Source organism: Emys orbicularis, chromosome 10 (assembly GCF_028017835.1).
Source record: "Emys orbicularis isolate rEmyOrb1 chromosome 10, rEmyOrb1.hap1, whole genome shotgun sequence".
NCBI lineage: Eukaryota > Metazoa > Chordata > Testudines > Emydidae > Emys > Emys orbicularis.
The window spans coordinates 41974036-42045016 of NC_088692.1; the positions used below are offsets into that span (position 1 = coordinate 41974036).

Here is a 70981-nt window from a genome sequence, read left to right on the forward strand (position 1 = left end):
CCCCACTTTTTTTTATATATATATAAAAGTTGGGATTGTTGGGACAGGGCTTAAAAAAAGGGACTGTCCCAGCCAAAATGAGACCTATGGTCACCCTAGGTAAGAAGGAGTTCCCAATTTGCAAGAATTGTAACTTGATTTTTCTTACAGAGTTGCATTAGGTTTTATAGGCTCCTTCTTTTACTGACAGGTTTCTGTTATTCTTTTACTGAGTGCTACATTCTTGGCAGGTGAATCACAGATGCAGGGGCCTGGCTTCGGAGCAGGCCGAACCAAACATGATGGTCTCACTAGTCCTGGCTCCTTGTGGGGGTTTGTAAAGGGAGAACTAATGATGATGCAGGAGGTAGTACAGTGGATTCCTTATGAGAGGGAAGGATGAATCTTGTGGCTAAGGCACTGGAGTGGGACTCAGGAGGCTTGGGCTTGATTCCTGGTTCTGCCAGACTCCTGGTGTGATCTTGGCAAGCCACTTAATGCCTCTGTGCCTCAGCTCCTGCTGGAGCTGAGTTCTGCTGGGTTCTGTCTCCCCCACCCTTTGTCTGCCTCATCTATTTAGGCTGAGAGCTCTTCAGCACAGGGTTGGCCTCACTACATGCATGTACAGCAGCTAGTGCAAGAGGGCCCCACCCTTGGTAGGGGCTCTGGGAGCTAATGGGTTGAGATGGAGCCCAGCTAATCTGGACTGTGTAAACGTTCTGGGGTGTTCCAGACTGAATGTTCGATTCAGCACATTATGGAAATAAAGGGGCAGCTGCAACGTTGGGACTTGAATCCAAACGTGCCCCAAGTCTGGAGTGGCTGGATCTGGAGGGGTGTCTTTGGGCCTGCCACTGTGGAAGGCAAAGCATCATTCTGCACCAGCTACCTAGGCTCCAGAGTGGCACCAGACAGAAGCAGCTGGTGATTGTTCCCTTATCTGTATTAGAGGGCAAATGGGGACTTGCGTCCCTTGGAGAGGTGTGACAAGGATGCTGTTTGGAAAGTGCTTTGAAGATATCAAATAGAATCTCAGGGTCAGAAGGGACTGCCAGGGTCATTGAGTCCAACCCCATGCCAGGATTTGTTGTGTCTAGAAAATACAGTGAGTGCTGAGCATTGACAAACACTTGCTATGTAAGCCTAGGTGTTGGTGTGCACTGTTGTTGTGCTGCGACATTTATCTACAACTCTTCTTGTGCCTTCCACAGAAAGAGCAATGGTGACATGGAACAATCTCAGAAGCTTCCCCAGAGAAGATTCCTGGCTTGGTCTCTCCAGGGAGTAACATGCTCTAATGCAAAACCTTAATAGCAACCTTGGTGCCACTAAAGGAGAATAACTTCCCAACAGTATGAATGTGGGGTGGTCAGATGTGCACATCTGTTGATCAAGAGTATATGAGGTTGCTGCTAAAGTTTACATTGGAGCATGAAGTGGATAGAAGCTGGGATATATAACATAACTTCTCATGCAGTGTGTTATTAGCAGCATTATAGGCAACATGAAGGTGGCAAGGAATGCTGGAGATTTTTTTCCTTACTTCCATGCTTTGCAGGTTATGGGGGAGTCTGGAGGAACCTGAAATGTCACTAACTGAACTCTTAGTTTGTGGGTTTTTGTGTGTGTGTTTTGTGTCGTCGTCCCCCCCCCCCCCCCCCCCCGCGCCCCAGAAGCCTCTAATTGAACCAGGAGTCTGCAAATATGGTTTTAATTCTCCTATCTAGTTGCCTTGGGGTATTTCCAGTACTTCCTGTTTTTTGTTTTGACTGGGCTGGAGATACAATAAGAGAGCCTCTCTTGGAATGTTAATTTGGTACTAGGTGCAACCAGGGAAGTCAGATACATGGACCAGTATCATGTCTTATTTTAACTAAACACTTTCAATTCCCAGCTCTGCCACAGACTCCCTCTGTGCTCCTGGGCAAGTCACCCAGACCCTCCCAACTTCCACTGAAACTAATGAATTGAGGTTTGTTAATGTCAATGAAAATTAGGCTAAATTCCTTTGCAGATCAGGGTCTCAGTCTCTCTGTCTCTCTGTGCCTCAGCTCCCCATCTGTAAAACAGGGATGAGAGCACTGGTCTACCTCCCAGGGGTGTCGCAACGGTAAATACATTAGATTGTGCTCAGATAATGCGGTAGTGGGAGCCATATGGTGCCTTAGTCAAAAAAAAAATGCTGAAAGTGTTTTTAAAAAGTCATCAAAAATTCAATACTGTAATAAATTGCTATTTCTTCTTATTATTGAAGAGAAATGGTAAATGTCCAGGCCAATCTGTGGCAGCAACAAGCAACTTTGAGGGATACAAAATATTTGTTCTCTGAGCAGGGGGGTTATTCCAAGTATCAGGGAAAGGGACCATGGAAAAAGAATGTTCAAACCTAGGAGCTTAAAGTTAGGCATCTGAATCCATAGGTAGGGACCTAAATAAAAGTCCAGATCATCTCCGGTTACCGTTGATTTCAACAGGCACTGTGGATATGCAATACCTCTGGAACATCAAGCCGCTTTTATTTAGATGCCAATGTATGGATGTGGGAGCCTAACTTTAGGATCCCAGTTCGAAATCTTGGCCTGTTTCTATTTTCCTCTTCTCTGCTTCTGACCTCTGTCAAGCTGCTCGATAAGGGTCAACTGCTGGTCCCCTTACTCGTACTGAGCAGTGCCTGACTCAAGTGAGTGGGATGACTCTTTGGAGTCAAGTGGGGAAGGGTATCGCAGTCTGGCTCTAAATGATCTCTTCTGCCTCTCTACAAACCGCTGTGATGCTGCACTGAGCAACTGTTGGCCTTACAGAAGTTTTTACAGAAAGTCCATTCGAGGAGCTCCAGTGCTAGTCTGGCATTCGTTCTGCTCTGCAATTGTAAACCTATTTCTGGACCTCTGTTTTGCCAATAAGGAAGGTTGTTCTCCATCCCTTTGATTTGATGTCTTTCTCTTCAGCAGTAGAACAGAGAGTTGAGTCATCTCCAGGGTCTGAAATGTCCCAGATGAAGTGAAGGCTAGAGGCAGAGGAGTTACAGCATCAGTGTGAGTGAAAAGCACAGGGGGCTGTTTCTGACTGGTATAGCCATGTACTATGTGGAACAGAGGCTTAAAATGCCCCAAGAAGGGAGTAGAGCCTGGCTCAATCCTGTGTTCAGACAGCTACCGCACTGACCTTCTTGATTCTTTTCTAGGTTAGCCTGTGACTTGCTAGGGAGCCAAATCTTGACCCTTGCACAACTCCCAGGCTTTCATGTAAATGCTGTTATGTAACTGAAACAAAGGCTCTGATTCTCTGGGCACTGAGCCTGGGTAGGAGGGGTGGGGGAGAGAGTGGAAGGGACCCAGTTAAACATGCCTTGAGCTCTTTAATCTTTTTAGCTCCAATCAAGATTGGATTTTTCATGGTAGAGATTTGGATTTTTTTACTTTTGTTTGTATCAGCTGTTGAAATGATGCAAATTCACATTGCAAAGAGTCCTAACTGGGAGAGAGAGAGATTCTTACCCCCCACCTCCCAATCTGTCAATGTGAACCTCCAGTACCAAGAGCACAAAGTAGCCTGTGCAATCTTAGCATTTTGAACGGACCCTAGAGAACTCCAGGGAAGACATCTGTAGCAATCCTTGTGGGTATTTTTGCTCTACCAAGAACAGAAGGCAAGAGTGTTTTTTTTTTTTTTTTTTAATTCTTCTTTCTTTTTCCCAGCGGAGGTAGAGAGAGAAGGGAATGGCAAACGACAGCTCCTTGGCAGTCCACGGCTCCCTTGCTTACGATGACTTTGCCAGTTCTGACTGGTACATGTATGAATCCATGGAACCCGAGACGCCACCAGATGAGTGAGTGATCAACCCTTGGGTTTTTTCCCCAGTTATGCCCTGCGGCCGGAGGGTGCCCTGTCCTCAGTTAGGCAGGGGAATCATTTTTGTCTCAAATTCCCATTTTCCTGGAATGAAATTTTATTTTTCTGATCAAGGAAAGTAGGAACTCCCCTCCATGCATGCACATCTTTTTCCATCTCCCCACCCTCCCAACTTTCTACTCGCAGCTACTTCCCACTAGTGACTTTTTAGAAAAATAACCAAATAAAAAATCTGCAATAGCAACACTTGACTCTGGTTGTAAAACCTGACCACTCTATGCCTCAGTTTTCCCATCTTTAAGATGGAACTAATAACCTCCAGCTACCTGGCACATGTGCTGATATTCCTTCAGCATGCAAAGCGCTATGTTAGTGTTATCTGTGCATCACTGTACTGGTGTTGCTTTTTGTTGCTGCTCGCGACATCTGATTTTTGTGAAGGAGAGGCTGTGTGATGCAGCACTGCATGACACCAGAGCTGGCCCATGGTATCGTTAAGGGACCTCACTACTTCCTCTCTCCACCTTTTCCTACTTCCTGGCATGGGCACTTTAAATTGGCCTCCTGTTGACAACTGCAGGTTGGGACATGCCACTCAGGCCAGTTAAGACCGTTGCTTTGCCATATGGGACAGAGTTCTTCATTACAATGCACTGACTATGTAACCCATTGGTATGTGTGTTACAGGTCCCAGTCTGTGTCCAATCCACAGAGGGTATGAGTGAGTTTAAACCCCCCAGCTAAGGAGTCTGAGCTCTTTAGCCTAAGCTGTTGCAGCTCATGCTCCTAGCTCTGGAGGGCTCTGTTGTAATCCCAAGTGTCTGCCATGGGGAGACTGTCCCACAACTGCACTGTGGGTACCCCAATCTTGTATGTCCATGTTGGTGACATTGTTTATGTGCAGGGTGCTCTCAAAGGAGTCCTTTGCCACTTAGCAATCTAACACTTGTTTCAAGTTGGTGTTTTCAGTAACTACTGCAGCATTATGATGTATCTGTTGTCTTGGGAAAAATATTATCTCTTGTGGATGAACGGCATATTTAGATCCATTTATATAGCGTGTTGCTAGCAAGAGCTGATAGCTTGTGGCAAATCCTTGTTACCATGCAAACTGCAGAGACAACAGCCCCTGCATCAGCTCCACCATGCCTTAGCAAAGCACCTAGTGACAGAGGATGTGGAAAAAGCTAATGTACTCAATGCTTTTTTTTGCCTCTGTCTTCACGAACAAGGTCAGCTCCCAGACTACTGCACTGGGCAGCACAGTATGGGGAGGAGGTGACCAGCCCTCTGGATAAAGAAGTGGTTCAGGACTATTTAGAAAAGCTGGATGAGCACAAGTCCATGGGCCTGGATGCGCTACATCCGAGGGTGCTAAAGGAGTTGGCTGATCTGATTGCAGAGCCATTGGCCATTATCTTTGAAAACTCATGGCGAGCGGGGGAGGTCCCGGATGACTGGAAAAAGGCGAATGTAATGCCCATCTTTAAAAAAGGGAAGGAGGAGGATCTGGGGAACTACAGGCCAGTCAGCCTCACCTCAGTCCCTGGAAAAATCATGGAGCAGGTCCTCAAGGAATCAATTCTGAAGCACTTAAAGGAGAGGAAAGTGATCAGGAACAGTCAGCATGGATTCACCAAGGGGAAGTTGTGCCTGACTAACCTAATTGCCTTCTATGATGAGATAACTGGCTCTGTGGATGAGGGGAAAGAAGTGGATGTTATTCCTTGACTTTAGCAAAGCTTTTGATACGGTCTCCCACAGTATTCTTGCCAGCAAGTTAAAGAAGTATGGGCTGGATGAATGGACTATAAGGTGGATAGAAAGCTGGCCAGATCATCGGGCTTAACGGGTAGTGATGAATGGCTCCATGTCTAGTTGGCAGCCGGTATCAAGCGGAGTGCCCCAAGGGTCGGTCCTGGGGCCAGTTTTTTTTCCAATATCTTCATTAATGATCTGGAGGATGGCGTGGATTGCACCCTCAGCAAGTTTGCAGATGACACTAAACTGGGAGGAGTGGTAGATACACTGGAGGGTAGGGATAGGATACAGAGGGACCTAGACAAATTAGAGGATTGGGCCAAAAGAAATCTGATGAGGTTCAACAAGGACAAGTGCAGAGTCCTGCACTTAGGACAGAAGAATCTCATGCACTGCTACAGACTAGCGACCGAGTGGCTCGTCAGCAGTTCTGCAGAAAAGGACCTAGGGATGAGAAGCTGGATATGAGTCAATAGTGTGCCCTTGTTGCCAAGAAGGCTAATGGCATTTTGGGCTGTATAAGTAAGAGCATTGCCAGCAGATCGAGGGACGTGATCATTCCCCTCTATTCAGCATTGGTGAGGCCTCATCTGGAGTACTGTGTCCAGTTTGGGGCCCCACACTACAAGAAGGATGTGGAAAAAATGGAAAGAGTCCAGTGAAGGGCAACAAAAATGATTAGGGGGCTGGAGCCCATGACTTATGAGGAGAGGCTGAGGGAACTGGGTTTATTTAGTCTGCAGAAGAGAAGAATGAGGGGGGATTTGATAGCTGCTTTCAACTACCTGAAAGGGGGTTCCAAAGAGGATGGATCTAGACTGTTCAGTGGTAGCAGATGACAGAACAAGGAGTAATGGTCTCAAGTTGCAGTGGGGGAGGTTTAGGTTGGATATTAAGAAAAACTTTTTCACTAGGATGGTGGTGAAGCACTGGAATGGGTTACCTAGGGAGGTGGTGGAATCTCCTTCCTTAGAGGTTTTTAAGATCAGGCTTGACAAAGCGCTGGCTGGGATGATTATTTGGGGATTGAGCCTGCTTTGAGCAGGGGGTTGGACTAGATGACTTCCTGAGGTACCTTCCAAACCTGATATTCTATGATTCTATGAAAGCACGTTTTCTCTCTCTCTCCCCCATGATCCTACTGCTACTGCAGTCCATATGAGCAGGATTAGGCACCAAGTGTTGTTTCATTTCCATGCACTGTCAAGTTTTGTCTCTATTGCCCTGATTTAGGACAGCACCCAAGCACACGATCAACAATAATCATTCTTGAATTTGATCATTCCTATGTAAGGATGACGGGGAATGGAATGTTTTTATTCTTTCCCAATGGAAATACAATTAACCCCTTTGCTCCAGGGTCCCCAATAAGAATAGGGGTTAGCACCATGTAGAGAACAAAAAACCTCTAAAGTTTGCAGAGTCTGATAATATTTTGACTGAGGATCTAAATCTTGATTCATATCAGGGTAAATATCATTGAAGTGTCGATTGGAGGTTGATCACCGAGAATTGTCAAAAAAGGTTGGATTAAACAAAACACAGCTTTTTTTGAATTACTGTTTTACTTTGCAGGTTCTAGAATTAGTGTTGTTTACTGACTGATTTTATGCTCCTCTGTATTTCTGGGTTCGGAAGAAGTGAGGGTGCTGAAATATTGTCCCATGGGCATTTCTACGCTTGTGAAATAAGCAGTGCCTCCCAAATCTCTTAAAACAACCTGCTCTTGTAGGCTGTCTTCACTGCAAAAGAGAGGGTGTCTCACACGGTGATGTCTCCACTGGGTTGTTACATCAACAGAGCTAAGGCCCAGGCAGATTTTTACCCTGATGCAGGAAGCCTATGGTTTACTTTGGCTAGCTACATTGAGGTAAACACGACAGTGGTTTGTTTGCACTAGGATTTTATGTTGAGATCGCTCCCTTGATTTAAAAACACACCACTTCTTTCGGTCAAGCCCAAGCCCTAGTGAGCTGACTCTTGCAGACGAGGGAGGTTTGGGGAAGTATCTGAACTTCAGAATGCTTCTCTAGTCCTCCGCTAGCAACCAAATAAGTCAATGACACCTAAGGCCAGGTCTACACTACAGAGCTGTGTCAGTATAATTATATCACTCAGAGGTGTAAAAAATCCACACCTCGGGGTGAGGTAGTTGTACTGACCTAACACCCCATGTAGACAGCGCTATGTCAATGGGAGAGCTTCTCACACCCACATAGCTACTGCCTCTCAGGGAGATAGATTAACTACGTCTATGGAAAAAGCTCTCCTGTTGGTGTAGTAGCAGCTTCACTAAAGTGTTGCAGCTGTGCCTCTGTAGCACTGTACATGAAGACAAGCCCTCAGTGTGTGACTTAGGGAGGTAGTGTGGCCTAGTGGATAAAGTGCTGGACTGGGATTTAGGAGACTTGAGTTTTATTCCTGGTTCTTGCTACTGACCTGCTAGGTGACCTTGGGCAAGTAATTTCCTCTCTCTCTCTGCCTCAGTTTCCCCATCTGTAAAATGGGGTAATGATACTGACCTCCTTTGTAAAGTGCTTTGAGATTGACTACTGTACAGTGCTAGATAAAAGCTAGATCTTATTACTACATGACTGACTGCTTTCCATTACATGTGCTTCTATGAGGAAGGCAGGTCTGATGATAGAGCTCAGGATAGGAGGATCTCAAATGTCAGTGTGTGGAGTGCAGGCGTCTGCAAGATGCTTCATCTAGGTGGGATTGCCCAGCCTGCTTTCCCTCCTATTCATGGTGGCCATTGCATTGCCCCTTGAGTAGGAAAGTAACATTCTCTGTCTAATGGGAGAGGGGGTTTGTCTTGGGCCCAAACTTTCGACAGTCATTAATGATTTTAGGTGCCTTAATTTTAAGGGGCATAACTTGTGACTCCTTTTAAAGGGGGCTGATGGTCACAGGTTGGGTGTTCAGCCCTCTATGATAATCAAGTTGGACAACCCAAAAGTAAGATGCCTAAAATCAGGCCTTTGTTTGTTTAAAACTTGTATTGTATTCCCTCCACTGCTCTGCTTTTCACACCCTGCTGTCATCTGTTCTGTTCCCCCCTCTCTTCCTGGAATGCATTGCTTGATGAATGTGTTGTGTAACCCACCCACCCCTTGAACTGTAAAGTGCCATTGGGCCACTACCCGCAGCACATCATCCAAATGATTTACGCTCGGAGACCTGATGCTCATTAAGAGGCCTCTGTGTGAATGAGAACTACAGCCAATCACCTGGGAGGGAGGGGAGTATTTACCTGTTTGTACTGTAGCAGTGCCTTGGTTTGTGCCAGCGGCTGTACAAACACAGAACAAAACGGTGCCCCCTGCCCCCAAACAATTGACAATCCAAGTAAACAGAAACTTGTTGTGCCAACATCTTTGTGAAGAAAGGTTTGCTTTATTTCCAGCAGCTCACAGGGTTGCTCTGAGATTATCTGTTTATTTCAATGAAAACTTTGGGCCAAGAATGTCTGTCACTCCACTCCTGGCTCTTATGCAAGCAATATCAAAGCTTTTGTTACCAATTCCATTCCAGTTCTCTTCTTGACACCTTCTAACTTTCTCATTCTTACTCTCAGGTCACAAGTAAATATTTTGGAGGTAAAGTTTCAAAAAAATACAGCTTTCTTTTTATATCTATATCGTAAATTCAGTAGAACTTTGCCGTAGCACACACCTGACAGCCATTTTTTTATGAGAACTATGTCCCAATCTTTCAGCAAAGATTTACTAAGACTGAATTATGGAAGATGCACTAATTTACAAAATATACTACTGAACATTAATCTGTGCTGTAGGTTGTCATAACCAGAAATTGGTGAAAAATGCCCATTTTCTGGTGAGAATTTTTAACTTTGTGGGGAGATTTTGGGGAAAATCTCATTCCTTTTTCCATAATCAAAAGTCTAAACACACCTTACCAAAATCTTCAGTAAAAATGTTCAGGTTTTGAAAATAAAATCAGAATCTTTACCAAGAAAATTGTTACTGATTGTTTTCATTAAAAAAATAGAAACGTTTTTACTAAAATGGAAAGTCTTGCAGCATATTGTCAATCTGGTCTAAAAGCCATTCTTAATTTCCTGCCCTGCCAAAACCACCCAAAAACCCCCTCAGCCTCTCAGTGTTCTCATTGAAATCTGGTCTAATCATAACTCATTCAAATAAACTTTATTCTGATAACATGCTTTTCATCCCTAGACCTCAAAGCATTTGACTTACCCCCATTTTACAGAAGGGAAAACTGAGGGATAGGGAAGTGAAATGACTTAACCAAGGGCACTCGGCAAATCAGTGGAAGAGCTGGGAGTAAAACTGCTGTATCCACTAGGCCAGTGGTTCTCAACCAGGTGTCTGGGACGCCCTGGGGGCTGTGAGCAGGTTTAAGGGGGTTTGCCAAGCAGTGCCAGCATTAGACTTCCTGGGGCCCAGGGCAGAATGCCAAAGCCCCACCGCATGGGACTGAAGCCCAGGGCCCCAAGCCCCGTCATGCAGGTCTGAAGCTGAAGCCTGAGCAACTTAGCTTCACAGGGCCCCCTGTGGTGTGGGGTCCTAGGCAGTTGCCCTGCTTGCTACCCACTAACGCTGGTCCTGGCTTTTATATGCAGAAAATCAGTTGTGGTACAGGTGGGCCATGGAGTTTTTATAGCATGTTGCGGGGGGGGGGGGGGGGGGGGGGGGGGAGGGGGCTTCAGAAAGAAAAAGGTTGAGAACCCTTGCACTAGCAACATTGCCTCCCAGGAACAAAGTTCACTTGCTGATGTCAGGTTTTTATTTTGTGTTTATTCAATTGAGCTCTGACTCTGCACCATTGCCATCAATGGGAGCTCTGCCTTTCACATCAATGGATGCAGAATCAGGCCTTAATTAATTTGTAATGTTTTGGCCACTAGCAATGGGCTTCTCTGTTGCTGAGTTCCTCTTGCATTCCAAAAGTCATCAGTCCTTAATCTCTTATGATGAAAAACAATCTATTTTTAAGTCTCTCAGTACACATATAAAATCTTAAGATGGCATCATGTATTTTAAACACTTTGGAAGAAGCTACTGATGAGTCGTGGAGGCAGGTAAGAATATTCCATATGTTTGGTGCAACCCATTGCATTAAAGCTATCTGTGTGAAAGCAATTCCGTTCTCCTGTTGCACGTTTGATCTCCATATCAATGTGCTTAACCTTAAAGCAGAACTCAGCAACATGAGGGGAAATATTTGATTGCTGTTTATACAGCTGTGTAGTACGCCGGGCACTCACCGCCATGGTGCCTCCTGCTGGTCGTCCGGGAATTAGCTCAATTCCAGCCTCGGAGTGCCTCCTGCTAGCCGGTGTCTTCCTACTGGTGCCTGCTTACTTCTGATCTCCACCACTTATAGTACTTCTGGCCCCGTGTCCCTCCCGGACCCCAGTGCCTCTTATCTTGGGGTGCTGCCCCACAGCAGTGCCCCCACATTCTGGGTCTCCCCTCCCCAGGAACCCCAATTCCCTGAGCCCACATCACCTCAGTGACCCACTGCCAGTCCTCATCTAGCCCCTTCCCTCAGGGGCAAACTGCAGTCCGAAGTGGCCACTTATCAGCAAGGGGGTTTGGATCTGCTGCCTTTCCAGCCCCAGCTGCCTCCCTAGTACCTCCCTTGGCCTTTAGCAAGGCCTCAGCCTGGGGACTCACAAGGCCAGAGCTCCTCAGCTCTGCCTGTCTTTCCCCAGCCCTGCTCTGCCTCAGGTACCCTGCTTGCTCTCCCAGGCAGCTTGGTCCTCTTTGCTCCTCAGCTGGAGCAAGAGTTTTCTCTCACTCCCTCAGCCTGCCCTTTCATCCGGCCAGCTGTGCCCTAATTGGGTGTGGCCACACCTGTGGCTGTTTACCCAACCAGCCTTCCTGGCTGCTTTTAACCCCTTCCTAACCAGAGCTGGGTGACTTACCAGCTACAAGCTGAAACTACCATAAGGTCTGAGACCTTGATATTGCAAAAAGTACTTATAAGCTAATAAACGTAAGGGCAACTCACGATGCTGTCTAGCACTTTAAATTCAAGTTTGCCTAGAAAAATTCACTCCTGGAGGAGATTTTTTGTTTAATTTTTTTCCTTTCCATGTTTGTTCAGCATTATTGCATAGGTTCTCTCTTCACTTGTGACTGTGCCTTGTAAGAAGGCTAGCCCAAGGAATTCTGAGTCCCTGTAGAAGGTTCTATTGATTTTTGTCATTTTCCTGTCTTGCTGTCTTTTTCTCTTTGCTTCTCTTCCATTCCTGCAAGAGAATGGAGACCTTTCTCAGCCTCTTTAAAGCCTTTTGAGGAGGCTTAGTCAGCTGGAATCTGGGGATGTAATTTGCATATTAAAACATGCAGATTAGTTCACTGGAATTTTCACAGTTGGAGCAAGTACTGCCTCCAGTTCTGCTCTAAAGCATATGGGGACATTATTAGGGAACAGAACTGGATGTTGCTAGCTTGGCATGTAACTCACATGCTTGTGGTGATCAGGCTTCCTCTTAACATGTAGTTAAGGCACTCCACTGGGACTTGCACGATCTGAGTTCTAATCCTAGCTCTCCCACAGGCTCCCTGGGTGACCTTGGGCCATTTGCTTAATCTCTGGGTGCCTCAATTCCTCAGCTATAAAAATGGGAATAATTCCTTCCACCCTTTGTCTGTCTTGTCTTTGAAGCAGGGATGGTGCCATGGACTGGCAGGTTTGCCTTTGAAGGCAAACTGGGCTGAGCCTTGCCCACCACCTAGCAGCCCCAGGGATAAATAATGATTGGGCCGGTATCAGTTAGGGAGAGTTAATGATAGTGACTGACCCCAGGTGAAGGGGAAACTGAGGAAGGACAGTATAAATTGAGATGAGGATGCAGAAGGAGGAGGTGGCCCAGCAGTTTGGGGTTGGCTGTGGCCACAGGAATAGAGCTAACTCAGGTGGTGACCCCTTGAGCAAGGGGCCAGGTGTCAGGGAGCCAGCCCTAGGGCTGGTCTTCCAGGAGGGGAACAGGGAATAGAAAAGACCCATAGGGAGCAGGAAAGGCTCCTGTGAGGGAGCCCTGAGCTAGGGTCTACAAGGAGCAGGGAACTGAAGAGAAGCCCAGGAAGGGCCGAAAACAGTAGCGGTGTATGTTGTATCTGGAGTCCCAACAGGGGAAAGCCTCCAACAGAGTTGGCATTCTGAGAAGGGTGAATTGAGGTCAGGAAGGGCAAAGGACTTCTTCTTTGTTAACTTGGGACTGGTGGTGCTGGCTATTTTGGGAGTCTGATTACCCCAGTAGGGACTGAACGTTTGTGACTTGTCTGGAGAGCGGGCCATGGGAGACCCAAGCAGAAGCAGATGGACTGCAGGAGGCGCTAGAGACAAAGATACTTGCAACATTATGACTCAATGCAAAGGAGTGCTCTAATGATGAGTGCGTCCCATAATAAATAATCTCTCACTATGTGTATGCCCAGATGCTAGTACAATGGGCCCTCGTCCTGGGGACGTTCCAGATGGAAGCAGAAATTGATGGAGTGTGGTGGTTTCTCTGATGCAGTCTTGTTTCAGTACAAGGAATGAACAAATGAAGCTTATCCAAATGCAGGAGGAACCAAGAGCAAAAGGAGCAGTTTCTTAGCTTACAGGCCAAAGCCTCTTTAGCCAACAGACCCAACAGCTCTCTCTAGCTTTTTCCAGGGTCATGCTCTGCTCACCAGCTGCTGCTTGGCTTTCTTGCTTTTTACCTCTGTGTCTCTGTCTCTCTCTCTCTCTCTCTCTCTCTTCTTGTCCAGTCTCAGTTTGTGTGCAACGTATATGGATAGATACACATGTCCACACACAAACCTCTCAGCAACCCCCGGCCCACTCAGTCCAAACTCCTGCGTGGGTTCACAACCCCCTTTTGTGTTACGTGGGGCAGGGGAATCTTCTGATTAATTCATCCTGACAGGTAGGTTAATTAAAGGCTGCGTTCACATCCTGTCTCAAAGACATTTGTGATTCCTGCACTCACCAGTACCTGTCAGCATAACATTATTAAATGTTAGCCCATGTGCAAGAACATTCCACAGAACATGGAAGTGAGTGAGCAGGGAGAGAAGAAAGTACTAATACCATGTGCTTCGTGGAGCACTGAGACTTGACAGAGGTACATAAAAGGAGCTGTCTTGCTCTTCTCTGCACTGCAGGAATACTGCCTGTTCTTCCAAAACTGTCACAACATGAACTGGGCTCAGGGTAAAGTCAAAGAATCATAGAATATTAGGGTTGGAAGCAGGGCCGGCTTTAGGAAGTGCGGGGCCCCGGCAGGATGACTTAAAAAAAAAAAAAAAAAACACGGAAAAAAAAGCCTTTCATTTCTTAGCAACCGGTTCCCTATAAAAAGTTCTGATTTAAGGGATGTGCCACAGTATGTATTTTTTTGTACCAATAGGGTTACCATATGTCTGTATTTTCCCAGGAGGAATTTTTAAATTTTACAAATTTAAATTTAAGAACCAAAAAGCCTGACGTGTCCGGGAAAATACGGATGTATGTTAACCCTACCTAAAGTTCTTTTTTAAAAAGATGGGCCTGAACTAGAAATGAGCTCCGTTTCACATGTGTGGGTCCCCGCCACTCCCTGGGGGTGTGCTAGGGTGACCAGATGTCCCGATTTTTATAGGGACAGTCCTGATTTTGGGGTCTTTTTCTTATATAGGATCCTATTACCCCCCCACCTCCTGTCCCGATTTTTCACACTTGCTGTCTGGTCACCCTAGGGTGTGCACATGTGTGGGTCCCAGCTGCTCCCTGCCCCCCTCATTGAAGCAGGTGTGCAGGGTTACTGCCCTGGGAACTGCAGGGCACCAGTGGACATGGGGTTGGCTGGAGGCACGGCAGGGGTTGGCTGGAGGCACGTCGGGGGCTGGCTGGAGGTAGGGTCTGGCTGCAGGCAGGGCAAGGGGTGCGGGTCTGGCTGGAGACAGGGGTATGTGGGGTGGGTTGGCTGGCTTCAGGCAGGGCCGCAGGGGGGTGCAGCATGGGTTGGCAGGGCTGGAGACAGAGGAGTGTGGGACTGACTGGCTTGCGGCAGGGGTTGGCTGGAGGCAGGGCAGGGGGTGCGGGGCTGGCTACAGGCAGGGCAGGGGGTGCAAGGCTGGTGTGGGCAGGGGTGTGTGTGGGGCTGGCTGTGGGCAGGGGGTGTGGCAGGGGCGGGCAGCGGCAGGGCAGGGGGGAGGAGCTGGTGCGGGCAGGACAGGGGGTGCAGGGCTGGTGCGGCAGGGGCTGGCTGCGGGCAGGGGGTGCGGCAGGGGCTGGCTGGAGACGGGCTGGCTGCAGGCAGGGGGTGCGGGGCTGGCTGCAGGAGGGGCAGGGGGTGTGGGGCTGGCTGGAGACAGGGGCTGGCTGCGGGCAGGACAGGGGGTGCGGGGTTGGTGCGGGCAGGGGGTGCAGGTACAGTCCACCCTGTATGGTAAGTGACCCCTCCTCCTCCTCCTCCTCCTCCCTCCCCCACCAGGATAGCAGCAGCAACCCGGGGCTCGGGGGGTATTTAAAGGGCCCAGGACTCCCCTGCTTCTACCGCCCCGGCCCTTTAAATAGCCACGGGAGCCCTGGGGAAGCGGTGGGGCTCCAGTGGCTATTTAAAGGGCTGGGGCGGTAGAAGCAATGGGAGCCCCGCTCTTTTTAAATAGCTCCCAGAGCCCCGCAGCCCTACCCCAGGGCTCCAGCAGTGGGGCTCTGGTGGCAATTTAAAGGGCCTGGGGCTCCAGCCCCTGCTGGGAGCCCCAGGCCCTTTAAATTGCCCCCCTGGGGAAGCTGGGCCACCCCGGTACCGGGGCTTGGGCGCAGGGCCCTCTTAGGGGTGGGGCCCGATTCAGGGGAATTGGTTGAATTGGCCTCAGGAGGTAATCTAGTCCAACCCCCTGCTCAAAGCAGGACCAATCCCCAACTAAATCATCCCAGCCAGGGCTTTATCAAGCCTGACCTTAAAAACCTCTAAGGAAGGAGATTCCATCACCTCCCTAGGTAACCCATTTCAGTGCTTCACCACCATTCTAGTGAAAAAGTTTTTCCTAATATCCAACCTAAACCTCCCCCACTACAACTTGAGACCATTACTCCTTGTTCTGTTATCTGCTACCACTGAGAACTGTCTAGATCCATCCGCTTTGGGACTACCTTTCAGGTAGCTGAAAGCAGCTATCAAATCCCCCCTCATTCTTCTCTTCTGCAGATTAAACAATCACAGTCCCCTCAGCCTCTCCTCATAAGTCATGTGCTCCAGCCCTCTAATCATTTTTGTTGCCCTCTTCTGGACTCTTTCAAATTTTTCCACATCTTTCTTGTAGCGTGAGGCCCAAAACTGGACACAGTACTCCAAATGAGGCCTCACCAATGCCGAATAGAGGGGAATAATCACGTCCCTCAATCTGCTGGCAATGCCCCTACTTATACAGCCCAAAATGCCATTAGCCTTCTTGGCAACAAGGGCACACTGTTGACTCATATCCAGCTTCTCATCCACCATAATCCCTAGGTCCTTTTCTGCAGAACTGCTGCCTAGCCACTCTGTCCCTAGTCTGTAGCAGTGCATGGGATTCTTCCGTCCTAAGTGCAGGACTCTGCACTTGTCCTTGTTGAACCTCATCAGATTTCTTTTGGCCCAATCCTCTAATTTGTCTAGGTCCCTCTGTATCCTATCCCTACCCTCCAGTGTATCTACCACTCCTCCCAGTTTAGTGTCATCTGCAAACTTGCTGAGGGTGCAGTCCATGCCATCCTCCAGATCATTAATGAAGATATTGAACAAAATTGGCCCCAGGACCGACCCTTGGGGCACTCCGCTTGATACCGGCTAACTAGACATGGAACCATTGATCTCTACCTGTTGAACCCGATGATCTAGCCAGCTTTCTATCCACCTTATAGTCCATTCATTCAGCCCATGCTTCTTCAACTTGCTAGCAAGAATACTGTGGGAGACCGTATCAAAAGCTTTGCTAAAGTCAAGGAATAACACGTCCCCTGCTTTCCCCTCATCCACAGAGCTAGTTATCTCATCATAGAAGGCAATTAGGTTAGTCAGGCATGACTTGCCCTTGGTGAGTCCATGCTGACTGTTCCTGATCACTTTCTTCTCCTCTAAGTGCTTCCAAATTGATTCCTTGAGGACCTGCTCCATGATCTTTCCAGGGACTGAGGTGAGGCTGACTGGCCTGGAGTTCCCTGGATCCTCCTCCATCCCTTTTTTTTTTAAAGGAAAGTCTTTGGGTTCAGTCAGGTCAGTCCTTTGGGTCTTTGGGTTCAGTCAAGTCAGTCCTTTCTCTGCTTGTTCTGTCATGTTCAGAATATAATGTGCCTCTCTGTGCCTCAGTCTACCTATCACTATAATGGGGTAATGATTCCGACACACCTTTTGTAGGCTGATTTTAATTCCTCAGATGAGAGTTCATGTATAAATGGAGGCTGTTACTATTGTACGACAATTTGCAAGGTTCAGCTAATCAAATAACCTCCTTGGCTGAACAATCCTTAACTCTGTGTTGTGAGTTACTGATGGACTCTTCCATTATAACTGCTTATGAGGGTGTTGGGTGCTGTGGGGTATATATCTCACATTGCCTTGTGACCTTGTTTTGAGTGGCTCATGAGTGGAGAGGAATTCATCTCATATTGCACAGCCACCAGCTGTTTTGCCTGTTACAGAGGAGACACGCTGCTCTTTGGAGACTTTCTTTGCTCTTTCTTATTTATTTTACTTTTAAAATAAAAGCCATTCAGATGGAAAGTGTGTGGTGCTTCTGTGGGGCTGGGGAATGCTGAGATGACGGGAGACTTCAAATATGGCAAAGGAGAGCAGTTAGCAGAGAAGAGGAGCAGGAATAGCTGAATGTGTTTGTAAATGCAGACTGCTTGTAGAAGCAGTTTGATTGCTTTATAATATAATACACTTGCTGTGTGGTTAGCACTAATTAAAATATAGGGTTCCTCTATTGCACTCTGACCATCAGGACAGATGGACAGATTTTCAGTTCTGCTTCCAGAGCTGCATCTATGGTATCTATAACTGCATTAATGGTAACCTCAGAACAACTTATAAACACAGAGAGTATGGGTTCTTCCCGGTTTGAAACTCAGCTCTGCAGGAATGAATGGAAATCTGCTTGGGAAGGCTCATGTGCATATGTTACAGTTTGCCTGCGGTCAGCACAGAGAAGAGCCCTGATCGCTAAAGGTCAGTATGCTCTCTGTCTGGCTATCTAAAACCAAATGGTGTTCAATAATGATGATAGTCATTACAGAGTGTTGCACAGATGTGGCTTTCAAAGCACCGTACAAAGGTGGTGAAGCACTATTATCCCTGTTTTACAGATTGGGAAACTGACGCAATGGAGAGATTAAATGACTTGTCCATTGTCACGGGGCAAACTGGTGGCAGTCAAGTCTAGAACTTAAGTCTCTAGCTCTGTGCTTGGGCCATTAGACTCCTGGCTGTGTTTCAGAGGCCTTTAAATATTCAAATGTGGCTGGATATATGTGGCATAACACTATAGTTAAGAGGTAACATCAATAGAATGGGGTATTGTCACAGGATAACTCATCTCTGGAGGCTACATCAAAGTCAAGGGACCTGTGGGACATGTAACATGAAGCAGGAATGTTTTTCAAACCAAGAGGCTTTTGAGCCTCGCATAGAATTCCATTAAAACTAAGGATGCATGAACCAAGGTTTCATCCGAAACTCTTCCTGAACCTTTATAAAGGTTTGGAAAAGTTCTTAAAACACTTCCTCCCTGGCCCCCAAGTGCATTTTGTGGTATTTCTGTCCCAGGTCTGGAAAATTTTGAGAGCGACTCAGACTGAATAGTAGACTCTGTGCCCCCAGATTGTTCACTGACATCTGAATGTTTGGTTGCCATCCCTACTCAAATCCTCCAGCTGCTGTTGCCTAATGAAATTAACATAGGACTGGGAGTCAGCATTTGGGGGGTGACTCTGACATTGAGTCTGGCTGGGACCTTAGGAGCATCACCTAGCCTCTCTGACCCCATTCCTCTAACCATTCCCCAGTGCTTTGTCCAGACTATGTGAGGAATAGGTCTCTAATTACCTCCCTCAGCAGCCTCTTTCACAGCCATCAGACTCCATCCTGCTCACATTAAAGTCAATGGCAAAAGGCTCATCGACTTCAATGCTGGCAGGATTGGGCCTGCTGTTAAGCAGCTTGACTTCATATTCAACCTAAACTTTCCTCTGCTTAATTAGAACCTGTTACTCCTAGTTATTTTGCCTTCGCCCACTCTAAACAATTCCCCTTCTCTTTCCTGGCTGTGGCATTTACTCCTGTCAAACACGTTTTACATGATGATCAGTCTCCCTGAGTCACTATGCATATTGAGTGTCTTTTAATCTTTGCTCATACAGCAGCCCTTCCAGCCCCTGTCATTTGGTTGCTCTTCCTTTTGTAATACAGGAACTCCTCACTTAAAGTCATCTGGGTTAAAGTTGTTTCATTGCTGATCAATTTGAGAACATGTTCATTTAAAGTTGCGCAATGCTCCCTTATAACTTTGTTTGGCAGCTGCCTGCTTTGTCCACTGCTTGCAGGAAGAGCAGCCCATTGGAGCTGGTGGGGGCTTGGAACCAGGGTGGGCCGGCAGGCCCCTGTCAGCTCCCTTAAGTTCCCTGTGCTGCAGCCATCCAGCAGGGTATCCGTTGCAGGGCAGTTCAGCTGTCCCTCCCCCCACTGCCGTGTGCTGCTCCTGCCCTCTGCCTTGGAGCTGCTCCCGGGATCCTCCTGCTTGCTGTGCGGGGGGGGGGGGGGGGGGGAAAGAGGGAGGGAAGAGGGGTGCTGATGTCAGGGTGTCCCCAGCCCCCTGGCTCCTTTACACCATCCACAGAGCTGGGGGGAACAGGACAGGGCTCAGGACAGAGGGAGCTTGCTGGCAGCAGCTGCTATCTCAACTTGCTGATCTACTGAGAGTGGGGTCAGCATACTTAAAGGGGCAATACACACACACACACACAGAGAGTCTGTGTCTCCTCCTTCCATTCCTGCTGCCTTGTAGAGTATGAGGCTACATTAACAACAATGTGTTAATCCTTGAGGGCTCAGCCGAGTGCTAGTTCATCATGTAGCAGAAAGGCATTCCCTGGGAAATATCCCACCCTCTGACTCCACCATCTCAACCAATCATCATTGCTGTGTACAGTATTAAATTGTTTGTTTAAAACGTATACTGTGTGTGTGTGTGTGTGTATGTATGTATGTATGTATGTATGTATGTATATATATATGTCTTTTATCTGGCAAAAAAAATTTCCCTGGAACCTAACCTCCTGTATTTACATTAATTCTTATGGGGAAATTGGATTCATTTAACATCATTTCGCTTAAAGTAGCATTTTTCAGGAACATAACTACAATGTTAAGTGAGGAATTACCGTACGTATCCTTTCTTATTAGTGGAATATATTTAAACTACTATGTAAAATCTACCTAGCATCCCCCTGGGCTGCTCTGCAGAAGGCAAGCTTTTTGTAGGCATAGCTAAATTATTGACACAAGTGCAATCGATGGGGAATAAAAAATATACTTTCCCCTTGAGGCTGGAAGGACATCTACTACAGAATTCTCCTCAAGCTCCTCTAGGCATAGGACATGTGATTACATAAGTCTTTGCTCCTCCTTTATGTAATGAATGTATTTTGAGTGGCTTTATTTATTTTCTTTCAGTATGCTTCCTAATGTTATCCTAGCCTGCGATCCCACCATCCCCTACCGTCTTTATCACACCTGCATGGCTCCTATATCTGTAAGTATCTGCAGAGATTCCATCTTTGGATGAGGCTGGGGTTTGTGCAGCCTTCGGAGGGAAGTCTTATCTGTCCGTCCATGTCATTGAGGCAGTAATTACTGGGGGAGCTTCTCTGGCCGGGACCATGCAGAAGGTCAGATGACCATCAAGGGCCCTTCTGGCCTTAATCTGTGAGCCGTGTTCATGAGCGTGATATGAGTGCCTGCACTGCTCCTGTTTCTGTCATGTGGGGATTGGCAGTTTAACTCAGCAGAGCTGTCAATTGTGGAAGCAGGTGAAGAACAGATGATCTGCTGCAGCCTGTACTTCATGTTTTCACCTGCTGCCCAAGGTATTGCTTTTAGGGTAATTTGGTCCCTGTGTCCCACTCAGCTTTTGGCCCCTCTTCAAAGGCTCCCAGGAAGCATGCCAATAACAGTAGTAGTTTTGCAAGATAGACACCTGTCCACTAGAACTTCACTGAAATCCTCTTTGCCCGCAACTATTCACCCAGGCCACTCACTTGGGCACTAATTGGTAATGACATTTGACATTTGGTCACCACCACCCGAAGTTTGGAGTAGTTGGGAGAAAGACCCAAATGACTGGGCAGTCCTCTGGACCTCTCTGGAGTTCCCCCATCGCTGATCATGCTTCCCTTCAACAGAGAGAATTAGAAATTCATGCTAGGGCCTAAGTGGCCCTAGCAGAACTAGTTGAGCCTGTATATCCACAAGGTTAAGTAGAGCCACCCAGCACAGGGATGGATCTGGTGTCCTGGAAACGGGACTATTACCACAAAAGGACAGTGCATCTAAGGTAAAACCACTGAAGTGATGGAGGAAGGAAGAGAGGTTACAAGGAATGGGGTGGCAAGAGACTGTATTGATCCACTTTGTTCTATATCTGTTCAAATACTGGGGTGCGGATAAGGGCCAGATCCTCAGCTCATGTGTATAAATCAGCCTGGCTCTGGTACAGTCAATGGGAGCTACAGATGTACGTCAGCTGAGGATCTAGCTCCCTTTCTTGTTCTTTGGTTCATTCTGTGCCACACGAACTGTGTTCCTGCCCTTTATTCAGTTGCTTCACCTACCTGCACGTGGGAGTCGCAAGCCCTCTCGGGCAGGGACTGATTTATTGCCCACTGTTGATTCCCTGTTGCTTAGATCTATAAGCATCTCTCTGTTTGGCACCTTCTTGCACAGCTGCACACCTCATTGGGTATCTGATATCCCCACACATCCACCCATGGGGTCAGTGTTTAAAGAGATGGGGCCAGAGGTTTGCACCCTCATAGGTACTTTCACTGTTTTGATTATTTGTCATTGGCTCTCTTTGCAGCTGGCCGTGCTGATAGTCTTGTCTCTGTTGGTGAAACGCAAGAGCCTCTATAAAAGCTCTTGGAATGGAGCACCTGGACTGCTGAGGTACCCAGAATAACCCCATATCCACACCTCTGCACACATCCACCAACACTGCTCCCTTTGCCCCACAAACAACCTTAGCTGAGGTTTACATTTGTTTTCTTGTGACTCTGCACTCCCTGATGCTGTTCAGACTGGAATTGCTGAAATCTCTCAATGGCCTCGATTCCTCAACTGTCTCTGATTTTGCCATCCGAAAAGACTGTGAGCACAGTTCGGTGGGTGCACCTATTAGCCCTTGGTTTATCTAGTGTTCTGATTTGCAGAGAGTCGGCTGTTGGGTAGCTTGGCACCTTGGCACTTTACAGCATGGCATGTAACTAGGCTAGGAGGTGAAATGGCAGATGCAGAATTCAAGGCTGCATTTCAGACCCCAGGCTAGAGCAGGAAGGGCTGGATCAGGCGCTTTCTAGTCAAAAATTTTCAGCTATCTCCAAGTTCACAATAAGAATTTTAAAGTTTGGAGCTTTATCTAACCTGACCTGAACCTTCTTCTCTTTACTGCTTTCATGGCTTTCCCCCCTTCCACTCCTCTTCCCCCACCAGGGTGACCTAACTGCATGGGGAAGCTTTTCTGTAGGCAAACTAAGAGCTATGACCAGGATGGTTGCTTCTGAGTCACTCTGCCATTCATGTGGCAGCCCTGATCATAGAAGATTAGGGTTGGAAGAGACCTCAGGAGGTCATCTAGTCCAACGCCCTGCTCAAAGCAGGACCAACACCAACTAAATCATCCCAGCCAGGGCTTTGTCAAGCCAGGCCTTAAAAACCTCTAAGGATGGAGAATCCATCACCTCCCTAGGTAACCCATTCCAGTGCTTCACCACCCTCCTAGAGAAATAGTGTTTCCTAATATCCAACCTAGACCTCCCCCACTGCAACTTGAGACCATTGCTTCTTGTTCTGTTATCTACCACCACTGAGAACAGCCTAGCGCCATCCTCTTTCGAACCCCCCTTCAGATAGTTGAAGGCTGCTGTCAAATCCCCCCTCACTCTTCTCTTCTGCAGGCTAAATAACTCCAGTTCCCTCAGCCTCTCCTCACACGTCATGTGCCCCAGCCACTTAATCATTGTCATTGCCCTCCGCTGGACTCTCTCCAATTTGTCCACATCCCTTCTGTAGTGGGGGGAACCACAACTGGACGCAGTACTCCAGGTGTGGCCTCACCAGTGCCGAATAGATGGGAATAATCACTTCCCTCGACCTTCTGGCAATACTCTTACTAATACAGCCCAATATGCCGTTGGCCTTTTTGGCAACAAGGGCACACTGATGACTCATATTCAGCTTCTTGTCCACTGTAATCCCCAGGTCCTTTTCTGCAGAACTGCTGCTAACCAGTCGGTCCCCAGACTGTAGTAGTCCATGGGATTCTTCCGTCCTAAGTGCAGGACTCTACACTTGTCTTTGTTGAACCTCATCCGATTTCTTTTGGCCCAATCCTCCAATTTGTCTAGTCACTCTGGACCCTATCCCTGCCCTCCAGCGTATCTACCTCTCCCCCCAGCTTAGTGTCATCTGTGAACTTGCTGAGGGTGCAATCCATCCTGTCATCCAGATCATTAATGAAGATGTTGAACAAAACCAGCCCCAGGACCGACACCTGGAGCACTCTGCTTGATACCGGCTGCCAACTAGACATCGAGCCATTGATCAGTACCCGTTGAGCCCGATGATTTAGCCAGCTTTCTATCCACCTTATAGTCCAATCATCCAATCCATACTACTTTAACTTGCTGGCAAGAATACTGTGGGAGACAGTATCAGAAGCTTTGATAAAGTCAAGATATATCACATGCACACTTTCCCCATATCCACAGAACCATATGGATCATGAATTCCCATGATCTTACTGTTTAGTCTGTAAATCACCATGCATGGCTTTGGGGCAGTAGAAATAAGAATTATCCACCCCCGAGAGAGGTTGCAGCTCCATGTTCCCTGCAAATGTGACAGGGACACTCAGCAGTGACCGTGAAGAACCACCTGTGTCCTTAGGGCAGCTCAGAGAAGCCCTATGGCTATGGCAGGGTCAGGTTGGGGCTCAGTTTCTTCCAGCTAAACAAAGGGCATGGGGGACCCATCCAGATACCTTGGCGATGAGCAGTGCTGGAAAATGGGACACACAGGTACATCCCACTGGTCACTCAATGGGGGCTTTGTGGTAACTCCCCTAGCCCAGCTGTTGTGTGATACACCTAGTGGTTACCCTTTGTGGCAGAGACAGGTGGATGTGGTGCCCCAAACCACTGTGCCCTTCTCTCTCAAGCTGTCTGCAGCAGAGGGAAAGGTGGTCTCCATGGGGAGGTGGGGGTGAGGGGCACCCTATCTGTTCTCATTCTAACCCTCTTCTTTCTCTCCCCCTCCCCCCCCCCCCCCGATTGTTGCAGCCCTGTGAATTTCTTGGAGGTGGAGGGCCACCAGGGGCTGGTGGCAGCAGTGTTTGGAATCCTCTTCTCTTCTATTTGTGTGCTGGTGCTGGATACCGACCCCCTGCCTTTCATTGCCAGCTCCTCCCCGCGTAGTCGAGGTAATGCAGGTGGCACTGGGCCATCCCTTTCTGAAGTTCGCGGATGTTTTGCTGTTTCAATCCATTGGGACCCTCAGAAGCCAGGGCTGTCCCCATAGGCTGTCCCAGGTGGGCACAGGGATCTCGTTCAGATCCGGTGCAGGCTTTCCTCTAACTGGGTGATACTCTGAATAACTGTCTACATTTTTTGGCTACTTTTCCCCCCACGCACACATTTGTTTGTTTTAATATTTTAAATGTGTTGGGCCCTCCCTGGCCCTGCCCCTAGGCAACATTTGGCCAATCTATTGCATGTCCTCTTGCACGCAGATCAGTGTGAACATACTCCAGATTTTCAGACAGCGTGTGCTACTGCTAACAATGGACCATTTTACAACTGGGGGAGGAGGGGGCGGGGCTTTGTTGGAAAAGCCAGGGCTGTTGTGACTCAGGCCAAACTTTGTGAAGCAGCCTTGTGCTCTGTCAGGCCCTGCATAGTACTGCCGTTCCATCACTTGCATTAGTACTGGTGGGGCCTGCCGTAGAGACACTGGGAAGCCAGAGCTCCAGTTGATGTGAATGGGAGCTGCAGATGCTGAGTTCCTCTGAAATGAACCAAACAAAACCAACTGGGGCTGGAGGGGAAGCGCCTTGATCTAAAAGGTGAGGGTTCATTTGAGCTTCATATGGCAAAGCGAAGGCATCCCGGCAGTTAAACTTTGCTAAGCGAAGGCAGCACCGCTAAGGTCTCATCCAGTGAGCATTTTGCATGGGGCAGGCTGATGGGAAGCCCTTGTGTGATGGTGGTGCCAAGGGGAAGAGAGGTGCCATCGCTGGCTGTCCCTGCATGCCGTTAGCATGGACTAGATTTCCAGTCTCCAGCTTTGGGTGGCTTAACGTCTCCTCTTAACCCCATATGCAAGTCAAGGGCATCACTTTGCCTATTAATCCTTCTACTGAGAGCTCTGCAATTTTGTTTTTTCTCTCCCCCCACCCTTGTCTAGAGTACTGGAAGATCATGGCTTTACTCTATTACCCTGCCTTCTATTATCCTTTAATTGCATGCGCCACAATCAGACACCGAGCCGGGTACTTCGTAGGCTGCTTGCTCTCCTGGTGCCACTGTGTGGTCCATATCTGGCAGAAAGTGGACTGCCCTCAGTCGCCCAAGGTAAATGCAAACGAGATGCATAACATGGGCATTGTTCTTCCTTCCTGGTCACATCAGCTACTAAAGACACCTCCAGGTAAGTGGAAAGGGAGTGGGGATGAATGGCTGGTGCTTGGAACTGGGAGACTCTCTTTCACGGTGAAGCCTCAAGTCAGGTTCTTCTTGAAGGAGCCGAAGGTGTGCATAAATGTAGTGCAGGCCACATCGGAGCAGAGCCCTTGCAACCTCCTAACCCAATGCAGATGGAAAAAGGCTTTTGGCTACTGCTGCTTTCTGGGTATCTGCAAGCACCTGAGGAACCCTAGACTGTGAATCTGAACTCTTTGGATGGAGGGGAAACAGGAGCAGGAAGTTGTAGTATTCTATGTACTGTGACCTATGTACAGGCTTGTGCTGAAGTATGAAGTGATAACCACACTTATCAGCTGTCCCCTTCTCTCCAGATTTACAGGTATTATTCCCTGCTGTCTTATGTTCCTATTATCCTCTGCCTCATTGTCCTGAGCATTTGGTATCCAGTGCTGCTTGTCAGGAGCTTCACACAGGAGAAACCAGCTGCTAGAGAGGTAATGCACTGCAGCTTCCTGGTGGATCTATGCTATGTTTACTCTAAGAGTCAAAGAAAATATCAATTCCCCCCCCCCCTTATGTTAGTTCCACTCCTGTGCAACAGTTATGTACCAGTTATTGGTTCAAATTTTGATCATGTGTGTGAGCTAATTAATTAGTGAATGAGACTTTAGTGTCTGTGACCAGAGCTGAAGATGTGCCCAACAGAGCAGATGTGGCCATAGAAGAGACAAAAAATGTGGCATGAATCAGACAACTTTCAAGAAATATGCCATTGCCTGTATTTTATGTCTTTTAAAACACATTTTGGAGTGTATTGTCTTACTGGCATGAAATCTGGTCAGTTTTGCAATACTTTAAATGCCATGTGTATACATTTTTTTTCTTAATAGCAGGACTCTCCTGTTTTTATGTGCGAAATAGATCATCCCCATTTTGTAGTGAAAATGCCTGAGGTACTGATCTTGGTTCTCTGAAGTCCATGGTCACTGAATGCTTTTGACTAGTCATCACTCTGCCTGATGGGTTTCTCATATTGTTTCCACATCTGTCTTGCCTTCTACTTAGAGCTTATCTACAGGGAAATTTACTTGCAGTAGTTCCCTTTGTGGACACACTCTTGCTCCTGAATAGCTACTGTGTGACTTTTTAAAATTCACGCACCAAAATAACCTTCCAGTGTAGACAAGCCCTTAGGGTCGAATGGGGCCACCCAAGTTCTCCAATTGTAAGGCACACTTTCCGCATCCAACTTTGCACACTGGGATGATTATCTGTGTGCGCAAACCGAGTGCTTCCGATTGCATCACTTGCTCACATGCTATTTATGTCTGTATCTCGTTTGCAGGCTTAATCAGCTGAGCGGCTAGAAATGGCTGGGTGAAAACCAGAGGCAGGCTCTGCAAAGGTGGCCCTGTGTGTTTCTGTAGGGTTAGGCTTCAGGAACTGACTTAGCTAAACACTACGCTGTGAACAGATCCTCTAGTCCAGGGTTTCTCAAACTTCATTGTATCGCAACCCCCTTCTGACAACAAAAATTACTACATGACCCCAGGAAGGGGGACCAAAGCCTGCGCCCCGCTGCCCCGGGCTCGGGGGCCAAAGCCCAAGCCCTGCCGCCCTGCAGGGCACTGAAACTTGAGGGCTTCAGCCCTGGGCGGTGGGGCTCAGACTTTGGTTTCAGCCCTGAGCCCCAGCAAGTCTAATGCCAGCCCTGGCGACCCCATTAAAACTGGGTTGCAACCCACTTTGGGGTCCTGACCCGCAGTTTGAGAACCACTGCTCTAGTCCAAATTCTGCAAATATTTGATTAGCTTTCCCCCCTGGTATTTCATTACTTCTGGGCTCCAGCTAAGATCAGAAGCTGGAATGGTGGGGAAGAGGCTGTTCTAGGGGAACTTTTGGTTTGCCCAGAAAGCGGAGGAAGTCAATGTCCCCATGAGCTTGCAAACCTAAGGGTGTCAACTGAAAATCAAGCTTTTATATGTTCATTTGAGCCAACCTGCTGAGCCTCTTCACTCAGTTCTGTTGACTCTCCAGTAAACCCTGTCCCGGATTCTGTGTTCGTCACTTCCCACCCACCCACCCCCTACTCTGCGGTTTGCAATCACTTAAGTTACTTTTTAATCATTCTTCCAAGCCAACAAACCTTCCTATTTTATCTCCTCTCTGCTGTCACGGGGGGAGGGATAGCTCAGTGGTTCAAGCATTGGCCTGCTAAACCCAGGGTTGTGAGTTCAATCCTTGAGGGGGCCATTTAGGGAATTGGGGTAAAAATCTGTCTGGGGATTGGTCCTGCTTTGAGCAGGGGGTTGGACTGGATGACTTCTAACCCTAATATTCTAAGATTCTATGGGCCTAGCAGGCAGCCTTCCTCCACATCCAGCATTAGCCCTGTTTGAAAAGACACTGAACTTCCTCTTTCCTTGCAACATCCTGATTGCACCCCAGCCAAGTGTCATGCAAGAAGGATTGGAAGGTGCTCATCTCCCAAGCTTCAGTTATCAATCTTTAATGCATCTGTTCTATTGGTGCTTGGTCACCTCCCAGTATCCTACCCCTTGGAACTCAGCTTCAGTCAGAGTCCCATAATGCTGCCATTTGGTACTTTAGTTGTTCCCACCAATGCCCAAGGTGCTCCTGTCCTTCCCTAGATCTCCCAGAGTAAGAGGAGTGTGGCTGAAGTTCAGTGCATAACAGTGGTGCTTGAACTAGGGGTGCTGCTGCACCCCCTGGCTTGAAGTAGTAATAAAAATCACCAAATACATGATTTCCATAGCTTCTGTCATCAGCATTTCCACTATAAAAATTGTTCCAGCACCTCTGATGCATAACAAACCTCCTGTGATGAGAGCAAAGCAGCTGGCTGTTGTTCAGCAAGGGAAGACTCCCATTTTGAGTTGTCTTGGAATGATCCAGGCTATGGAAGCCATCTGCTGCCATCATTCCAGGCTGCGAGGAAAGAAGGCAATTAGTCTAACTTGTTCTAAATGCCTGCCCCTCCTACTTCAGCATAGGTGCTGTCAATGCTAATTCTTGAACCTTTGCTGGGAGTATTGCCTATTCCCTACCTGCTCCCTCTGGCTGAGCCCCTGCCACTTGCCACCTCTGTATCCCAAGTTCTCCAGGTATCCACGTGTTAGCTGCCAGCTCTTGGCACACTGGCTGTGCCCACGAGTGCCCCAGAGGGCAGCAGGTTTGATGGTTCTGGGTTTTTTTCTTGTTGTATTTGGAGGGAAAGAAAATCTCTCTTCTGTGTAATCTCCTTAGCTCAAAAAGCTTAGGCATCAGTGGGTCCCATTCAGCCCAGAACTGGTGTCTCATTGTTTGCCCCCTAGGTTTTCATGGCAGTAGGGGATAATCCCTTAGGATCAGACAACCTTTGTTTGGAGGATATGGGGGGAAACCTATTTAAAAATGTAATAACACACACTCCCTCCCTGACCCCCAACCCAAAATACAAACAAATCCACACCTTGCAGATTTCTTAGTGTTATACCAAATCCTGGATTTAGTCTAAAGAACCTTCTAGTTCATCTAAATCCTACTCCCAGTGTTTCTCAGCATTGGACTGAGTGTTTTCCTTTTGGTCGGTCTGGTATCAACATGGTCTTCCGGATTGGAGCCTGTTATCCTCACATCTAGATTGATATTTAGGCTCTAGTGAATGAGTCAGTTTTCTTCTGGAGTGATTAACTCAAATGTTTTGTTGCAAAATGGCAATAAAAATTGTTCATCTAAAATGGGGATTGGGTAACACTTCTTGGTGGGGAAGTTTTTATTCCTATAGTTGAATGCAACTGCTTAATGACTCTCTATTTGAAGGAAGATACTAGGGGCACGTCTTCGCTACCCGCCGGATCGGCGGGTAGCAGTCAATCTATTGGGGATCAACTTATCGCGTCTAGTGAAGACGCAATAAAATCGATCCCCGATGGCTCTGCCGTCGACTCCGCTTCCGCCTCTTGCCGCGGTGGATTTCCGGAGTTGACGGCGGAGCGGCAGCGGTCGACTCGCCGCCGTCCTCACAGCCAGGTAAGTCAACCTAAAATACGCAACTTCAGCTACGCTATTCACGTAGCTGAACTTGCATATCTTAGGTCGACATCCACCCCCCCCCGTAGTGTAGACCTAGCCTTAGTGTTGAATGAATTCAATATTGGAGGCTGCCAGTAGATGGTGCAATGCTTTCCCTAAAGAATGTATATAGGGAAGGGTTTTCTTCAGACGGGACAAAAGGGAAGCAAGAATTGGACAAAGATGGAAACCTTTGAGCACAGGGCTACCTATAGGGCCTTTGTAGATAACCACTCTAAGGAGAGAGAACCATAGTGTTGATTCAAGCATCCGACTGTGTCCTGTATCCAAATAACAAGTGGGCTTTTGTGCTGCTTTCTTTAAGGTTGTAGGGAGTGGCTATTATAATGAATACCTGAAGACTATCCTGGCCAAAAGAACACACAAAAGAAGGTACGGCCAAAACAATGCTCTTCCTCTTCTGCAGGAACTCTGCCTGGCTCTAATCCAGTGTTTCTCACTTGCGGGGTTGTGACTCTCTAGGGGGTGGGTCACTAAACGCAATGGGGGGTTATGAGTATGGCTACGTTTTAGTCACAGGTATTTTTAGTAAAAGTCATGGACAGGTCATAGGCAGTAAACAAAAATTCACGGCCCGTCACCTGTCCATGACTTGTACTATATACCCCTGATTAAATCTTTGGGGAGGGGGGTGGCCTGGGGGCACCATGGGTGCTTGGGGGGGGGGTCAGCCCAGGTGGGGGTGCTGGGGAAGAGGAGGGGGGACTAGGGTTGCCAGGCATCAAGTTTTCGACCAGAATGCCTGGTCGAAAAGGGACCCTGGCGGCTCCGTTCAGCACTGCTGACCAGGCCGTTAAAAGCTGGTCGGCGGTGCAGCGGGGCTAAGGCAGGCTCCCTGCCTGCCCTGGCTCCACACAGCTCCCGGAAGTGACGGGCATGTCTGGCTCCTAGGTGCAGGGGCAGCCAGGGAAGCTCCGTGCACTGCCCACACCCTGAACACCGCCTCTGCAGCTCCTGTTGGCTTGGAACCATGGCCAATGGAGTTGCAGGGGCAGCGCCTGTGGGTGCGGGCACTGCGCAGAGCCGCCTGGCCCCTCTGCCTAGGAGCTGGACATGGGAGCAGCATGGAGTCAGGGCAAGGAGGGAGCCTGCCTTAGCCCTGCTGCGCTGCCAACTGGGAGTCACCTGAAGTAAGTGCCGCCTGGCTGGAGCCCGAACCCCCTGCCCCAGGTTGGAACCCCCTCCCGCACCCGAACCCCCACCCCAGGTCAGACCCCCCCTGCACCCCAATGCCCTGCCCCAGCCCGGAGCCCCATCCTGCACCACAAACCCCTCATCCCAGGCCCCACCCCGGAGCCCTCACCCCCTCCCACACCCCAACCCCCTGCCCCAGCCCAGTGAAAGTGAGGGAGAGAGGGGAAGAGCGAGCAACAGCGGGAGGGGGGATGGAGTGAGTAGGGGGAAGGTGTTGGGTTTTGTGCCTCCCTGGAAGTGGTGACATCCCTCAGCTCCTAGGTGGAGGTGCAGCCACACAGCTCTGCGCGCTGCTTCCTCCCCGAGCACCAGCTCCGCAGCTCCCACTGGCCAGGAACCGTGGCCAATGGGAGCTCCGGGGGTGGTCCCTGCAGGCAGAGGCAGCATGCAGAGCCCCGTGGCTGCGCCTCCCTCTAGAAGCTGAGGGATGTCGCCACTTCCGGGGAGCCCCCCGAGGTAAGCGCCGCCCAGATCCCTCACCCCCTCCCGTGCCCCAACCCCAGCCCTGAGCCCCCTACCCAAAATCCTGCTGGGGGGTGTGATGGGCGGTGGCCCGAGATTGCCCCAACAGCAGCCGGTGCTGCTGGCCCAGGGGCCGCCCAAGCTGCTCAGGCAGCCCCCAGGCCAGCTGCACCAGCGGCTGCAGAAGTCATGGATTCCGTGACTTTCCATGACCTCCGTGACAAACTCGCAGCCTTAGTTATGAGACACTGAAAACTTCATTACAGTCTAAAGCAAAGAAAATCTCTCTCTCCCCTCTCCACACACCGTTACCCTCCAACGTCAAGTATTCTGTCACTCTCTCAAAACACACACATTATAGGTGTAAATGTAATCTATACTGGGTTTCATATATGACCATCATGCTGTAGTTCACACAGGAATTCAGGGCAGTCCTATGGCCCATCTCATAGAAGGGTCAGACTAGACGATCCCACTGGTCCCTTCTGACTTTGGATTCCATTACTCTTGTTATCATTGACACTTCTTTACTCTTATACCAAATGTAAGGGCATTTTGACAATTTTGACTTCAAATGAGGGGTGGCTGGCCCAGAAAGGTTGAGAAACGGTGCTCTGAACAGTGCTATTTGCTGCTGTTCAGAAAGGAAGCTGTTCTCGAGTAGCTGTGGAGGTGGTAAGCTCAGGACCACATGCATTGGCCGGGCTGTGCATGGGGAGCCTGGGGCTGGAGTGGCTTGCATGCTACAAGTCAGGACTGAGGTGTATTGGCAGAACTGTGTGTACTAGCTTCATCAGAATTTCCACCCAAGAGGGAAGGCTGTTGGTGCTGATCGATAAGCGTTAAAAACCAAAGCAGTGCTTTTGTTCTGGGACAATGTTTCATACCTGACTCATCGCAATTCTTCCTCTTCCAGCTCCAGGAAAGTAAGTCTCCTCTCGAGGGCCCAGATGTATTTACGTTCTTACATCTACACACCCCAGGAAGGTACCGTATGACAAGATCTTCTAATGTGCTCTTAGGCATATCAGGGTCTCTGGCACCAGACTTCCTCCCATGTGAAGTAACTGTGTTTCTTGGCTCTCTCTCTCAAAGCATCTATGCCGAGGCAGCTGCCATCCTAAATATGCACAACTTCTTAATTTGCATGAACTGTCATCTTTGTGAGAGGAAATTTGGGGCATTGCAAGGAGAGTGCTAACTCCATTGGCATAATATCCTTGTGTCCCAGATTGCATGAAGGTTTCTGTGTCATTAGGCTTCTTCCCTCATGCACTTGTTTAGCAGTTCAGTTGACTGTTGGTGCATCGACAGACGAGTGGATGGGTGGAATCTGGATGCGCTGAGGAAGGCCTGGATGAAACCATAGTGGTGGGGATGCTTTTGAGTGGAAGGAGAGGGGTCAGACAGCTATGAACGGATGTAATGAAACTGGATGGATGGCGAGAGTGACTGACACTGTGAAGGAATGGAAGCCCAGATGGATGCCTTTTGCTAACTTGCCACCCTGCTGCTCGTAAGCCCCAGGCTGGAATTGGTCTCCTGTCTCATATGTCCCCCTATCATTCTGGGATTTCAGGGTTCCAGGTTCCTCTGAAGCTGGTTCTCTCTGTAACCACAGCTGTGATTGCTGTTTACCAGGTAAGCCCGTAGCAATGCCCCTGCTGGGCCCGTGGTTGGCATGACCGCCTGTCCTGTTGTTTCCCATGCCTTACTTACATTCTATGTGAGTGGGGAAGCAAGATGGGCAGCCCCATCCAACTGCCAGGCTTCCCCACCCGTCCCACCCCTTCTGTGGCTTGCCGTGGGCACTGCGAGGGTTCTCCTGGGAGCAAGCAGGATTAACCTCAGTGACAGGCTGCATTGTCCCAAGGGTCACTCCTGCCTGACGGAGCCTGCAGCACCCCTCTGTACTCATTGCTGCTGTCACTGTGCCGTGGCAGGGTGATCAGCTTCAGCAAGGACCAGGCTCTGGTCACAGCCCTGCTTTCCATCTGCAGCAGGGCCAGACGCGGCAGATGCCCACAGCTCTCTCTGTTGGTGTTCATTTGGTGTGCTCCTGCCAGCGCAGTGGGTGAGAGACTGGAACTGAGGACTCCTGCCCTGGCAGCCTCAGGCCAGTCCTAGTTTGCATACCGGACTGGAGTTTTTAACCCTTTTCTTGCTGTCACCTTTCCATTGTGTCTGAGGCTCTGGCACCCACTTCCCCCTTGCTTCTTCCACTCCATGGCAGTGTCCAGGATGTGATCAGCAGCTGCTCTGGGGCGGGAGTTTACCACAGTGGGGGTGGGCAGGTTGTTGGTGTATGTGCATGAGCACACTCCCTTGCACACTGTCTGTAGCGCTCACTAGGCTTTTGGCTCACAGGTGGCCTTGCTGCTGCTCGTCGTCTTCATCCCCAACATTCAGATAGTGAGGGCAGGGATGACGAAGGAAATCACCGTCCTGCTGGTTCAGTTTGGTGTCGTGCCCTCGGAGAACCCGGGCGGTGTCCCTGGAGACATGGAGCGGGAGCTAGACACAGTCAGATACTATCTCTGGTCACTGGAAGGTGAGTCTCTCCAAGTCTGTCAAGCTTGATGCTGAGGGTGCCCATGATCCCAGTCCCGTTTCCCTGCCTAAATCCTGGGCTGTCTGTGTAGAGTCCCAAAGGCCTCTGTCTGGTACAGCATGGACGATGGCAAAGAAAGCTTGAAGGGGGTGTTCAGTCTATATGCCTCTCCTTCCTCCCCCCACTTTACACACTCCTCCATCCTGGAGCTCTCTGCTGAGGCTACCCAAGAAACAGGCCATTTGTCTCTGTGATACTGAAACTTACCCTCAGGATCAAGATGCACCAAAGAATTCCTGACCTCTTAACATTTAAATATCAACTCTTCCCATTCAATTAGCGCAAAGTTGCACAGACCAAAGCAAACTCCCAGCTCCCCAGAGTGAGAGGGCAGCAGCTGCTTGGGTTTGTTTTGTCTATCTCCTTTTAATAAGTAAAAATAACTAACTAAATGGAACTAAGGGCACCAGTCAGTCACTGAGCCATCTGTCCCTGTGTAGCAGGGCGGTGACCATCAGCTAGACTGGCTTGCAAAGCGTTATGTAATGTTTGAAACAGGAGTGTGAGCGCTGTGACTCTTGGGTTCTGTCCCTGCTCCTGAGTGTGTTGCTAATCCCATTGTTTGTGGGTATGCAGGGAGGTGGGGCGTGGTTGGTGCTGGAAGAGAAGTTCCTGGATGTAAGAGATTAAAAGTTCAAAAGTCTGATCCAAAGAAGTCAATGGGAGTCTCTTCATTGACATCATTGGACTGTGGGTCTGCCTTGAGGCCGCAGTTCAGCAAGGTATCAAAGCACATGCCTAGAGAAGCATACGAGGGGTCTCGCTACTCAAGTGCTTAAATGAGGCATGTGCGTAGGTACCTTGCTGAATTGGGGTTCAACAGCTGACCTCATGGGCCCCCCGTGGTAGTGTTGGTGGGAGGGGTTTGATAGGAGAAACTTTCAGACTGGAGTGTAGTCATGGGAATTGGGATGATCTGAAATGCTGCACTGTCCTCTGAGTCTTTCCAAGAGGTTGGTTTGAAATTTGGAGGGGACCTGGTCTTCTGGAAGGATGCCAGGAAAATTAATGTAACAGGACTCTGGTTGCCAGTCACTAGGAGGTGAGTGCCTAATGGTGCTTTGATGCCATTGAAAATTACTCCCACTAACAACTTCTAAAAGGCCCAGAGCATGTTTTTTTGCTGTGATCTGTCTGAAGTCTCTCCTTCGTCTCCCCTCTGATTCATTTCCCCCCAACACACACATGCTTTCCCCTGCTTTCTCTTAGCATTAGGTGCAAAGGTGTGCCATGTGGGCTGGCTCAGTGCAGGGGCTGTATGTCAGTTTGTGGTAATGGGCTCCAATCACAGGGAAACTCTAGAAACTGGAATACTGGGCTGCTGGGAAAGGAGTCTTGGACAGTGAAGAGGATGGCCCAAAGGTTAGGGGAGTAGCCTGGTACTTGGGAGACCCTGGTTCAGTTCTCTCCTCTGCCACATGCTCCCCTATGTGACTTTGGTCAAGTCGCTTAGTCTCTCTTTGCCCCCATTTCCCATCAGTGCAATGGGGATAACAGCTCTGCCTTGCCTCACAGCAGGTTTTGGATGCTAAAGCGTGTGAGATATGGTGGTGATGGAGAGCCAGAGTTGGCCCTGTTTGAAATAGTTTGTGTGCCTCTTTACTCAAGCAGGAGATGTCAGCTTTTTTCCTGACTCTTTCCAGGCCTGGAATTTCTAGGCCTGGTCGCCAAAACTCCCACCAGGCTGCATAGCAGAGTTCTAAAATGTGGATGCTGCTGCAAAAGCAGAGAGATGGAGACATGAAAAGAAAACCCTGGTCTCGTGCCAGCAAACAAAGAGTGCTGTGAATGCCAAGCAGGGAAGGGGGACAAGAGGAGAAATGTATCCACAGTCAGCAATTCCATGCTACAGATGCTATTGTTCAGGGGGACTTTGATATGTGTTGGAATTGAGCAGATGGCTTCTAGAGTGCGGAACTACAAAGCCCTGGTGTGGAGGGGTGGGGGATTAGCTAATTCAAAGCCCCCAACAGGAGGACAGGCAGATGAGCTCTTGGCTCTGTTGCCTCTGGCTAGCATGGTGCCCCCCTTGTTCAGTCAGCCTCTCCTTTATGCACTTAGAACAATGGCAGCACTTCTTTGCAAACAGTGACACATTAAAAATCCTGCTTGCGATTGTCTTCCTGACATCTCTCCCCATCCCAGCACCCCCCCCCCTTTTCAAAGATATTATTACAGCCTGTCATTCCTTTCACACTTCTGCTGGCTGATTTCTACTGTGACATTTTGAAAGCGTCTAACCGTTTTTGTAGACTCGCTAAGTGCTTGGGGAGGGAGTGGGGGTGGGAAGAGTGGCTGACTGGGGTGACTGGTAATGACTATGGAGCCTGTCTCTGGGTGAGTGGTCCTTTAAAGAGAGAGAGGTCCTGCCCCACCTGTAACATTTAGCTCGTCTCTCAGGTGGAGAAAAGAAGTGAAGTCACATGCTGAGTAGGTCACATAGCTAACTCAGGCCAGAGGGTGTGGGGCAGAGACCCAGAGGGAGATTCCAGGTAGCGAGCCCTGGGAGTCACTCACTGCTTGATTTGAAGGGTGAAAAAGACTTGGAGTAGCTGGGCACAGCTTTGAGACTGGGGTGACCGGCTCTTTCGTGTTTGTTTTGGACTTGGATAGCCCAGGAGGGATGGACTCTTGTCTTTAATGACCTAGCTGGAGGCTGTCACTGCAGCCACCAAACCAGGCTGGAAGGCGGGGATGTCTAATCAGGCAGCGGCTAGCTCAAAGCCAGACTGCGTATTGTGGCTGCGGAGTTCTAACCCTAGGGTGACTGTGTGGGTCTGTAGTTATCAGCTGTCATTCCTATCGGGTGGGAGTTCTGTTCCATGATACAAGCTGGCCTGGCCTGGCTCTTTGCACCCCACCCAATCACTGGAGGAGTCGAGCATGTGGGAGGCTGCTGAATGTATCCATGTGATGCACCTGTGAGATAGTGAAATATTCTCCCCATTTTACATGTAGGGAAACTGAGGCACAAAGGTTATGGAAAGTGACGCAAGCAGATCCAGGAACTGAATTCGAGTCCCAGTCCAGTGCCTTAACCACCAGGTGGTTTCTCCAGGTGACAGGCAACCACATCACGCCATCCCATTCCCCTCCTCCAGTTTTAGCAAAGTGGCCGAGGATCGAATGGGCCGTGGATGCTAGTGGAGATCCCTCTGGGGCAGGATGGAAGTGTGCTAACAGGACAGTGCTGGGAAGCCTGATGCTGCCCTTGCATATGTTGCAGTGACTGCATAAACAGAGCCAGAAGTCATCCAGTTCTGCCCCTCTGGCACCTTTCACTAGAGATGCAGCAATGAAAATGCCACAATAAACTTGTAAATTAGTGTCAGGGAGATGTGTGGGGGAAGGTCCATTGAATGGTGGGCAGTGGCTGGGTGCAGTTCTGGATCTAGCACAATCCATTTTATTGCTCTGGTTCAAATGACAGCTGTCCCTGTCTGCTCCCCTACAGTGTGCTATGTCTGCTCCCTTGTGCTCTCCTGCCTGCTCACCTTCTCCATGCTGATGAGATCCCTGGTGATGCACAGGTGAGAGCCTGTTTCTGACTCTCTGTTCCCAAGCCTCACCATGGTGGACCAGAGAGAGCTTTCCAAGTCTCCCCCACCCTGTCCCCTGTCTGACCTCTCCCTGGGTAGCGGAACGTGGGGAGACTGGGCCTATGGGTGGAGTGAGGGACTCTCACATACTCTCCTTCATACTAGCTTTGTTGCTTACCCATCTGCTCTGAACACCTTCAGGGATTAGGATAACCCCGGTCATGGAACCAAAATGCCCCCCCTACACACACCTTTCCCATGCTGCCTTTGGATGCATAAAAGGTCTATCTGGCCTCTCTTTCCACAGGGCCAATCTGAAGGCTCTGTACCGAGGGGATGTCCTAGATGTCTTCTACCGTGCCCGGATGCTCTGCCCTTCCCAACAGGCTCTGGTCTGTTGGATGAGCTTTGCCAGCTTCCAGACTGCATTCGCCTGCTTGGGTAACTCCTCCTCAAAGAGGAACCAAACACTCTGTTGGTCCTTAGGCCTAAGAGATGGTGTCATGCGCTGGGGCTTTGGAGGGAAGAGTCGAATTGTCACAGGCTCTAGGTAAACGCTCAGGCGTAGTTGAGATATGCAGGGTCAGCTCCTCAGCTGGTTCAATCGGCAGAGCTCCACTCACAGTCAATGGAACTGCCAGGATTGACCCCAACTGCAGCACTCAGGAAGCACCACACCAGGATACGGAAATGGAAATAGTTTGGTTTGTCAGTAAAAGTGGAACCTTCCACGGAAGACGGATCCTTTTGTTTAAAATTCCCCCAAATCTTGTTTAGTAGGCCTGGATACCTCTCTGATGGAAAATCTTTTGAGCAGCCCTGGTTAATAGATGTCATGAGCATGTTCCAGACATAAGTAGGGTATGTTTATAGATGGCATTAAGCCTATCGGAAGAAGCTACACATACACCTCTACCTCGATATAATGCGACCCGATATAACACTAATTCGGATATAACGCGTTAAAGCAGTGCTCCGGGGGGGAAGGGCGGGGCGGGGCTCCGGTGGATCAAAGCAAGTTCAATATAATGCGGTTTCACCTATAACGCGGTAAGATTTTTTTGGCTCCCGAGGACAGCGTTATATCGAGGTAGAGGTGTAGTTATGACCCCTTGGAAAATCCAACAGACTTAGTAACCCTGTACTAAACCCCTATTAACCTTTGATAAATGGAACAGAAACAAAGGTTGACCATAATGGGCAGGCACTAATTGACCCTTTTGGCTATTTCAGCAGTGAGACCAAGGGCTGCATTGGCCATGGAGCCTGAACTCCCTTCCCACCACCCAAAAGTAGCCTTCTGAGTCATAGAACATCAGGGTTGGAAGGTACCTCAGGTGGTCATCTAGTCCAACCCCCTGCTCAAAGCAGTCCCAATCACCAACTATATATATTTTTTTTTGCCCCAGATCCCTAAATGGTCCTCCTCAAGGATTGAACTCACAACCCTGGGTTTATAGCAGGCCAATACTCAAACCACTAAGCTATCCCTCCCCCCAGGATGGGCTGGGTTGCAGATGTGGAAGGGGAAGCTTGCCCAGTCTCTGCCTGGTAGATAAGTGGTGGGCTTCAGTCTGCAGGGCTGTCAAGCTGCACTTTCCCTAGTAGTGAAGTGGCAGGCCTGTAGCCCTCATGATCCGGGGGGGCAGATTGCCTTAGGGATCCTGAAAGAACATACGAGTCACACATCCTGATGCTGGGAATGTGACGCTTTTCTGAACTCCTAGTTTTAAAATCCTTACATTGGTGAGCTGAATGAATTAGCAGTGTGGTGTACGGTCTCCAGCTGCTCACCTCTTAGATCAGGTTAAATGAATCATTGGTCCTGTGGACCCTACTGGTCTTGGTGTGATTGTTATTAGAAATCACAGTTCCAGACTCCAGAGCTGGCTCTTCTCAGTGTGACTAATGAGCCACATGGTAAGAAAATGCTGATCCCCCAATTAAATCCATTAATGAATTGTGTGTGTGTGAGAACATGACAGAGTAGACCTAGTAAGTTAACACATAGGTGGGAGGGGAAGTAACAGGTTGCCAATGCAATTAGGTTGAGGTTTGTTTTTTTTTAAAGCAGCGTAAAGGAGTTAGGTGCATGAGGTGTGAGACTTACAAAAGCATGTAGGTGATTTAGGGGCCAATTCCCATTGATTTTCAATTATTTAGATTTTCAATTATTTAGATTTAATAGCAACAGAGTGCCTAACTCATTTAGGCTACTTGGAAATAACCCCCGTCTAGATGTGTAGTGTGTAAAGCCAGGCGAACTCCAGGCATCTCCCAGAGCAGAGGTGCAACCACATAAGGAAAAGGAGGTGGGCCTTGGAATAATGGTGCAGCTTTGAGGAATGTTAATGAGAGAGTAAATAGGGTTAGAGGAAATGTCTGTCTTAACACCATCAGTGGTGGTGTGCCCACTTACTAGAGACTGATAGTGACTCCTCCACCATTCTCCTGGCAATTTTTTACCCCTTCCACTGTGGCTGATGCTCTGTCTCTCAAAGGTCTCCTCACCCAGCAAGTGATTTTCTTTGTCTGCACCGTGGGCTTCACCTTCCTAGTGGTCATTCCACTCCAGTCAGGCACAAATATGCATCTGTTTAAAATCCTGGAGAACATGTGGTAAGTGCTCTTCAGACCCAGCAGGCAGCACTGGGGAGCTCTGGGCTAAGGAGATGGGGAATGGGATACTCAGTCAAGTCACAAAATGACCTCTGGTGGGCAAGTGATAAAGACAAAGTAACCAGCTGCCCTTGAAGAAACAAACTTCACAGCCCAGCTGCATCATGTCAGGATGTTCCATCCAAACATCATTGCGATTCTGCATCCTGATGCAATGCCATGGGGGGGGCAGGTATATTTGGGGCTCTTCAATTGCCCTTCTGTACAACAGGACCAGCTCTGGCACAGTTGGGGTTGTCCCATGGATTTGGGACAGGTGGCAACCCTAGAGCTGCATCTTCCAGCTGCAGACATGGACCCCAGGCTAAAGGAAAGATTATTCCACCATCCTGATTATTACCCTGTGTAGCTCCCTCCTTGTGCAGGAGGCATTGCACACCCATTAGACTGACTTGTCCAGTGCCCAGTGTTTCTGAAAATCGGGCCCTTGCTGCCTGCTGAAGGAGTGGGCTACAATTCTCATGCAGCCATGACCAACTGTGTGTTTTGGGGACCTCACATAGAGGCTGTTGAGAGACTGGCCTGGCCTGGCAAGCAGGGCTCCAGATCTGAAGCTTCCCAAAGTCTGTTTTTCAGGGCTGCTCTGGTCCTGGGGCTTGGTTTGGGCCTAACACTGGCTGCATTGACCCTGATATTTATGGATGCTTTTAATGGCCTGGTGGTCTGAGTTCTCTTCCTTCTCCTCCCCACCCACATTCTCTGCCAAATCAGGACCATCATGGCAAACCATCAAAATATGGTTTGGGTTTCCCTTAGCGCTAAGCATTGATTCACCCTCCAGTGGCAGGTGCTATGGAATAATACTGGGCAGACAAGTCAGCACAGGCCAGACTGTGCTGTGAAGCTCTGAGCATCAAGGCTGCCCTGTTCCCAGGAGCTCCTAAGGGGTAGCAGCATGGTTGCCCTCCCTAGGGCAGGCTAATCCCACTGTGAGGGAGCTGTAATTCATTCACCCTTGTTCCCCAGAGGACTCTGGCAAGTGGCAATTTCTGTGCTCTCATAATCGTAGGGGCTGCAAATTGTCTAGCCCCTGAGCACATGTGCTGGGCTCCTTCTGCCTCTCCTGCCCCCCATTTGGCTCCTCTAGGCCATACCATAACCTGGCCCAAACATTCAGATCATCTGCTCTAGGAACAACTGACAGGCAAACCCACTGACTGGAATCTGCCTCTTCCTTGTCTTCTCCCTTGCCCAGGCCCTTCTGGCTGACGCTGGTGCTTTCTGTGGTCGTGCAGAACTTGCTTGCTCATTTCCACTTCCTAGAGAAACACCACCTGCAGAAGGAGCTGACCAACAGGTGAAGGGGTGCTGAGAAGCTAAACATGCACACTGCTTTGTCTCTGGTCTCAGGGGCTGTAGGACACCTAGTCTGGGTTTGGTGCACGTGGCTTTGAACAAACCTGTATGCCGGGTGACATGGGGCTGAACTGTATGAAATACCAGAGCTGAATCTGAGCTTCCAGTTCCCCCAAGCCTGCCTCACCTTGTGTTCACCACAAGGCTTGAGAGCTCTCCTGGTCTCACAGTGAGCCCATGAGGGCCATGAGGCAGTGCCGTCCATCCAAGGACCCCCACATCTCCAGCACTGGTGAAGCTTCCCAACACTCTGTCAGAGGGGATGGTAACTGCTGAGGTGGAGCCAGTGGATGAACCTCAAACCAAGTCTCAGGATGCCTAGGACTGTGTGATCACCACTCCAAAGTCTTGCCTTTCCAGTAAAGAACAAATGGGGTGTAATCAGGCATGGACTCACCCCTGCGGCGCCTCCTGCTGGTCATCTCGGGAATTAGCTCACCCAGCATCCAGAGCACCTTCTGCAGGCCAGGTGTCCCACCTGTCTCTGGCCCCCGTGTCCCTCCCAGACCCCGGTGCCCTTGGCTTGGGTGCTGCCCCCCTGGCAGTACCCCACTCTCTCTGGGTCTCCCCACCCAGGGGAACCCCCACCCCCTATCCCAATGTCACCTCAGTCGTGGCTACTGCCAGTCACCATCTAGCCCCCACGCCCTGGGGCAGACTGCAGTCTATCAGCCAATCATCACAGGCAACAAGGGGTTTGGACTGGCTGCCTTTACCCACCCTCAGGTTGCCCCTCTGCAACCCCAATACCTATGTGGGCCTAGGACCAGGCCCTGCAGCCTGGGGAGTTGCTGGCCTGGGGCTTCCCAGCCCTGCCTCACTCTATGTCCCCAGTGAGTTCCCTGCAGTCAGGCCTGTCTCTCTCTCCTGTCAGAGGGAGACTCCTCAGCTTCTGGCTACCCTGGCCTTCTTATAAGGCTGAGTGGCTCAGTTTTGGGGAAGTGGCTGCAGCTGCAGCCACTTCCCCAATCAGCTGGGGTTTGGCTCCTTTTTACAGCCCCAGCCCTCTGCAGGGCTTTTCCAACCCCTTCAGGGCTGGAGCGGGCGTTCACCCTGCTACATGGGGATTTCATCTATTCCTGAGATATTAGGGCGAGCAGGGACCATTGATTGTCTGGTCTGGTCCCCTGCAGAACACAGGTCAGAGAACTCATGTAGTGAGCCCAAGACATTACCCGAGCACAGTGGCCAACAACCCTTCTCTCCCCAAAACCAGGTCTAACTTCCCAGCATGCCTGTGAGCTCTGGCTAGCCTCCTAAAAGCTGCTGTGTTTGTCTTTGTGGTCACTGATAGAAAGTCTGTAAAGTCCTCTGAGATGCCTGGAGGACCAAAGGGGCTGCAGAAGCTCCACTGCCAGCCTCCTTCAGCTTCCCCAAGCAGTCTGGCAGTGTGGAAACCTTGGGGAGGGATAGCAGGCTGTATGCCGGACTAACACTGGGCATCACTACTGCAGTGAGTGGCTCTTTGTCAGGGTGGAGTGGGCTCCTTGGCCTCCTGGCCCTATTGTTTCATCTCTGCCTCATTGCTCCAGGCGAGCTCTCTGCATCATGACCTACCTGCTCTTCCCCATCAACGTCCTGGTGGGGGTCCTGGCTGGGGTCTGGAGAATGGTCATTTCTGCACTTTACAACGCTGTCCATTTCTGCCAGCTGGACATCAGTCTGCTGAATCGGGGCGTCGAGGCCTTCGATCCAGGTAAAGGACACGATAGCCCCCTCCTGGAGCCAACATACACTGCTCCTCCATGTCCTGGCATTTACCCACGGTGGGCATTCCTCCCCTGGGCCCAATGTTGTAAATCCAATGGGGTGCTCCTGGAGAATATGGCTCTGACAGGATCTGGGTCATCGACGAGGAATGTCTGTCTGAGGCTAACCTAAGGATCCTGTGCATCACATCTGATGTAGGGAGCTAACTCCTGGACTGTCCCTGGGCATGGAACCCGGGAACGGAGTAACCTAGCTAGCCATCCTGCCATGTTTAAATGAGAAACAGGGCCTGGGCAGCTTGGCGTTACCTGCCTGGGGTTCTGTGGGGGTGAATCTGGCTTCCAAAACAGCACTGCACGATTATCTGCTATTGAAAACCTGCTTCCTTTAAATGTTGTAGGTTTCCCTGTCCCCCCAGCTGTTTCTGGTGAAACTTGACTTTTCTTGACACCAAAGCTGCTGGGGCCTAGGGCGTGAAGCCCACAGCGCAGGTTCTAATCTCTGATTGCACTAGTGTGAATCCGGAGTGACTCCAGAACTGCTCTGGATTTACAGAACAGTAGCTCAAATTGAGATTTCCCCACCTCCTGCAGTCTGTTCCTCTGTGGAGGAGGAGAAAACCCTGAATTCTGCTCTCCTCTGTGTGTGTGTGTGTGTGTGTGTGTGCGTGCATCTGCATGAGTGTGCACATGCTCTGGACTCTGCTACATGCTCTGATACATGGCCTATTCCCCTCCAGGTTACCGCACTTACTGTCATTACTTGAAAATTGAGGTCAGCCAATCACACCCTGTGATGAAAGCCTTTTGCTTCTTGCTTCTCCAATTATCTGGCCCAGAGGGGCAGACAGGACTCAAACCCACTGATGTGGAAGAAGGTGAGATCTTGCTTCCTCCCCGCTTCCCAGCTTTGAGTGAGTGCTAAAGAACTGCTAGCCAAGAGAAGCAGCATTTCCTGGTGGCAGGGGGAGTGTCTGTGGACAGACTCCCATGCTGGGCGCTGATGGTGCAAGGAGCTCATGTTGAAAATGTCTGGTCTCATTCTCAGGCTGGGTACACGTGTTGGTTGCCCTTCTAAGGGAGGGCTGGGGAGTGGTTTCACCCTTCCACCAAAGGAGCAGGAGGTGCTATGAACAAAGGAGGGTGTAAAATTCAATCTATCAAGGGCTGTGTCAGTAGAAATGTCCCATGGGCTCCCCCTGCATAATGCTGCACTGAGGAGAAAGCATGTCCTCTTCCTCTCCCCAGTGCGACGTGGCTGACTGGCAGCCTGGTGATATGGGGGTGTCAGTGCAGGTTCCTTCCTGGCTCTGCACTGCCAGGCTGTGGGTTCCTCTCCTCCTCCCATCTTTCTGCAGGGGCACGCACAGGGCAGGGAGAATAATTCCCCTTCGCTCGGAGACATGGTGGGCACTCCCTGTAGGCAGACAGGAGGAGGGAATGACGCTGAGGTTTCCTCCTTTTCAGGGATCCAGCTGATGCAGCCTGTGAAGGGACTGCTGAAGGCATCCAAGTCCAAGCAGACGAGAGCCCGGTGGGGGCTGGCCTACACCCTCCTCAACAATCCATCGCTCTTGGCCTGCCGAAAGACTGTGCTCTCCGACCCCACAGCCAACGGGACCCAGTCTTGCCCTGCCAAGCCCTGACCTCCATAGAGGAGCCCTCCCCTTTCTCTGGGAAGTGTTCCAGCTTTGCTCACTGCCTCCTCTCTCCTTCTCATGTGTCCCACCACCCCACAGCAGCAACCTTGGCTCTGCGGAGCCCTAGAGCAAGGCTGCACCCCATTGCCTGCCTGCCTTTGAGACCAGGGCTGTTTCCTTAGGGCAGCATGGAGCTAAGGGGGATGGTCTGCCTGGTAGTTTTGCCCAGAGACTGAGCTTTAAAGCCCCCCGAAGCCAAGTCTTTGATCCTCATGCTACACCTGGGAAACCTGAAGCAGCTCAAAGGTCCCCCTTAGGAACCTTTCCGATTCAATACCTGCTGGGCTCACAAGTGAAATGAGTTTGATGGTCTCTGAATTTTTATCCCAATTGCCCTTCCACCATGCAGTTTAGCACCTTTGAGTCCCTGCTGAGAGGAGGTGGGGGCTTGAATGGGAGAGAGAAGGGGAGCTACAGAATTGGGGGGTGTTAGCCAAACTGAGAGGAAAGAGCTGGATCTGCCCCTAGCCTGCATTTCAGAAGGCACCACCATCTTCCTCCCCACCAGCCCCTCAAGAGCCTGCACTAGAGTCTCACCTGGATCCCCTTAGACACACCAGGTAGTGGCAGGTTTTTTCAGATTGCCTTTGTGCCTTTTTCATGCAGAGGCAGCCATTCCACAGAAGAGCCCAGCGCTAAGGAGATTCTGATGAAGCATTTATGAAGGAATATGGCTTCATGCCTTTAAAGAAAAAGAATCACTTTTTAAATATATTTTTCACATCTTTTCTATGGTTTTTAGTCCTAGTTGCTGACAGGCTGCGTCTGATAAATAGACTGCAGGTTCTGTAGCTTTGTAAAATTGGAAATGTGCCCTTGATGCTTTCACAGCAAGATGGCAGAGTGATCTCTCTGTTTTGTGTGGATCCTCTATGCTGCGTGTCCCTCTGGCTTCTCATACTCTGCTCATGTCCTTGCCTCCACTTTTCTGGCAAACTGGAAGCATCTGTCTTCCTGCACTCCCTGCCCTATTTTTTTTTTTTTTAAACAAATGATTCCTTGAACTCTGGTCTTATTCTATGAGAGGTGGGCAGGTCAGATTGGGAGTGAGCTGAGCTAGTATTTGTAGAGTACAGTGAGTTTAAACCCCCTTGGCATGGTGAGGTGGGAATAATAAATAATATGCCTCTTTCCTACTGCTTGGAGAATGCCTGTTCTGTTTTTGGTCTCCCATGAAAGCAAGGGTGAGGACAAGGGTGATGGAGGTAATTGAGGGGGGAAGGGCAGAGAGGAGTGGGAAGACTGATGTATCAGGACCCTTGTGTATGACCATCTCTTGCCATGGTTAGTGTGGCCATTTGGTGTGTGGCTGAGGGCATTGTTACACTCAACTGCACCCCACAAGAGCAATCCCAAGTCACGACGAAAGCAAAGCAAGACACAAGCAGGTTTCCATGATTTAGTGTAGACGGGACCTAACCGTTGTCCCTTAAGCCATGGACAGCACAAGGCTTCACAGTAAGGCTGGCTGCAAACGTTCCTTCCAGTGTTTTTCAGTAGGTTTTCAATTGTGTGCGTGCGTGACAGAGAGAGAGAGGGAGAGAGAGAGAGAAGCAGCTGCTTGCTGTGGGAAACTTTTTTCTTTAAAGAAAACAACCCTGAAAACTGAAATGATTTTGCTTCTGAAATGCTGCCTCAAGGGAGCTGTACTTCGGGTTCCTCATTCTTCTCTGTAGACTGGGCTCCCCATAGAGACTTCATCTCCCATGATGCCCTGCAGCCACGGTCACCTGAGTATGACTCCCATGGAGCATGACAGCGACATTTCAGAAGAATTTTTTTTACTGAAAACCCCAAATTTTCCATGGGGGGGGGGGGGGGGATATCATTCTAACCAGCTCTACTTAGAGTGCCAGAGCTTCTCGGAACAGACCATGATGTTTGACCTCTTGTATAACAGTGGCCTGCGAATAGTGATTCCTGCATCCAGCCCATAACTGCTATTTGAGCTAGAGCATGTCTCCCTTAGAAAGATATCCAGTCCTGGCTGAAAGACTGCAAGGGAAAGAGACCCCACTGTGACCCTGGGTAAGTTGTTCCAGTCAGGGCCGGCTCCAGCATTTCTGCCGCCCCAAGCAAAAAAAAAAAAAAAAAAAAAAAAAGCCGCGATCGGTTTCAGGGGCAGGTCCTTCGCTCCTAGAGGGAGTGAGGGACCTGCTGCCCCCGAATTGCCGCAGGTGCCGCCCCTCTCCCTTGGCCGCCCCAAGCACCTGCTTGTTAAGCTGGTGCCTGGAGCCGGCCCTGGTTCCAGTGGAGAATTACCCCTTTAAGACTTTGCCCCTTTTATTTTTAGTCTAAATTTGTCCGGCTTCTAGCCATCAGATTTCATTAGAGCTGCCTGTTAAAAAGCCAGCTATCTCTTTAGTTTGGGGACCCAGCAAAGGTCGTTGGAGGCCTACAAAGTAGAACAGCATTTTAAGGCATCCCTGCGTGACTGGTCCATGCTGCAGTGTAGACAGGACCCTGAATCCCACCAAACCTTTTAATTACCAATGGATCTAGCTTTGGGGGGGCCTGCAGGCTCCAAAATCCCTTTCCACAATAGGCAGGTGTGTTCTGGTGCTGCTCATGCTGTTGGCCCTTCCACCCATCCAGCCAGTGTACGTTGCCATGAGGTGGAGACATAAGGGGGTGTTTGAAGTTTGCCCATCTGAGCCATTGGTGCTAGCAGGCAGCCTCTAGTGTGGCTCCTTCAGATGGATTTGGGTTCTCTCCCTGAACTGTTCACCTCACTGCAACTCAGAAGCTGGGGGTAGAGGTGTGTGCGCTGAATATGGTACATGGAAAGTACCACAAGAGGCAGCAAGATAGTGGTTAGAGTCAGGATACCAGAATTCTATTCCTAGTTCTGCCACTGACTTGCTGTGTTATCTTGGATGAGTCACTTTGCTGTGCCTCAGTTTCCCCATCTGTAAGATACAAACAGATATTCACCCTCCTTTTGTAAAAGGCTTTGAGTTCCTTGGGTGGAAAGTGCCTGAGAAATGGAGAGTACATTATATAACTTTTCATGCAGTGACTGTGCTATCTTCTACACTGCAGTGTAGTCTGCATGGGAATTATTTGCTTTGCCTGGTTAGTGGATAGTTGTTAATGGGTGTGATGGGATCCCCAGGGTACAACCTGGAGCTGGGATACTGCTGTGCCCTCTTAGTTTTCCAGCCTGGGTTGTCTCTTGAAATGCTTTGCTAGTGACAAGCAGCAACCCCCTCCAGGAGCTGTTATCACTCAGCCACCAGCATGAAGAGACACACCCAGCTATGTTGCATGAATGCTCTCCAAGCCACTCATGAACTATACAACGGGAAACACCAGCAAATCCGTCTGAGCCCCCAGCCTTGCACCCCAGAAATGTACTGTCTTACACTGCTCAAGACCTCCTCTTGAACAATGCAAGCTTATTAATTAGTTTGCCACTTCGTCAAAGGATAGCAGACCTGCACCAGCCTTTGTAATCTGAGAAGATTCCCCAAGCACTTTAGACAAACTCACTGGTAAGAATAAAACATTAAAATAAGTTTATTAACTACAGAAAGATATATTTTAAGTGATTATAAGTGATAGGCATAAAGGTCAGGGATAGCTACCTAAGAAAATAAAAAGTAAATGCGCATTCTGAATCTTAAACTTTCAGACTAAGCAAGAATTGAATCAAACAGCTTTTCTCACCCCACTGGATGTTGCAGTTAGGTTACAGCTCGTAATATACAGGCTGAATTTGGTCCCAGGCTGAGAAGGAATCTCCTCAGTTCAAAGTCTTTGTCTTCCCAGCATTCTTGTTGCCTTCTGCGTTGGTGGGGGAAGAAAGAGGTGATCTCCTGGTGCCACTGTCCCTTATTTTATATTATTAATTCATGTCCCAGGGAAGATACTGGCCCAGGCATGTCCTGGTGGGTCTTGCTGAGTCATGGAGTTGGATGGTGCTTGCACAACTGTCTCTTACAGAACTGTACATTTCTTGTTTACAATTCCCCTGCTGGTCAATGGCTCATGGTGGTCGCTTAACGCCCGCCTGGGTGTGGGTCACCTCTTTTGTTGCCACTGGAGAGCTGGCTGTGGGCATCTCCCGGACTCACAAAATCTTTCAATAATGAACATATAACAAAATCTCATAACTTCCTCCATACTAATGATATACATATTTTGGCAGAATGATGAGTTTCATCAGATTGTCGCCTTTCATGTGGTATCTTATTTGGCATGCTTTGTATGAAATATCACTGTGACAGGATCTGTAGGGTGCAGCCTGGGGCTGTGCCCCCCTTAACTCTCTTCAGCCTGGGCTGCCTCTCACAATGCCTTGCTAGTGACAAGCAGCAAACCCCTCCAGGCACTGTGATCACTCAGCACAGTGGTCCCCAACGCGTTGCCTGTGGGCGCCATGGCGCCCGCTGTGGCATTTATGTGCCTCCGCCTAGTGCCCAGCAGGGGAGAGAAGCCGCGGCCCTAGCCTGCAGGGGACAGAGTACTCCGGGGCTGCGGGCGCCGGTGTTCTCTGTCCTCGCGGCTTCTCTCCGGCTTCTCTCTTCTCTCTGGATTCATATATTATGTAATATTAAATATGATGTTTTTCGTATTATTTAATGTACAAATACAAAATAAGCCTTGAAAATTTGTTGGCGCCCGGCACACTCTTCTGAAAACATAAATGTGTTACTGGCCACAAAAAGGTTGGGGACCACTGACTCAGCACAACGGCATGTGGAGCCCCCACACCCAGCTAGATTGCATGAATGCTCCCAGAGCCACTCATGAATCACACAGAGCAAGGTACCAGCCAACTCCCCCCAGCTCCCAGCACTGTACCTCAGGAATATACCATCTTGCACTGCTCAAGACGAGCAGTGCAAATGTATTAATTAGTTCACCACTTCATCAATAGAAAGTGGACATACACCAGCCTTTGCAAACCTGAGCAGTTTTGCCACATACGTCGTACAAACTCACTGGTAAAGAAAAACGGTAAAATAAATGTATTGACTACAAAAGATAGATTTTAAGTGATTATAAGTGATAGGCAAAAAGTCAGAGTTAGTTACCAAAATAAACTAAAATAAAAGTATGCCGTCTAAACTCTCAACCCTATTATACTGGGCAACATCTAGTTTAAGCAGTTTTTCTCACCCCACTGGATATTGCAGTTCATAGTACACAGATTTCACCCTTGAAACCTGGGCCAGTCTCCTCTGTTAGAGTCTTAAGTCTTCTCAGTGTCCTTGTTGCTTGCAGCATAGGTGGGGGCAGGAGAAAGGCCCCTATGTTCTGTTTTATACCCTCAGTCCCATGTGCTTGGAGAACACAAGTCCAGGCATGTCTGGTGGGCATTGCTGAGTCCTCAGGCAAGATTGATCAATCCCCCTGGTGTGGCCTTATGCTGGAGAGTCATTGAATTGTAGCTCCCTTACTGGACAATGGCTGTTGATGGGTTAACAACCCACCCAGGCATTGGTTACTTTCCTTGCTGTTGTCTCTGAGGAACTAATATCTGGCTGATTACCCCAACTTACAGCATGTTTTAGTGACAACCATACAACACAATTCTCATAACTTCATATGCATTAATGATATACATATATGGATAGAGAAATGACTTTCAGCAGATAATAACCTTTCCCCTGATACCTCACACAGCCTGCTTTATATACAAGATCACAATTATATATAAATGAGGAATATGGGGGTTACAGGGTGCTCCCCCAAGGTACAGAATGTCACAATCACAGCCATATACAAATGATGATTATGGGGGTTACAGGGTGCTATTTTGATGTCCAGTTCATCACAGTGGGTAACTGTGGAAACCTGTCGCTAACCCTATCACAGCTGATCACTGTGCTGCATTGTATTGTGGTATGCTGCCTCTGTGGCTGATGTTCCGCGGAGGCCTTAATACTTGAAAGGTGATGTAGTTCTTGAGTGCCCACGTGCTCCCCAAGCAACAAAGAAACCAGAAGTTTGGTGCAGAAGTTTCTGATATTTATTTTATTTTATTTTTGTTATTTTTAAAGACTGTCAGCTTTTTGGGGCAGAGCTGATCTTGCTCTGTGTTAGTCCAGCACCTAGCACAATGAGGCCTTGGCCTGTGACTGGGGTTCTGGGATGCTGCTGCAATCCAAGTAACCTAGTAATAACTTCCATATTGATGGAACTGAAAGACACAATTCTGTGAATAGCACTTTTACAGCTAGCACGTTCAATACTAGTGCCACATTCAGCAGGGTTTGGTTCCAGGGGTGAGGCACCAGATTAATATTGGTGTGATGCAGGGGTGACTCAGGCACAAGAGGCATTACTTTTTCTAAATAGTAGAAATTAATTCTCAGAAGTGCTGGGCACCTGCTAATTTCATGACCTACTGCCTGCTTGGATCTCTATTCTTGCTCAGAGCTCCTCAGGACATCAGAGCGAGTGCTGGGCAAAGATCAAGGGTGGAGATTCTGGCCCCACTGGAAATCTTTGCTGGAGCCAGGATTTCACCCCAAGGATAGAATATGACTCAGCTTGTTTATGGAGGTTTCTTGGATGTTCTATCATCTGATCCTGCAGCCATTCTGTGCCATGCCATGCCCCTCTCTGGATTCCTATGTTCATGGGCATCCTTGATATTTTCATGAGGCCCAATGTGCCAACTTACATTTGGATGTGACTCTGAAGCCAGTTCCACTGATGCTGCTTGCTTACTCCAGACCTGAATTCGGCCATCTTATGTTTCCATTGGGCCACACTTTACCAGCTGTCGAATGTTCAGGACTTCCTGGAAACCCCATCGTGGGTTAGAGTGATCATGTTATATGCTGCAAAGTGTCTGGCATACTAAGAGCTGATATTTGTGTGGCAGGATTCCATGGTTATGAATGAGATGTGTTCTTAATATTGCTAATAACCTAGAATGAAAGAGCTGTGATTAAACAAGAAAACCTGGAAAATGAAGAGCAATTTACCTTTGTCGAGAAAACAGAAACACACTTCAGCAAAATTGCCTGTAATGTTGCCAGACTCAAGTGTGCCTGGATTGTCTCATTGCTTGGTGATTGCTTTTAAAGTTGAACTCCAGCCCATGCAGTTAGATCACCCCAAACTTGCCTATGGCATCAACATCAGCTCCTTTTCTGTGGGGTCCTTAGCTAATGGCTTCTCCTGGCTGAACTAGATTATTTTCCCAAACATTTTATTAGATCTGTAACAAGGTTCATCACAGAGATGTGTGGGGTTCCAGGATGTTTGAGGCCAGGATTAAGGTGCAGTAGCAGATGGCCTCATGCATAGGGAACTCTGTATTGGCTCCACACTGGAATAGCAGAGTGCATTCAAGTCAGGTTGAGGTGCATTGGCGGAGCTGGGTGGGGACCTAGCACTGGGATAGCAGGGGATAGCAGAACTGAGATTCAAGGGCACATCCTGGGGCAGGTGGGACCTAGCACAACTTTCCTTGCTATCCTAGTCTTCCACCAGTGTGATCCATCTCACTTTTCTGCAACACTTAATTCACATTTGTTTAACATATGGGCAGAGCTGTTAGTAATGTCTGTACTAAAGGTTGCCAACATGTGCACAGCCACCTCTCTCATACATGTATATGCATTTTGATACAGTCAATTACATGATCCTACTATTGCTCCACCCACAGGACCCCTGCCTCACGCAATATAGTGGAGCGTGTGTGTGTGTGGAATTACGGCTGTACCATCAATCTGGCATTTCCTAATTCTTGAGCACTTGACCTTGCAACCTAAATAACACTCTTCTGATGTAGGGCATGGGTGTAATACTCTGTACCTCAGGGGAACACCCTGCACCCCCATGTTCATCCTTATAATATGATTGTGTGGTATCCAATGCAAAGTTTGTCATGTTGGGTGTCTTTGGAAGGCTCATGATGTACTAAGCATTGTTGTTATAGTAATGTTATAGGTTGTAATTTCATGTATATAGTTATGATGCTGAAAATGTGTCCTCATGGCTTAAAAAAAGCCCAGGCAAAACTCTTCAGGAGCAGAGGGGCAGTTCACACTTCATCAGGGCATGTATGAGACAAACCCAGCCCAGCCTCACAGGAACAAAGGACACTGCCCTAGGCAGCAACAAAGGATCTTGGTCAGTTTGGGACTATGATGAGATAATGCTCACCTGACTCTGAAGGAGGTGGGGGCAGAGCCAAGAGGGAAGAAAGAACATGATAAAAGGGAGAGACATTTGCCATGCTCTCTCTTTTCCACCTCCATCTACAGACACCACCACCAAGTGACTGAATCACTGATCAAAGGGGAGAGCCGGGCTGAAGGGCAACCAGCCAGCCTGTGGTGAGAAGCATCTAAGTTTGTCAGGGCACTGAAAGTGTTAAGATCAGCTTAGAATGCGTTCTGCTTTTATTTCATTTGACCAAATATGACTTGTTGTGCTTGGAGTTGGGACCAACGGATCACCAATACTGAGATCCTTGAGACCACTGGCCTACAGTCTATGCTGACTATGCGGAACACTTGCAGGCTTCACTGGCTGGGACATGTGGAGTGCATGCCTCAAGGTCATCTGTTGAAGGCTGTGCTCTATGGCCAACTCAAGAACTGCCCACAATGCAGAGGAAGGCCAAAGCTCTGATACAGTGACAAGGTCAAGCAATGCCTCAAGAAATTCAGCATTCCCACTGGCAACTGGGAGAACCCTGCCCACAGCCACTCAGTCTGGAGAAGCCGGGTCAAGGCTGGTGCAGTCATTGCAGAGAGCCATCAGAGAGCCCAAGCTGAGGCCCGCAGGTGAGCCAGGAAGCAGAGTGTGCTCCAACCTCCATCTGGTGAGTGGACCTGTAGCCACTGGGGGAAGATCTGTTGCTTATTCATTGGGCTCTTCTCCCACACCACTGTCAAGCACCATTGACTGACTGACTTTGTCGTGTTTCCTTACATCTGTCAAGATGTTAGATGGCCATAGATAACCTCTCTAGGAATGGCCTTCTACAATAGTTGTTTCTAGAATATGCAGATAGGAGTGCCCTGAAATATTCACTCAATCCCCAAATATTTCTGCAGCTTTTACAGGTTATATATGGAAAGACCAAAAAAAAAGTATTTGCTAAAATAGACATTTCTGATGTAGTCTGAGTGTTTGGGTCTGTTTTGAAATAGGCTGGGACGGAGTTGTATGGGTTTGATTGGCACCCTCTAGTGGCTGGCTATATAGCAATAATGTGGTGTGCTGAGTGAATGGAAGGGGGAGATGCAATTATAGAAAGGTGTGGTGAAGAATAAAATTTGGTGGGACATGGCATGCAGCAAGTGATGACCAAAGGAATCCAAATTATTGTACAAACCAAAAGCAAAGCCCAACAGCAGGACATGAATGTCTTAAGCACCAGACCTTAGGTGTGACAATCTCAAGGTATCATGCATCCACATCCCTCCCATTACAGCGATGGAAATTTTGCTCCTTTCGTGAGCCCTAACCAAACCTGCTGCCTTGTCACCAATACACTCTCCGAGTTGGGTTCACCCTTTTAGAAGGGCCTTTCCCAGCATACTCTTAGCTGGTAGCTGGCCCTTTACATCTGAGTGGGAGACCAGCTGCAGCCCTAAGAATGCCATTGTGCAGGCTGCATTTTCTTCCCTTCTGGTTGGTCAGGTTTCAGGCTCATGTTCTCTGCTCCAGGCTTTCCCCTTCTGTCCTTTTGTGCTGAGGTGCTGCCCTCTCTTTGCAGGACTCTTTGCAGGACTTTGGAGGGGAGCTAAAGGCTGTTATCCATCAAGAGCACAAGGAGCAAACTGTGTGGCTGTATATGGTCTATTTATGTGTTATCAGTGCAGTCTTGCTCCCCACCAAAAAGGAGCTCAGATTGGCCTTGGTATAAACTCCATATACTGCTTTCCTACCCTCCGATAGGCTGGAGCAAGTGTAGTGGGTCAGAGCAGGGGACACTCAGCTGGGAGAGCTTGGTTCCAGTTTTGGCTCTGCTGCTGACTTGTTGGCTAGCCTTGCCTCAGTTTCTCCCTTTGAAAAAAGGGTCCCCGTGTTGAGTGAAGCTCATCAGAAAATAGGTTGGGATTTTTTGCTGAAAATTTCAATAAAAACGGGGAAAGGCAACTATTTTCATCTAAATTTTCCACTGAATGTCAATACCGAAAACTTTTGGCTGCAAACCAAAATATGCTGATTCAGAAATCAGAGGGTTAGTCTAACACCTTGCCAGGATGCAGGATTTGTTGTGTCTAAACCATCCAGGACAGATGGCTACCCAGCCTCCTTTTGAAAACCTCGAGTAAAGGACCCTAGGCAGTCTGTTCCACTGTCCTACTGTGCTTACAGTTAGGAAGTTTTTCCTGAGATTCAATCTAAATCTGCTATGCTGTAGTTTGAACCCATTGCCTCTTGTCCTGCCCTCTGTGTTAAAAGAGAGCCTTTCAAGTATTTGAAGACAGCTATCATATCCCTCCTTAATCTCTTTTCCAAACTAAACATACCCACTTCCTTCAGCCTTTGCTCATATGGCTTGTGTTCCATCCGTCTGATCATCTTTGCATGTATCTGTACATACAGAGACAGACATTGTTACAAGTTGAGAAAGAACCCTGAACAAAGATAAAAATAAGAACAGTACATACATATAGAGGTCATCCTAATTGCATCAAATATCTATGACTACCTTGTGGGGGAAGGAGGCAGGGTGTGTGTGCGTGTGTGTGTGTGTGGGGGGGGGGGGGGGATAGGGATGAGTGCTTACAGACATCCAGTGAGCTGTGAAGGGAGGGTTAGCATTGTTCTAAGAGCTGAGTTACTGGGCTGGCATTGACCATATAAGCTGAGCTAAGTTATCAGGTGTTGACAGAAACTATGTCCTTGCTTCTCAGCAGTTTCTGTCTTTTCTGCTGGCTGAATTTTAACTTCTTCCTGACAATCCCCTCCTTTTGACAAATCGAACTTTTAAGTGAGATAAAGTCAGTACTTTAAATACTTTGATGCACGATCTGTTTTAGGGTTGCCCGGGGGAGGGAGGAGGGAGAGGGGAATTGGGGGAAGGGGGTAAAGGTAGGAAACATAGTAAGATTTTTAAGCATGTGTCTAAAGTACCCACACATGACAAGAGAGTAACACAAATATAGAAGCAGCAGCAGCTGTTTGGACAATTGTCCACCAGGAGATGGGGCTGTAAGACGCATTACAAACAGGATCTTTCAGTCACCCGACTGATTGATGGTTTGATTGGAGAGCTGGACTTGAATGCGATCTTTGGTGACGTGGTTATGAACGGTGGTAAACGCAGATGCAGCAGCCAGGACCACTTTGAGTAGTAGCTCCTTGGCCAGTTGAACCCATCTGTTGTCTAGGTATAGGTTGTTATACCACCGAGGAGCCGCTGTCATTTTAGTGAACACATGGCTGGGGAGGTGCACATCACCTAGGGTAAATGAGTCAGTAATCTGCAGGCACATTGAAGTGTTTGCCTGGCACTGTAATGTAATGTAATAAGATGCAGTGGTGATGAAACACCACTGGGTAGCGGATACTTGTACAGCAACTTCACCATCTGCAAGAGGAAGGACATTCACAACAACAGAAGAGGATGAGGGCAAAGGGTAGAACAGGAGCACACGATGTAATTGTCTGTTCTGTGCAACAGTCCGAGGTTGTCATCAGTGTAGCATTGTCAGGGGATGGTGTCAGGTATCCAGACAGCCCTACTTTGTACACCATATTATTAGCCACATATTCAATAGACTTGAAACGGAAAGAAGAAGGAAACACATGAGTAGGAATAACAGAAGGATACACAAGAAGGAAATTGAATGAGGAGAGTGAGTCTGAAGGAAGTAGAGAGGCTACTATTAGTTGTGTAGAGATGCCTGCAGCGTGGGCAAGGGTGGGGGAGGAAAAGGTATGGGACGGGGGAAAACCCAGGGATACATCTAACATGTTTGATTTTTTTTTTGCAATGTTAAACAGATCACAAGCCAGAATATCACAAGCATGACCTTTAGCTATTGAGTTGGCCAAGTTGACTATAGCATCGGAGGTTTTCTCAATGATTTTCTAAAAATCCTCTATGGCTACATCAATTGCAGTCAGAGCATAAGATAACCCGGTGTTGGTATGTCTAAGGGCTTGAGTGGTTTGGCCTTTGACCCAACATTTTGTGATCTTGCATTCCGAAATTGGGCGTTCTACATGCATGTACCCACATCCCCTGAAGTTAAATACCCAGTTACAGTTCAGATCCAGTGAGACGCAGGGAGGGAGCTGAAGACTGCTCCCGGGCTGTGGTAGTGGATTGAGACCTTGGAGCCTGGATGTTTTTGGAGGCGAGCTGTAACCATGATAGGTCCCAGGTGGTCCAGTCTGGGGGCAAGCCAAATGGCTGGTTTCTTTACCCATTCACCGCTGCCTCCTGTAGGGAGTTGCTCATACTGGCCAGCTTTGAAACAGGTATCTTGTGTAACCTGTACCAAGGGCAGATCCCAGGAGGCTGAATCAGGTATGTTTGCCAGGAGGATTAACGTGGGGAGCCACATTTGTTACCTAAAAGAATACAATATAAACAAAATGAATTTATTTATACATTTTAATTCTGGTTTTATGAACCCATGTTGGAATTCCTTGCACTTTCACAGAGGTATTTGTATGGGCCAATACCATGACCTGATTTCCCTCCTGTACGTCCGCGCCAGAGGGGGGTCTCTGGAGGGTCCTGGGCTTAAGAGGGTGCACTTCTACAAGGAACCAGTATGCCTTGCTGAAGTAAAGAGTAAATAATATTACCTCCCATGTCCGTGGCCTCAGATTTGAGGGGGTATTGCTTGGTAGGTGGAGGAAATTGACTGGTAACTTGGATGAGTGGGCAGTGATGAGCAGGCATCGAATTGCAAGACAGCTTATTTTCTACCCAAACTGAAGGGAACCTGGAACATAATTCTTGAAAAAGGATTAGATGTATCCCAAGTAAAAGCCACAGATTTGGCAGTGCAACAGAAGAGATAAATGTATCATTGCGGAGGGGGATAGTATGAGTACGCATAAGTTTATCAGTAACTGTACTCTGAGCGAGGTTAAGAATAGCTGCAAGGTCACAGAGGACGTCCATGTCCAGAATAGTCCCCTCTGCATTTGGAGCTACATAAAAGGATTGGGTCCAAAATAATAGATTAGATTCTACAAGAACAGGATAGCTTTTATAAGCCGTGAGTTGTGCACCTCCTACCCCTGAAATAGAAATATACTGTTTAGTAGTGGGGAGAGGGAGGTCAGTAATGGAAAAAGATGCTTCTGTGTCCACGAGAATTGTGCATGGCTGGCCCCTTATCCATGTTTGTAAGTGTGGCCTCAAGGGATTTATATCTGCATCAGCAGTACTGACAGGTAAGAGGGGAGGGGGGCCGCTGGATCCTAGCAGGCCATGGAATTTAAAAGCCTGGCCATTTCCTCTTTACTCAGGTGTGAGTATGGGTTGGCAGTCGGTTGAGACACTGGGTGGGGCTGTTGTTGGTTACCCAGGGTTATTCGGCTTGTATACCCGGCTGCCCAATGTCCGGTCTCTCCGCACACAAAACTCTGGGAGGTAGGCGGGGTAGTGGGGGTAGGACCAGGAGCTGGTTGAAAAGGCAGTGAAGTACTGCAGGGATGTAACTGGCCATGATTTTGTCCCTGACTAGGCTTTTGGGTTTTTGCGTTTGCAGTTCTTTTGGGTATGCCCGAGACACCCACAGTTATAGCAGGCTACATTATCTTTTGCTATTATCACAGTGTGATGGGTTGGATCACAGAAACCCCCTTGGGAGCTGCCACCTGATGTGCCAAGACTACCTCTGCTCCTGTTTTCCCTGCCAGCTCAGGACTCCAGCACCCTGTCTTGCTGAGCCAGACACTCCTGTCTGCTCCAACAAAGACCCAGGGTCTGAATTACTTGCCCCAAAGCTGCAGGTTTACCTGAAAACAGCTCACAGAAGAGTGCTTGTCTTTAGCACTTGGATGCCCAACTCCCAATGGAGTCTAAACCCAAATAAATCCATTTTACCCTGTGTGGTGGGGTGTCTGCCCCACCCCCATGCTAGAGGGGGCTGCAGCAGGCCAGTACACCTGTGCAGCCCAGCAGCCAATAAGAGAAGGGCTTATTGGGAGCCAATCAGGGCCTGGATTGGAGACAGCCAATCAGGGCCAGGCTCAGCCCTATAAAAAGGCTGCTCTGCGAGAGGAGAGGCAGTCTGTCCCAGGCCTTCAGGGAGGAAGGTCTGTCTCCTGAGCAGGAAACCATGCACCCAGGATAGCACTGTGCTGGGCAGGCTCAGGGAAGCAGAGTGGTGCTTCAGCCTGATACCTGCCAGACTGCTGGCCCTGAGTAGAAGGGCCTAGAGGGTGCAATGGGGTCAAAGGGGAAGTGACCCAGGGAAGACTGAAGGCAAGGGGAGAGAAGGAGGGCTGAGAGGCTGCCGTTAGAGAGTCCCTGGGTCAGGACCCAGAGTAGCGGGCAGGCCTGGGTGTCCCCGCCCCCCCCCCTTTCCCCCTTGTGCTGCACCGGGCCGTGGAGCAGTGGCCGAGTCAGGCTGCAACCTGCCCCTGATGTAAGAGGGGCTAGACATGGGGGTTATGGCAGGCTGGTGTTTAATCCCCCCCCCTGGAAGGGGGTGTGGATGGACTAAGGGGCACTGCCGGAGGGCAGTGGTCCGGAAGAGGACCCTGCAAGCCGGAGAGCAACACGGGTCCACGTGCCAACCGAGGGCGAGAACGGACAGGACACCACCAGGAGGGGGCGCTCCACTGGACAGAGCTAATTCCCAAGACAACCAGTAGGAGGCGCCAGGGGGTGAGTCCCAACCCTGTCACACCCTGTATAAAGCTTATGCAGGGTAAACTCATAAATTGTTCGCCCTCTCTAACACTGATAGAGAGATATGCACAGTTGTTTGCTCCCCTAGGTATTAATACACTGAGTTAAAATCACTTTTTCCTTATTAATTATTAAATACAGCAAGTAGGATTTAAGTGGTTCCAAGTAGTAACAGACAGAACAAAGTAAGTCACCAAACAAAATAAAATAAAATGCGCAAATCTATGTCTAATCAAACTGAATACAGATAAGATCCTCACCAGTTCCAGAATGCTCACTTTTACAGACTAATCTCCTTTTAGCCTGGGTCTAGCAATCACTCACACCCCCTGTAGTTACTGTTCTTTGTTCCAGTTTCCTTCAAGTATCCTGGGGGGTGGAGAGGCTCCTTCTTTAGCCAGCTGAAGACAAAATGGAGGGGTCTCTCTTGGGTTTAAATAGACTTTCTCTTGTGGGTGGAGATCCCCTTCCTCACTCCTATGCAAATCCAGTTCTGAGATGGAGTTCTGGAGTCACCTGGGCAAGTCACATGTCCGTGCATGACTCAGTCTTTACAGGCAGAAGCCATTGTCCACATGGTATCTTGTATGTCTCCAGGAAGACTTCTTATGTGGATTGGAGCATTCCAAGATGCATTGTTCCCCAAGTGCTTCCTGAGCTTCCTGATCAGGTACTTAATCTTGCGAATTCCTTCCTAAAGAAGCTGACCAAATGCCTCACAAAGCTTACTTAGAAATCAAGCAAGTATACAGACAATATTCTTAACCTCAAGTACAAAATGATATGTGTACAAACTATAACTTTTACAGAGATATGTTACATGGCACAGGCAGCACAAAACATATTCCAGTTATGTCATATTCCCATAAAGCCTTATGGGAGGTACCGTCACACACAGCAATGCGAGTAGCCTTGCTCCTTATTTCTTTAGCTTGTCTGGCTTTGCATTCAGAGGCCCACATACAGATGGATTCATAATCAGAGCCTGGCTTCAATCCCAAATTAAGGGCTGTTTGCAGGTGGGAGTTAAAACCTTCCTTTAACATCTTTAAAAATGCCTGATCCATTTTCTTTAGGTCTGCAATGCCTACATTGCTGGAATACATCTCCCATTTTCTCTCACAATATTGAAAGGCAGGCTCGTCCTTGCCTTGTACGCTGCCCACGATCAGTCCCCAATTACCAGCTCCGTTTCTCAAGACTTCTTGGACGGCTTCCTTAAACTCAGTGCAGGTAAGGGTCATATCATTTTCAGATTCAAATTTAACCGAGGCCCAAACGCCGTTTCGGTCCCCTTCTGTAGGGATCTTGGCCCATTCCATGATAGATCGGGGCATTTAGTTTTTGTTAAGATACACGTTACATCCCAGGGATCTTTATAAGTGGTAACCATCTGGTTTATTTTTTTCCAGAATATCAAATTTGGGTCTTTGGGCTTTAAATCAGGGAGATCTTTTAGTAAGCCCCTCATTTTCTCAGTGCTGAGAGGAGTGTACTTATAAGTATTACGCGCCACTCTGTTTTCACCTGTCTCTGACCACTGAGAGGTCACTTGGAGAGGGGCCAAGGGAGCACTGGCACTTAATTTTGGGTTAAAAGGGGAGAGAAGAGGAGGAGGAGGGGGCCAATTATCTTGATCTTACCCCATGTGGGCCAGGTTCCAATTTTGAATTTGTTTCTCAAGGTGTTTCCAATTAATTTCATTTTGGTCTTTATCAGTATTGCTGCTTGAGTCAGGATTAGTAAAATTACCCTTCTGTTGTATGCTAGCAACAATACGACGTGCAGAGAAGTTGGTTTTTTTTTTTTTTGCTTTTAGAGCCTTGTTTTCTGCTTCAAGCTCGCTCAGCTTGCGGCTGCAATCTGCCTTTTGATTCAGCTCTGATGTAAGAGCCTTTTGGAGTGTTTCCAACTCTTGTAATTTTCTTACATATTCAAAATACATTATTACAATTCCTTTCTCTAAACTTCCTTTCGTCTGACCAGACCACCACAACATGCTATCCATCGTACTCATATCTTAGAATCATAGAATATCAGGGTTGGAAGGGACCTCAGGAGGTCATCTAGTCCAACCCCCTGCTCAAAGCAGGACAAAGCCCCAACTAAATCATCCCAGCAAGGGCTTTGTCAACCCTGACCATAAAAACCTCTAAGGAAGGAGATTCCACCACCTCCCTAGGTAACCCATTCCAGTGCTTCACCACCCTCCTAGTGAAAAAGTTTTTTTCCTAATATCCAACCTAAATCTCCCCCACTGCAACTTGAGACCATTACTCCTTGTTCTGTCATCTGCCACCACTGAGAACAGTCTAGATCCATCCTCTTTCGAACCCCCTTTCAGGTAGTTGAAAGCAGCTATCAAATCCCCCCTCATTCTTCTCTTCTGCAGACTAAATAATCCCAGTTCCCTCAGCCTCTCCTCATAAGTCATGTGCTCCAGCCCCCTAATAATTTTTGTTGCCCTCCACTGGACTCTTTCCAATTTTTCCACATCTTTCTTGTAGTGTCGGGCCCCAAACTGGACACAGTACTCCAGATGAGGCCTCACCAATGTCAAATAGAGGGGAATGATCATGTCCTTCATTCCATCCATCTTTTGCCATTATCTTTTGAACCTTCTCATGTTTCCCTTTCATAAAATCAATGAGTCTCCCTCCCATGGAGGGCATCACTGATGTTCCCTGGGGCCAGTCAATGAGTCTCCCTCCTGTAGAGGGTATCATTGGTGCACTCTGGGGTACGCCAACAAGTCCCGTCCCCCCCGTGGAGGGTATCATTGACGCATTCTGGGGCAATTCATAAGACATTGTATCTCAGCTTCCTGAAACCCACCTAAGCGGCGCTTCGGGGGAGACTGACTGAGCACACCCTTGTACTCCGTTTACTGCAGCACACACTCTGGTGCTCAGTACCTGGCAGTGCAACCTTCGCCTCCAGCGATCCCGGCACCCCAACAATCACTGAATAAACACAGTCCCATTCAGTCCTCTTGCCTGTGTGTCCTATATGTGGTTCGTATTAAAAAAGGGGTGTGGAGGGGTGCTTCGGAGAGTCCCAAACCAAGGTGTGCGCTAGAGGTGGTAAGTAAAAAGATACTCACCTCTATCCCTGGTTGTGAGAAACTCTCCGAGGATTCCTGGTCACACCCTGCTTGCAGCGCCAAAACTGTTAGGCAAAAAGATTTTCCCCCCAAAATCAGGCAAGCACAGACAATACTGAAGGGGGTTTATTTATGGTACCGGGAAGACAGACAAGCAGCTTCAAAAATATGGTGCCACCATGGCCAGTTATATACATTCTCTTATCAAATGCAAATGAATTATCTGTACATACAGAGACAGACAGTGTTACAAGTTGAGAGAGAACCCTGAACAAAGATTAAAAATAAGAACAGTACGTACGTATAGAGGTTATCCTAATTGCATCAAACATCTATGACCACCTTGTGGGGGAAAGAGGCGGTGGGGGGGAAGCATTGTTCTAAGAACTGAGTTACTGGGTGGGCATTGACCATATAAGGTAAGCTAAGTTATCAGGTATTGACAGAAACTATGTCCTTGCTTCTCAGCAGTTTCTGTCTTTTCTGCTGGCTGAATTTTAACTCCTTCCTGACAATTTCCAGTTGTTTAACCAATTATGTATCCACTTAATGGTAGTTCTATCAAGCCCGCATTCTCCAGCTTACTTATCAGAATACCACGTGGGACTGTGTCAAAAGCCTTGCTGAAGTCCAGGTATATGATGTCTACTGCATTCCCCCATCCACCAAACCAGTTACCCTGCCAAAGAAGGAAATCAAGCTGGTTTGGCATGATTTGTTCTTAGGGCTTGTCTACACTGGCAATTTATAGCATTGCAACTTTCTCGCTCAGGGCTGTGAAAAAACACCCCCCTGAGCGCAGCAAGTTTCAGCGCTGTAAAGCACCAGTGTAGACAATGCACCAGTGCTGGGAGCTGCGCCCCTCATGGAGATGTCTTTTTTTGTTTGTTTGTTTTTAGAGCGCTTTAGTGTTGCCAGTGTAGACCAGCCCTTAGTAAATCCATGCTGGCTGGTAGTGATCACCCCTCCATCCTCCAGGTATTCGCAAATGGGATGTTTTATACATTGCTCTAGTAGTTTCCCAGGTATTGAGGTCAGTCTGACTGGTCTATAATTCGTTCCCCGGCTCCTCCTTTCCCCCCTTTTTAAAGATGGGCACTGTGTTAGCTTTCTCCAGTGTTCTGGGACCTCTCCTGTCATCCATGAGTTTGCAAATATTATTGCCAGAAGCTCCGAGATTTCTTCAGATAATTCCTTCAGCACCCTGGGGTGAATAACATCCAGTCCCGCTGATTTTAATTCATTCGAATTGGTCAGAAGATCTGACGCATTTTTTACTTATCGTGATCTGCCTCCCTTCCCCTTTATTGTCTATGGTAACTTTGCAAGTTGTCCAATCACATTTTATTTTTTGTGAGAGGACTGAAGCACCTGAACTACAGCTCCCATAAGGCACTGCAGTAGCATATCCAAAGCAAAATATATTGTGGCAGGTTTTTTTGTTTGCTTGGGTGCTTTGGGTTTTTTGATGGAAATTTAAAAAAAAAAAAAAATCCCCCAAAAGCAGTCACTTTCAATGACCGATTTCATATAGTCAGACCCCAATTTCTGTTTTGATGGAAAATTTCCACCCAGCCCTAGCCTTGAGGTTGTTGGGACTCTTAATTAGCCAGCATTTGTGAAGAGCTGTGCAGCCCTCTTTTGGGGAAGGAGCTGGTCAGGTTAATGAAAGATCCAAGCCAGCAGGTATTCAGGTGTCAACACCCTTGCACTAATAGTGCCCCTTAAACTGTGTGCATTTCAAGTGTCATCAGCCTGGGACAGAATGGAGAAGGGGTGACTATAGGAAGCAGAACTCCCAGCTTGACCTCCATTCTTTGGGGACACTGTTGTACAAGTGCTGTCTTGTGACATCTCCCTCACTTTCCAGGTGTAGTGGGATACTTAAACTGTAGTACCTATACCTAGAACCTTGTTTCTATGTATTGGTGTGCGTGTGGGGGGGGTAGATTGTGGATGCAAAAATCTGCCTACACATGGAGGCCAAGTTTGAAAATCCGGCCCCACTGTGAGGGGCATGCGATGGAAATGGACCATGTTGCCATCTATCAGTACAACCCATGAGGTGTAATTCAAAGAGTTACTCTGAGCAAGGAGGTTTTTTTTTAATTCTATTGTTATTCTGTCCTTTTCCCCCAAAGGCGGAGATTGTTCTTCTGGGTTTTCATAGGAGGGAGACAGCCCCATGGTTCTTCTGGAGCCTGATCCATTGTGGCACCTGCTCCTGCCTTAAAAGGCTTAAAACAGCCCAGGGAGAGGGCTGTGGCAGGGAGGGAAAAGCGGGGCTGATTGGGGAAAGCAGCCTCAGCTGGGGGCCACACCCCAATCAGGCCAAGGCTGGCTTAATGAGGGCCCAGCTGGCCCTTATAAGAGGGCTGGGGCCAGAAGCTAGAGACAGACTCTCTAGCTTTGAGAGAGCTAGCTCTCTCTAGCTGCAGGGAGCTGAGAGAAGGTACCTGGAGTGGAGCAGGGCTGGGGGAAGGCCAAGGGAGCTGGGGAGCTCTGGCCTGGAAACCCCCCAGGCTGCAGCCTAGTGGAAGGCCAATTAGGTACTGGGGTTGCAGGGGGCAGCCCACGGGTAGGCAGAGGCAACAGGTCCAAACCCCCCTTGCCTATGATGAGTGGCTTTTACACTGCAGTCTGCCCCAGTGAGTGGGGGCTAGATGGTGACTGGCAGTAGCCCAGGACTGAGGCAAGGTGGGGATAGAGGGTTGGGGGTTCCCCTGGGTAGGGAGACCCTGAGACTGCAGGGGTATTGCCAGGGGGCAGCACCCCAAAGACAAGGGGCACTGGGTCCTGGGAGGGACACAGGGGCCAGTGGCAGTGGTGAGTCACGCACCGAGACAGTCCTGCAGAAAACAAGAGCTGCTATTTTTATTTTTAAGTTTGCTAGATATTGATATTTCCCCTCCTGTTTCTGATGGAGCTTGAAATTAATGTCTTCCCTATTTCCTCTTGCTTTAAACGAACACATCTATGATGCTGGCAGAGCCATGTGGTAAGCTGTTGATAACCGCCAAAAAAGCTGCAAAAGAATTGCTTGTATCCCCCAATTTGTTTTTTGATCAGGTCCTACGTAAACTGTGGTCACTGTGTTTGCACATTATTTTCCAGCTACAGCATTGGAATATATGTGGTTTCCTTGAAGTAGGTGTTCAGCATAGAGCTGGTTTTAGTCTAAACAGTATTTCATTGGCAAAAAGCTGTTTTGACTAAAACAAGTATTTTTTGTGTGAAAAAACTGTTTTGTTTTTTGGCAAAAAAAATTGCAAGGGAAAAATATTTTGAAATGAAAAGGTTCATTTTGGAAAACGTTGTTGAAAATTTCAAAAGAGCTCGGAATCTTAAACTAAAATGGGTTTCTCATTTTTATAGTTTAATATTATTTCCTGACGTGTCAGTAGTAGTATGTACGATGTACTACTGACATGCTCATGAAATAATATGAACCTAAATTTCTAAATGAAATTTCAAAATCACAAATCAAATTTTTCTAAAACCAAAACTCTTCAGAATTTGCATTTTGCAGGAAATCTTGGAAAATCTTTTTCATTGTAATTTTGAAATGAAAACAAACTTCAAACTGGCAATATTTTCCCTGCAATGGAAATTTGAGTTTTGCGCAGCTCTAACTTAGCTGCCATGCTGCATTACACCCTTGAGATGAATGCAGGTCAAAAGGCCATATACACCTAGCTGCCCTCACAAAGTATTTGGCTCTGATCATGCATTGAGCCCTGCTTGGCCCAGGCTATGTCCTAGTTGGCATTTCTAAGCTGTTTGCTAGCCCTGCGGTGGGGATATGCTCAGGTCGATCCTGGCACATTAGCAGTTGCTGGTACAATATTGGGGTTTCATCTAGCAAGTAACAAATTGCCCACAGTGTGAGCAGCCGGCATCTACCTCTGTGTGACACTTCCCAGCCATCCCTAGTTCAGAACTGAGGGAATGCCCAGCATGTGCTGTCATGTTTTGCTGTGAGATAGTAGGGGAAGTGTATAGGCTTGTGGAGTGCCAGGTGAAAGGCTAGCTCCTCTGTGCTTCTTTGTAGGCAACATCTTGGCCCACCCATCCCTTAGCTTTACCAAGGAATAGCTCCTCTCGCCCTTGGCCTGGGCCCCCAGCTCCTAGAGGCATGTGACTACTTGAGAATTGCAACTTCCTTTTCTTTTTTTTAAGTGAAAGTTATAGTCCTTGTGCTTGGGCCCATGACCAGCTTGTAGCCAATGCAGCATCGTCTGCCTGAGTCTGCGGGTAGCTGGGAGGGGTAAACTGCTCTATGCAACTCTTTAGGGAGTTAACAGCTTCTGGGGCATGGCAGTGAAGGGACCCCTTTTGCTGCCCTGGCTGTCCTGAGGGGAGTGGGGGGAGCCATCACTCCAAGTGGGGGTGGAGTCCCAGGGGGCCTAGGGCCCTAGCTTGTTTTCATGTGTCCCTGGTGGCACACGCAAAGGGGGAGGGGTCAGCATTCTCTCCTGGCAGGGATTGTCCTGCTGGGTTAGTAGGCCGTGCAGAGCCACCCCTCCCCCTTGCATGCCCATGGCCCCTCAGACCCAGAAGGCAAATGGGGGTGGAGCTGATGATTGCCCTCCCCATGGAGCCCCGGGTGCGATGTTTTCCCCTTCTACCTGCCCCCTCTGTTGCATAGTGAGGGAGAGGAGACGGCCCAGGATACTTCCCTTCAGCCTCAGCCATCACATCTGAATTGAGAATTCCCCGTTTATTTCATAAGCCATGGCTGGGTATCTTCCCATGGGACCTCTCCAAGGGGTGTCAGATCCACCCCACCACACACCTTAACTGTAGCCTGCAGCTGGTGATTCATGGAAGTGTCAGGATTTCAGTCAGCTTTACTGCCGCCAAGAGGATCCTGCTCTCATATCCACCAGCTGAGGGTGTGCTGTCCTTAGCGCTCTCACCCTCACCCACTGAGCCACAGCCAGAGGGGAGGGTCATTTTAGAGATATCTTTATTGCACTCTGTATGTTTCAGCCACGTAGTTCTGAAAATAACAATGTGAGGTGGATACAGCTATATTGCTCTAGCTCCTATGGCGATAGTATTAGCAAAACACACTGGGAAAGAGAGCTTTAAGTATCTGAGAAACCGCTGTACAGTACTTTGCCCTTCCCCTATAGAACAGCTGGCTCAGCTTGCCCTTCCCCTATAAAACAGCTGGATTGTTCATAGGTACCTGGGACAGCAGGGGCGATAGCCCATATCCTGGTCCCTCCCCTGCCCCCAGTACATATGACAAAGCTCTGATGTCATATCCATGGCAGTACAGCTCAGTTGCTCACTCTCCCTCATCTCTTGTCTTTCCAGTTCTCTTCCTCCCCATGCACTGTGGGGGGGTCTGTGCTTAGCCCCATTTGAACATGAGCATGAAGAGAAGATTTGGGGTCTGGGCTGTGATTTTTCTCTCACTTTTACAGTGGTGTAACTCAGTGGGGCAGGTTCTCAGCTGATGCTAGATCTCCACAGAGCTTTGACAATTTACACCAGCTAAGGATCTGGCCCATTGACTTCAATGGGAAAAGTGAGTCAAGGATCAGTCAGTTATATGGTGTAATTGATGCATCATGTGTAGGACAGGAGGACAATTGTGATTGAAGGGCCCAATCCTGCAAAGTGCTGAGCACTCCCTGCAACACACTGAGCATCCTTGACTCAAGGGGCATTGAGGGGACTCAAATTCTAGCAGGATTGGGCCTTTTGGGGAAACAAAAGGAATAGAAGTGTGGAAAAGCTTCAGAATACTCACACATGCACCTCAGTCTAAAGGTCAGTGCTGGAAGCCCAGCCTCTGCCTCAGCTCAACCATATGCTCATCCTCTGCTACCTACAAAGCATAGAATCATAGAAGATTAGGGTTGGAAGAGACCTCAAGAGGTCTCAAAGCAGGACCAACCCCAACTAAATCATCCCAGCCAGGGCTTTGTCATGTCTGCATCTGCGTCGCCATCTAGTGGTGTGAACTGCACCAGCTACCCCTGCCCCCAATGCAATCCAAAGAGGGCATCAGAATGGAGTCTCAGGGCAGCAATAAGATAGGACACTGGCTGAGGACCGGCTAAAGGGGTTTGCTGTGGGTTGGGTCCATCCTTCCTTTCCCTCTTCCCATAGATCATGATCATCTTATAGTCATCTCAACTGGCTGCTCCCCCAGAGACTAGCATGGTTCTCCATTCAGCCATTCACCCGTAGGCTCTTATTTATTAATATGAAGATGGTATTCTAGAATCATAGAAATGTGGGGCTGGAATGGACCTTGAAAGGTCATTAAATTCAACCCCTTGCACTGAGGTCAAGTAAACCTAGACCATCCCTGACAGGGGTTTGTCCAGCCTGTGCTTAAAAACCTCCAATGATGGGGATTCCACAACCTCCCTTGGTAGGAAGCAACAGAGGGTCCTGTGGCACCTTTAAGACTAACAGAAGTATTGGGAGCATAAGCTTTCGTGGGTAAGAACCTCACTTCTTCACTTGCATCTGAAGAAGTGAGGTTCTTACCCACGAAAGCTTATGCTCCCAATACTTCTGTTAGTCTTAAAGGTGCCACAGGACCCTCTGTTGCTTTTTACAGATTCAGACTAACACGGCTACCCCTCTGATCCCTTGGTAGGGTGACCAGATGTCCCAATTTTATAGGGACGGTCCCGATATTTGGGTCTTTTTCTTGTATAGGCTCCTATTACACCCCCCCCCCCAATCCCCTGTCCTGATTTTTCACTGGTCACCCTGTCCCTTGGGAGCCTGTTCCAGAACTTAACTCCCCTTATAGCTAAAAGTCTTCCCTTATGTCTAACCTAAATCTCCCTTGCTGCAGATTAAGCCCGTTACTTACTGTCCTATCTTCTGAGGACATGGAGAACAATTGATCATCATCCTCTTTATAACAGCTCTTAACCTATCTGAAAGGTTCTGCTTTGAGCAGGAGATTGGACTAGATGACCTCCCGAGGTCTCTTCCAACCCTAATCTTCTATGATCTATGAAAACTGTTATCAGTCCCCCCGCCCCCTCTATCTTCTTTTCTCATGCCCAGGTTTTTTTACCTTTCTGCATAGGGTAGGTTTGCTAAACCTGTGATCATTTTAGTTGCTCTGCTCTGGACTCTCTCCAATTTGCCAAATCTTAAAGTGTGGTGCCCAGACAGGACACAGTGCTCCAGCTGAGGCCTCCCTGGTGCTGAGTAGGGCAGGGCAATTACCTCTTCTGCCTTCCACATGACACTCCTGTTTGTCCACCTCAGAATGATGTTAGACTTTTCACAACTGCATCACACTGTTGACTCATATTCAATTTGTGATCCTGTATAACTTCCAGACCCTCTTCAGCAATATGACTGTCTAGCTAGTTATTCCCCATTTTGTAGCTGTGCATTTGATTTTTCCTTCCTAAGTGAAGTACTTAGCACTTGTTTTTATTGAATTTCATCCTGTTGATTTCAGGACCGTTCTCTAATTTTTCAAGGTAGTTTTGAATTCTAACCCTGCCCCCCCAAGTGCTTGCAACACCTCTGAGCTTTGTTTCGTCTGCAAATTTTATAAGCATCCTCTTCACTCCCATTATCCGTCACTAATGAAAATATATAATAGTAGTGAATCCAGGACTGACCTCTGCAAGACCGACCACTGCAGGGCACCAGTAAACATGCCTGCCCAGTTTGACAGTGAACCATTGATAACTCCTCTTTGAGAATGATCTTTCAACCAATTGTGCACCCACCATATAGTAATTTTATCTAGACCACATTTGCTTACGAGAATGTCATGTGGGATGGTGTCAAAAGCCTAACAAAAATCAAGATATATCCTGTCTACTGCTCCCCCACGCATCCACTAGGCCAGTAACCCTCTCAAAGAATGAAATTAGGTTGGTTTGGCATGATTTGTTCTTGGCAAAACCATGCTGGCTATTCCTTACAATCATATTATCTTCTAGGAGCTTACAAACTGATTGGGTAATAATTTGAAAGGAAGCACCTGATTGGCTGGTGAAGGTGCCAGCTGTTCAGCCATCTGGTATTACCATTCAGAGGTGGACTTAGCTCCCCTAATGAAGGTAGATGAAAGGATGCTTTTGGCTTCTATCTGAACCAAACCTCTGGATCTGTTCCAGGGTTCACCCATCATTGCACACTGGACAGCTAATAAAAAATAGTTTAAAGCTGGGTCATGCCAGATATGGGTTATTGCACCAGTGTTGCC

The 70981-nt window shown here is 48.4% G+C and overlaps 1 protein-coding gene across 1 annotated transcript; it reads left to right on the forward strand.

The window, feature by feature from the left end:
- Positions 1–3698: 3698 nt before the first annotated feature.
- On the forward strand, positions 3699–44806 carry STRA6 (signaling receptor and transporter of retinol STRA6). Its single transcript, XM_065412237.1, has 18 exons — positions 3699–3808; positions 20273–20351; positions 21678–21763; positions 24154–24293; positions 25277–25443; positions 25887–26009; positions 29338–29547; positions 29915–29982; positions 32183–32253; positions 32846–32907; positions 33634–33817; positions 37332–37407; positions 37724–37857; positions 39918–40035; positions 41291–41392; positions 42984–43147; positions 43901–44038; positions 44628–44806. The coding sequence occupies exons 1-18, from the start codon at positions 3699–3701 to the stop codon at positions 44804–44806; spliced, it is 2211 nt and encodes a 736-aa protein (XP_065268309.1).
- Positions 44807–70981: the final 26175 nt, after the last annotated feature.

What these genes read in the sequence shown, in the direction of transcription:
- STRA6 (XM_065412237.1), top strand. Translation starts at nt 3,699, where the DNA reads ATGGCAAACGACAGCTCCTTGGCAGTCCACGGCTCCCTTGCTTACGAT. An exon ending in CTGTGATTGCTGTTTACCAG is followed by an intron (nt 32,908 to 33,633) that starts GTAAGCCCGTAG and finishes TTTGGCTCACAG; the next exon opens with GTGGCCTTGCTGCTGCTCGT. An exon ending in CGTCGAGGCCTTCGATCCAG is followed by an intron (nt 43,148 to 43,900) that starts GTAAAGGACACG and finishes ATTCCCCTCCAG; the next exon opens with GTTACCGCACTTACTGTCAT.